The 51,531-nt window shown below is 46.4% G+C and overlaps 1 long non-coding RNA gene across 1 annotated transcript; it reads right to left on the bottom strand.

Moving 5' to 3' along the window:
• Positions 1 to 3,194: 3,194 nt before the first annotated feature.
• LOC142802777 (uncharacterized) lies at positions 3,195 to 35,856 on the bottom strand. Its single transcript, XR_012893986.1, has 3 exons — positions 35,640 to 35,856; positions 34,368 to 34,617; positions 3,195 to 3,480 (listed from the first exon to the last, which is right to left on the bottom strand). It is a non-coding gene; the product is annotated as an uncharacterized LOC142802777 (long non-coding RNA).
• Between the last annotated feature and the right edge of the window lie 15,675 nt (positions 35,857 to 51,531).

Below are 51,531 nucleotides of genomic sequence, written 5' to 3'. Positions count from 1 at the left end.
TATATGGGTTCCCCTGAAGAGGGGACTGCTTCCTCCCGGCGCAAGCACCGGAAAGCTCATTGTTAGTTTTTTATTCATACATCTAAATCTGTAGCGGCGTATTTGCGACATCACACGAGCTCACTAGACGTATGTACGTCACCGTGCCGAAGACGCAGTGTTGGGAGCTGTCGAAGCGGTAGACGAATGCCAGCGGAGACTCCTAAATGCGAGTTCGCGAAGGAGAGGCAACACTGAAAAGATAGGTTCACGGTATACTATTTACTTGGTATTTATTTATTTGCAACCACGCCGACACCGGAATTTAAACGAAACTATCTCTTTATGGTTTCATACGTTTGCTTATAGTGATGATCGTGTTCCACGACCGAGAGACTGGCAGAAGGAGAGTTTTCTTGTTGAGACGGCGCGGAAATGTTGCCCACTTATTATTATTATTATTATTATTATTATTATTATTATTATTATTAGTAGTAGTAGTAGTAGTAGTAGTAGAAGCACCGGTGCAATGCAGTCACGTGGCTTATATGCTTTCTTACTCTGCACGTGACGGCGTATAGCTTAACGCTTAAGATTCCCACCTCCAGGTCACATGGGCTAGGTTCGACTCCCAAAACTGCAATAGCCTTTACTTCCTTTGTTTTATATAATAAACATAAAGGCAAGTTTTATGGTTAATTTTTTTACTGTGATGTCTCTTTATGTGACATAAATACAGACGGACAAGGAAGTTTTGTCGTTTATAGCGTCGGGTGCTGATGCTCTGCACATCTAAGCTGCAAAACAACAGACCGTAATATAATGTTTTTTGTGGGAGGAAAGTTTACAATAATGTGGCCAGTTCGTTTGATCAAATACACGTCTCACCTTACAAAATTGCTTAGGGTCTTCGCATCAAGAGTGTTTTCAATAGGAGAAAACACAGAAAAGGTTCCCCTGATTCCTTGGCTTGCCCGCTCGCAGGGTCAGAGCTTGCGAAAAAACGCTGAGACCGTTATCTGCACTGATAGGGCTCAACTTTTTCTGACGTCACACCTTGCCGTGGAGGGCATAATTTGCATTTGTTCAGAAATAAAGTGTCCCTGGTGCGTTCGCTTTGCCGCAATGATTGGTTGAAACTGATCAAAAAAGCTGCGGCTCTTATCACCTTTGATAAGGCTCAACTTTATTTCTGACGTCACACCGTGCTGCAGATGGCATACTTTGCAGTTGTTCCAAGCAAAAGGGTGCTGAGGCGCTTTCTTCCCCGCAATGCAGGGTCAAAACTCACAAAAAAATTTGAGGCCTTTATCAGCCCTGATAAGGCTCAACTTTTGTCTGACGTCACACCTTGCTGAGGTCACACCATGCATTTGTTCCGAGCTGAAGGGCCCCTGGTGCGCGGGCTTCCCCGCAATTATTAATAGAAACAAGCCGAAAAAATTGAGGCTTTTATTAGACCTGATAAGGCTCTACTGTTGTCTGACGTCACACATTGCCATAGAGGGCATACTATGTATTTTTTCCGAGCTGAAGGGCCCCTTATGCGTTCACTTCGCCGCAATGCACAGTTAAAACTCGTCAAAAAAGTTCAGGCCCTTATCACCCCTGATAAGGCTCAACTTTTTATGTCGTCACACCTTGCCGTAGAGGACGTATTTACATTCGTTCATCGCTAAAGGGCTCCTGGTGTGTTGTATTTCTCGCAATGAATGGTCAAAACTAGCGAAAAAAGTTCAGGCACTTATCAGCTCTGATAGGGCTAAACTTTTTTCTGACGTCACACCATGCCGAGGAGGGCGTATTTGCAGTTGTTCCGAGCTAAAGGGCCCCTGATGCATTGGCTTGCCCGCAATGCATGGTCAAAATTAGCGAAAAAAGTTGAGGCACTTATCAGCTCTGATAGGGCTATACTTTCGTCTGACGTCACGTGCCGCGGATGGCGTACTCTGCAGTTGTTCCGAGCTAAGGAACCCCTGATGCGTTGGCTTGCCCACAATGCGTGGTCAAAACTAGTGAAAATGTTTAGGCCCTTATCAGCACTGATAGGGCTTAACTTTTTTCTGACGTCACACCATGCCGCAGAGGGCGTACTTTGCAGTTGTTCCAAGCTAAAGGGCCCCTGATGCGTTGGCTTGCCCAGAATGCGCGGTCAAAACTAGCGAAAAAAGTTGAGGCCCTTATCAGCACTGATAGGGCTATACGTCTGACGTCACATCGTGCCGCGGATGGCGTACTCTGCAGTTGTTCCGAGCTAAGGAACCCCTGATACGTTGGCTTGCCCACAATGCATGGTCAAAACTAGCGAAAAAAGTTGAGGCACTTATCAGCTCTGATAGGGCTCAACATTTTTCGGTCGTCACACCATGCCACGGAGGGCGTACTTTGCAGTTGTTCCGAGCTAAAGGGCCCCTGATGCGTTGGCTTGCCCATAATGCATGGCCAAAACTAGCTAAAAAAGTTGAGGCCCTTATCAGGCCTGATAGGGCTCAACATTTTTCTGACGTCACACCATGCCGCGGAGGGCGTACTTTGCATTGTTTCGAGCTAAAGGGCCCCTGATGCGCTGGCTTGCCCTCAATGCATGGTAAAACTAGCGAAAAAGTTTGAGGCCCTTATCAGCACTGATAGGGCTATACTTTTGTCTGACGTCACATCGTGCCGCGGATGGCGTACTCTGCAGTTGTTCCGAGCTAAGCAACCCCTGATGCGTTGGCTTGCCCACAATGCATGGTCAATACGAGCGAAAAAATTTGAGGCACTTATCAGCTCTGATAGGGCTCAACTTTTTTCTGACGTCACACGATGCCGTGGAGGGCGTACTTTGCAGTTGTTCTGAGCTAAACGGCACCTGATGCATTGGCTTCCTCGCAATTAATTGTCGAAATCAATTATCAAGCGCTGATAAGGATAATCGAAGAAAAAGAAGAACCTTTAATGCAGCGCTGGTATTCAAACCTAGTCCCTCGTGGTTCAAAGGGGACTGCTTTATCCATACAGCTAAGCACTAGAGGTCTGTTGTCTAAGCACATATGAGTTATGTGAATGCGTCTTACCAACGAATAACTACTTTCATCACAGCCCTCTGATTCAAACCTAGTCCCTTATGCGCCGAAGGTGATGGTATTAACCACTAAACTAAGCACGAACGCTTTCTAGGCACGAATGCATACGAACCACGTGAATGCGTCCTATCAACGAGATAGAGAGAGAGAGAGAGAGAAATAAACATTTATTGCGAAATAGGGTTCCCGGTGAATCCCGGTATCACAATACGGTGGAAGGAATCCCTATTCCAGGAACCCTCTGGCTTCGACTGCCCTCTTGTCCCTGGCCACGAGTTGTCGCTGTTCTTCCAGGTCCTCGAGGACGAGCTTGGCCTGCCACGTTTCGACTATGTGGACGCCATTCATTCTCGGTGCTTGGTCCCGCTCCAGTTGCATGTCGTGCTTTGCATGACACTGGCACTGCAGGAGCAAGTGTGCCAGGGTGTCCGGTACGCTGCAGAGTGGGCGAAAAAAAGAAAAGAAAAAAACTTTAATGAAAGCACCGGTATTCTAACGTGACCCCTGAATCTCTGAAGGTGGACGCCTTAACCACTAAACTAAGCACCAGTGCTCTGCCCGCTCGCATGCATATAAACTACGTGAATGCGTCCTACAAAAAGAAAAAAGACTTCCATCACAGCACTTGTATTCGAACGTACGCCCTCGCGCTCCGAATGCAAGCGCATTAACCATTGAGCTAAGAACCAACTTTTTATCTTTCATGGTACTTATTATAGTGCATATTCCAAATTGTAACATTTGCTTTGGCGTATAGAAATGTATTCAATATGCGAAAGCAATCGCACAGCTACTGCACAAGCATTCAAAGGCTTACATGCATATATACCTAGCAAGTCTAGAAAAAAAAAGGGAAGTTCCTGAAAAGGTTGCTAAGGATGAACACTTTATCAAGATTGGGTACCAGTCTGGCCTGAAATCAAGTTCTTCATTGATGTCTTTTAGATGAAGAGACATACGCATGAAATGAACACTTCAAGCAGTCGTTGCCTCTGCATTACGGTCTTGCATGTGCATTTTCTACAGACTGTGCAGTCCCCCAAAAACAGACATATCAAAGGGCACGTCATCAGGACATGTTGGGAGAAGGTAACGAATAGTATGGGGATGAATCTTAAAATCTCTTTTTAATGGTTCGTTGAAGGATGTCCCATAACAGAATGGCATCTTTGCAGCTAATAAAGGAGTGAGATATTTTCTCTGGTACACCGCAGAGACGACAATTAGGTGAAGAAACAAAAACACTCTTCTTTTGTAACAGTGGTTTTACCAGCAGCGTATCTGTATAAAGTTCATAAAAGACGGTTTTCGTGTCGATATAAATATACCCTTTCCGGACTCGTTTTAGTACATCATGTCCTGGAAGGTCGGAATATAAACGCTTCGGTTGCGTATTATATATGAATCATGTGAATGCGTCTTATCGAATTTAGGCTATAGGCTACCTTCTTGATGATAAATGGAGCCGCCACCATGTCCCGCATAATGGGTCAAATCTTTCGCGAACCGACAAATACAAGATTTTCAAAGGCTAATTTGTTTCTGAAACTCACTAACAATCAGTTTTATCAAATGGGACAAATCTTCCAGGAACCAGAAAATACAATATTTTCAAACGTCATGTATATATACTTACCTTCTTTATCAGAAATGCACCCACAATCACTTTTATTTAGCTAAGCACCAAAACGTGTTTGTCCGCATGCACATGAACCATGTGTATGCGTCCTACCAGCGAAAAAGGCCCCTCCGAGGTGGTCTAGGGGCTAAGGTACTCGGCTACTGACCCGCAGGTCGCGGGATCAAACCTCGGCTGCAGCGGCTGCATTTCCAATGAAGGCTGAAATGTTGTAGGCCCGTGTGCTCAGATTTGGGCACACGTTAAAGAACCCGAGGTGGTCGAAATTTCCGGAGCCCTCCACTACGGCGTCTCTCATAATCACATGGTGGTTTTGGATTGTTAACCCCCGCAAATCAATCAAATTACCGGTGAAAATTGAATGGTGACATTTGAACCTGTAGTTGCTCGCGCTCTGAAAGCGAGCGTCTTTACCGTTGAACTAAGCACCTACCTTTTGTCTTTATTACTTGGTGTTGCACTAAGCACTGATGCTTTCTTGACCCAAATGCACACGAACCATGTGAATGCATCATACTTGACGAAGAAAAAAAAAGTAGTTTCATCGCACCACTGGGATTCGGACCTTGGCCCTCATGTTCAGAAGGCAAGCGCCTTAACCATTAAGCTAAGCGCCAGCCTTTTTTTTTTGCTTTGTTACTTGGCTTTGGTACGAAACACATAGTACAGACGAAATTGGTAAGAAAACAAGCAGTGTACAAATTACACATGGAGACTGGGCAGTAAATCAGCATTGTGCTGGTTTTGCAAGGCCAAAATTCACGCATGTTCACCAGCGCCTCTACTCTTGAGAACAACTCTCGTGTTTCCGGTGGCGCTTTATCACTCTCAAGAAACCACCCAATGCTTTCTTTGAAACAGGCCCGTGCAGAACACGCATCCTTATCAAAGCGGCAACATGCCATTCTCACACTCCATATGCATACCTGCTAAGTTCCAAGGATTCTGAATACGGGATATTTCCGCAACAGGGGGAGGGGATGTGCTGAATTATTTGCCCCCATTTTTTCGGTGCCCCAAGAAAACAAAGACTCTCAGCATATCCGCGCAATGAATGATGATGAGTTGGGCGAAACGTCCATCTGTCCGTTCGTCTGTCCATCCATCCGTCTGTCAATCCGTCTGTCTGTCCGTCCGTCTGTCTGTCTGTCCGTTCGTCCGTCCGTCCGTCCGTCCGTTCGTCCATCTGTCTGCCTGTCCGTCTGTCTGCCTGTCCGTCCGTCCGTCCGTCCGTCCGTCCGTCCGTCCGTCCGTCCGTCTGTCTGTCTGTCTGTCGTCTGATAACGCTGGTTAATCCTGATGCAGGTCAAGGCTAAACTAAGAGGAGATTCGCCCCTAAAAAAATCGCGCGAAAAACAAGAGGGTATAGGGTTGAGGTCTCAATCGCAAGCGCCAACATCGGCGTGGCGGTCTTATAATGGCTTGCAGTAGCCGAACACACGAGGGTGGGGTTTCCCACGAAGGTGAGAGTCTCAAAGAATCAAAACAACTAGCCCAATTGATTTCCGTCAAAACAACCCGCGAACGTCTTTCTGGGACACACGTGAACTGAGGGGACGGCCCAGCCGGCTCCTGCAAAAGCGCTGGTCAAAGCTTTGCTCCCTACTTTGATTCTTTGGACAAGAGCGTCAAAGCGCTTCTAGCCTATTTTGCGTCTTTACTGCTTTTAATATGCCGCTGCATTAGCCGTGCGCCCTCGGAGCTTGTCGCGTCGCCGCGACCGTGGTCTTGTGCGTGGTGGTTGCGGAAACCGGTAGTTGCTGTCTCAATCCGCGTTGCTGTCTCAATGTGCCGCAATTTCGCCCACACAATTAGCGGAAAGCAGCATTGCTTAGACTGGTCCAGCTTGGAGGCGCGCACACTTTCTGGGTTCTGTGAGTTACGTCTTTCCCATACACGATCTTGTGAAGAACGACCGTGGTTTCGTACACAGTGGTCGTGGCAACGACAACCACGTGCACTGTGGAAGGCAGTGCGTGCGCCGGTCGCACAAATACTACCAAAGCTTCGGGTACGCCGCTCTCTGCCTTCGTTAGACGGTTTCGGTACTAAAGTTCGTATCAACCGCGGCGATTAGGAAAAGTGTTCGGAACATTCGAAATTAGGCACAATGGACATGGTAGAATTTGGCTAAGAATTTCATGAATTCGTATCTGCCGCGGTTCTGCATCACTGAGATTCCATCGTACGTTTTGATGAGCGCCTTTTGAAGTCGTTTGTAATAAAATTGGGTAGGTTAGAAAAAAGCCTGGACTACATTGAGCTGCTTTTTTGTCTATGCTGCCCGATCACGCACAAAAAAAAAAGTTCGATTTCCGGAAGGTTTTCATGACAACCGTACAAGCGGAAGAAACAGTCGAAATCCGGGAGTCTCCTGGCAATCGGGGAGAATTGGCAGATGCATATGCAGTGGAGACCCATAAGCTAACAGCATAACTGCATAGCTGTAGCATATCTACTACATTTAGAAACCTAATGGCACACAGGTGTTCTTTTTTCGCTGTTCTCTGCTAGACATCCGGAAAATACACTTTCTAGTTGCTTACAAATAAAACAATACATACCCCAAGATAACAAGTGGAGTTTTCTCCCCAAGAAAGTTTTAACAGGCAGTGTCGCACTAAAGAGTTTAAAGAAAAAAGTCTTGGCTTCCAGCGTCACATGCATCGTTTTAACCCTCTTTACAATGTCGCTACCTCGACCAACATTGCACAGAGACTGGTACATTGGCACTGGAAAAATACCGTGGAACCCCGTCACTAATTTTGTGAATAGGCCCCCAGAACGGCTTTACGCTCTCCTATAGTTGAGTGCCTAGTACTCTAAATTGCTACTCACTTTTTCGAAACACACCGTATAACGCAAAATGGAGTTGTTTTCATCCACGACAGCACGGTACTCTAGTGAAAGACTTACACCAAGAAATCTTTAACTGGGCGCAATTTCTTCATAAGAATCTCACACACCTCTCCGCAAACGCATCCCTGAATAGTATGCCAAGCAGCCATGGGTTGACCTAAAGTTGACTTAATGCAAGAAGGTGCTATTTATTCATCACCTTAGACGCTCACGATGGTTCATACAGCCTCTTTACGAGCACTTGCTTCCGCCCCACTCATGCTCATGTCTTCATTCATACTACTACGCTGTGTGTGAGAGAGAGGAGTAGGCGCTAATATTATGCAGAGCAGTGTAGCCTTGCACAGCCTTTTCTTTGGAGCTGAAGAGAGATAGTCAGTGAAAAAAAAAATGTTTGCTAATTATTCTCCAAGAAACTACTACCTCGCTTAGAAATGTTCGGTAGTAGACCAGGCGTCACGGCACTTGTTGACACAGCATATTTTGCGAGGGGGTCGCGCAGGCGAACATGCAGTGCCACGCTAAGTCCGCTTCACCAACGGGTGGGGGGGGGGGTGCAGCGCGGGTGCTACTTTAATAGAGTTTCTGTACAAGCTTCCTATACCTAAAGGCAGCATATACAGTAACTCTATACTAGCTGAAGATGTTGGTAGAAATTTTTGCTTTGCAGGAGCAAGCAATCTGAGCATAGCGTTCTGTCAAGTATAAGCACTGCGAAAGGTCCCTCTCTTTCTTTCCTTGCTTTCTCTTTTTCCTCTCAACAATGTTAAAGCAATGCTCAGAGGCGAGGAAGAAACCGCGCAATTTTTTACAGACTTCTCTGTTTGGGCTTGTAGCGAAAGCACAGTAAACAAATCTGAAAACCTGTTGTGCCCGGGTACCACTTATATTCCTTGTAAACCGTCTTCTTGACCAGTCTATGCCTTAGCGTCACGTACCAACTAACCCAGATTTAGAATTTATTGCCAAACATGAAGCATGCAGTCGTGGACGAGTGACTGGTTACATCTATTTCTTACTAGACGCATCCGGCTAGACGTCGATGGTGGTGATATCAGCATTTCTTTTGCGGTGTTCTCCTCGACTTCTCACCCAGTCTTGGTGTTAGGCGTCTTTTGGAATAAAAAAACGTATGTCGTCCATGATAGGTTGCGGTCAATATTTACACCTATAAATATGTACTCCCGATAGCATCTATCTGTGTACACGTTGTACCATTCCAGGTACCATTCCAAGTCTGTTAGCAAGTGAAGCATTATCCTTTCCGTTTTTCAGGACAGGATAATGAAGGCCAGGATAACCAAGTCCTTGTTCTAGGACTCGTTTGAAATATTCAGCACCACGTGTCGTGCCTTCTACCCAAGGTTTTCAAATGCTAAGTAGGTCACACTGGCAGTACCAGGTGATCATGAGCATCTGGAGGTTGCCAGTGCAATTTCAACCTCATATGCCGCAAATATGACGTGGCCCATACGGCATGAGTTCCGGGACGCGGGAGTGGCGCGTTGTGTAGAAGCGCGTGTAGCCAGTCTCTCACCAAATTATTCAATCGCTTTAATCTTTCTTCCGCCTTGTTTGAGAGAGTGACTTCAAAGAGGGAAATGCTGCTGTGGCAGATCATGAAGTGCACACACGGTATTTCATATTTTAGGCAGACGCTGGCGTTGATACAAGGATTAGCAGAATAGTTTTCACCTGTTAGATTAAAGTGCGCCAATAGGGCGTTGAATATGATTTTGCAGCTGTCTTTCTGAGGTCATTTAGTTTTTTCGCTTCTTTGCACTCTCCTCCTAATGGTTCTTAGAAGTTGTAATTCAGCATCAAATTCATTTTACTTCGAAAACGGCCGAAAGGTTCCCGTATAGCCCCTTTCACAGCGTTATAAATCTCATTCTCAAATCTTGATTGAAGTGCATCTTCCCATACTTTTCCATGTGCAGCCGGAATGCTGAGCAATCCCGAATTCAGCGGAGGGTGGCGCAGATGTGCCCCTTAGCCGTTTCTTTACCTTGAGAAGAGTACGAACATGGTGACTGCGTGTGATTCGAAGTCTGCGAACCATTTCACGGTTCTTTCCAGGTGCAGATGGACCAGGGTCAAGTCCAAGCAACTGTTGTAGGTAGTTCCCTGCAGACATGTTGGACAAGCATCATTGAGGCAGAACAGATTGCCGTGTGTTGCAAGCATCTCTTTTTCCTTCCCGTAGAATCCATCTTCCGGCTCCCCTAAACGGAAGATCGTCATTAAAGTCTCCTTGAGAATCCACGAGATCGGTGTCAACAAGGGTGACACCGATCACAATCGGAATATTTCTTGACTTTAAGAAAGCGTTTGATTCTATTAAGCATGAAATTCTTCTACAAAAGATTACCGAATACGAAATGCGGGGCTCGTCTCTTAATTTAATAAGAAGTTACCTTAGTAACCGGTTCCAATATACTGATATGAAATACTCAAAGTCTGAAATGGGCAAGATAAATTATGGCGTCCCACAGGGCTCCATACTTGGGCCACTTCTATTTCTATTATATATAAACGATATCGTAAACGTACCTCTAACAGCAGATATTATATTATACGCAGACGACACTAATGTATTTTTTCCGGTCAGGATATCTCTAGTATAAAAAAACGAGCTAACCTTTGGCTTAACAATTGGTCTCTATGGTTGAAAATAAATCAGTTAGAACTAAATATCAAGAAAACAAAGTACATTATTTTTCACCCTCGAAACCATTCCATTCTCCGTAATACGCAGCTGTCATTCAGAGGAGTTTCGATTGAGCGAGTTCAGACTCAAAAGTTCTTAGGCGTCATTTTTCACGAAACGTTGAACTGGTCTAGTCACATAGATAAACTACGTACCCAGGTATCACGGTCCATTGGTGTGATTGGAAAAATTAGGTGCTTTCTACCCCTTTGGGTGGCAAAGCAACTTTACTACGCTTTAGTTTATTCCCGCATACAATACTGCCTGTTAATCTGGGGCTCGACAACAAAAACAAATAAAATTGGGATTCACCGACTGCAAAAAAGAATGCTACGTATAATCGAGAATGTTCCGCGTCGAACGCCTTCTGCTCCTCTTTTCCTTAAGCATGGAATCCTAAAATTTGAAAATATCTTTCATAAAAAGCTAGCGAGAGTCATTTACGATCAAATCAAATCAAACGCAGTTAAATTTCATGATGCTTACTCCTGGAAACTACCAATGTATAACTTTAGAAGAACCACCTATTACAGTGAGAGGACTCGGACCAACTACGGTTGACAAAAGCTAGCGCACTTTATTCCTTCGTTTTTAAACTCAAATACCATGGCCACCACCATAGTGAATGAAAGTCAATCCCCAGCAATTTTCAAAAAGAAGATACACGCTTATCTACTCATGCTTCAAACGTGATATGTCTTTTTTGTGTGTTAATGAAGTGCAACTCGTGTAGCTTTGCTGAAACGCACTGCAATTTTTTCACTTCCTCACAACTGTTCACAACTACGTTTTTGTTTTTATAGGATTTTAAAGGGCTTTTATGTGTAAAGAGTGCATTTATAGATGTCTAATTATTTCTTATCTTTTCCACGCTCTACGTCTACACTTTGTATATTTCACTGTATTGAATCTATGTATTCATGCTCTAGACACACATGCTGAGTGTTGTGCATTATTGTGGTCTGGGCGGGGATCGGTGCATTGTCAGGCATTCAGTTGCCTTTTCACCACCCCTTTCCATTCAACCACTGGATAAGTGATGTATGTTTAAAACTATGATGATGAATAAACTTCAAAACTTCAAACTTCAATTCAGAGGGTTCGCAAGCCTGCACATTTTAACTGAAAGCGTATACAGTCAGGGGTAACCAAATAGATGAAAGAAGGTGAAAGATAAACGGTAGATTAGCTGCAATGGACAGAAGCAATATATACCATGGATATACAACATTGGAAGGTAAAAAAATTGAAATAAAGTATGTATACACCGTTACAATGCACATTAGAAACAGAAGACATATGAGTCATACCCCCAGTCAAGCTTGATGTTGAGTCGTTTATTGACGCATGATAGTGAAGTAGGCACATAGAAGGCTTGAAACAATTGGAGTCCTGTTGCGTTCAGAGCCTAGGCTGACAACTGAGCGGTGTTCTTTTGATCCTCAAACAATTAGCCGAACGGTTGGTTACCTATGCCTGCCAGGTATTGTCCCTCCTAGCCGGAGGGCGAGGCATCGTGCCGCCATGACGCCGTAAGTCGTTCACGAGATGGCGACAAGTGCAGCATCGTCCTTGGAAGAGACCACGGCGGCAGCCGCGAATCGCCTCTCTAATTTAGCGAGCAGTTCGGCGGACCCTTTTCTTGAGCTGCGGTGGCCCCTTTGATGCATGCTGTCGTGAGCTTGGGAGAACTCGTCCAGCGGCACACACGTTGGTCCACACGTTGGTCCACAGTGCAGATGGTCCACGGTGCAGTAGACCAACGTTGGTCCACAGCCCAGCCACGTTGGTCCAGAGTGCAGTGTAGCGACAACGCCTCTATATTGGACGTTTACGTTGGCCGTGTATGCTCACCACCCTCGAAGGTTGTGTGTTCAGTGTAACACGTGCTTGCACAGTACCGTCTGCACGCGTTCCCTGATCTAGGGATCTGGGGAGAATGTACTCTTTATAATGAGCCACCCGGCTCATTCGAAAGACGACCACGTTCGAAAGCTCGCCATGTAAAAAAGAACTCGTCATGTACAGCTCGCCATGTACATATTGTAAATAAAGCTGTTCCAAGATCACTTTGACTTGGGAGAGTTGGTACATATTTGAATAGGCTTCAGCGCAATTTAGACGAAGACAAAAAAAAAGACACACAAAACAGTGCTCGTCTATGTTCTGTGTCTCTCCTTTGGTCTTCATCTAAATTGCGCTGAATCCTATACAAGTAAATAAACCCTTTCTACTATAAGTTCGACCTCCTCCTGCCTCGGCGTCTTCATCCCGGATCTCCGGTGCTGGCAAACCCCGGTCGCGACAGTCTCTGTAACATAATTAGGGATTAGAATGCCTGCATTGACGAACAAGTAACGCCTATAAACCCAAATTCAAAGCAGCTCGAAGAAACTTTGACTTTGGCATTTCCAGTTTTTTTTTATTTTTTTCAGCCTGAGGCGCATGCCTGGAATGTGAATGCCACTTTGAACGCTAATATATAGACGGAAACGTCGTCGAACCAGGAGAGTCACTGGCGCAAACTTTTCCGTATGAGGATGCGCGTTCATCGGAAAAAGAAACACTTATGCAGAAGTTATGCCACTGGAGCCTACGTTTCAGCAACTGTACTTGTCTTCATCAGGGAAACGACTGCACTTTCTGCTGGAACAGCAGTTGCTGCGGCGCCAGCGATGACAAGCCCCTTGTCGAAACGTTGGCTCTGTTGTTCCCTTTTTTGGCCGTCGACTTTCTAGCTCATCAAACCGTCATCTCATTTTGCACATGCGCACTCTTAGAATTACCAGGCTAACGCTGTATACGATGGGCGTTTATATGTGGACGTGGTTTCCCTACGAAGCAAGCTTGGAGCAAGGTGCCGCAGATGGACAGACGTCAACATGTCTGTCCCGAATGATTCAACAGAGCACAACAATGCGAACAGTGTCGTTAGTTTGCTACCTGCAATGTGAGAGGTTTTCTTGTTGTGATTAGCAAAAGGAGACAGAACACTGTAATCAGGAGTGTCGCAACTAGGGCTAGTTGGTGTGACATGACGATAGTAATAGCGCGAGAATAGAACGACAACATAGAATCCTTCGGGTCCTTCTTGTATCTGTGTCGTCGTTCTGTTCTCGCGCTATAGCTCCCGTCCTGTAATCAGGTTTGGTAATTAAAACGGTAGCCTTCAACGTGGCAGCGCTGGCTTGGTACTAGTTCAAGCAATTTATACAGAAAATGCGGGATAATGTGCTTAGAAAAATATCACGTGCATGCTACAAACGAAGAGCTGCATCTAGTTGACAAAATTAAACTCACCTGCCCTGGAAGCCACTGCGTTTAGTTAGTCGCACTGACACGCATGGCTCATCACAGGCTCTGTGTGGTCGACCATCATTGGATCACTTTTGGGAACATAAGCATACTATCTATATATTATAGCTCTTGCCTTCGGCATTATCGCTTTCAGTGCGCTTTGAAGCGTTTAAGTGACTAGGGGCGATCAACCGAGTTGTGTAAATCAACCGGACGAAACTATGCATCCTGACACATTCTTCGCTTGTTCATTGCCGCTCGCTTCAAATTTCGCCTCCCTTTGACAATATATATTGTTCAGACGATCGTTGGGACATTCTAGAATAGCGTTACAACTGTTTAGTGTCCACTGCCACCAACACTTTTCGCATAATGCGCATGACCGGGTTTTAGAATGCCTGCACAGTTGGACCAAAATGGTGCAGCGGAAACAGCCACAGTTGAACACGAACGACAAGTTACTTCTTAATCGCATTATGTTCACCATTGCGCTTACCTATACGTTGAAGATTAATTCATATCGCCCAAAATAACGTCCCTCGAAGTTATCCATCAACAGTGTGCATAAACTCAGTGGCAAGGTCCTGGTTTGTTTTGCGCGTTCTTGCACAATCCTGACGCTTGTCTGGCAACTCCGTTTTGAGAAAAGCTCGTGGTGCACAGTTTTTATGTTTATAATGTTACAGGGTGTCGTCGAAGAAAACATAACGAGACAGATGGCGAAAGAGCTGAGGTAGAATAGAGTGGAATGGGGATGCTCAGTAGTATATGCACAGTAGTATAGTTTGCATACGACGCAAGAAAAGTTCAATGGCACACGTGGTGAGACAGATCAACGTCGCTGCGATAGTCGACCACGTGCATCGCTATGTGGAATAGTGTATTGAAGGAAGAAAAAGTAAGGAGGGAGCACTACGTCACACAAATGAAGCCCATCTTGTCGGTACATCACGTGATCAAACCTTCAGAGCTTGTGGTATACGTTTTAGTACTCTCGGTGCTGTTCCGTCTTTGACCCACCTGCGTGAGCCGGCCGGTCAGCGCCGCACTAGCGCGTTTCAATTAAAAGCTACTGGGCACCGTACTCTGAAGTATCAGAAAGGCTTGTGGCTGACGCAAATTTGCACAAAATGTCACCTGTTGGGCCGCTAATTCTGGCTTCAAAATGGCACAGCTTGCCAAGGCTGCTCACGTGACGTCACACTCCCTCATTTCTTTTTTTTTTCCTACATGCATTGCGTCTTGTTCTATTACAGGACGCTATGCATGTAGAGACGACTGTCAACGACGAGCTGATTCTGACACCGATGCAGGTGTCGTACAAAAAACTGCTCGTGTTCCCACATCATAGCATAGTCGGCATCATTGTATTTCTACGCGTTGTTGTGCCTCGCCCAAGTTCCACGTGGTCTTCGCGGCCTGCTGGCACCTGGCAGCTGTTGATGAGTCAACCCTGCACCGGGACGGCGACGGACGCGGACAATCGGGAAAAACCACGTCGCCGGCTCCTCTTGACACAAAAGTCGTTGGCCAAGTTTTTGTCAGCCGCCGAGAGCAACACTCCGAAGCAGCGTCGACCCAGCAGCTGTACGGGGTATTCTGCCTTGCTTGGGTCAACCTGGCTGCATCAGGGAGCGACTTTGCGCATGGGATTCCACGTCATCTCACTGTGGTGCCACGCTGGCGCGTGGGGTCTCCCTCACCAAACAGCGAACTGGGCATGCCTTGCCCCTTTCCTAGGTTCAGAGGGAGGCGGTGTTTGGCTTTTCCCTCTTCGGGGCCGGAGAGGAAGACGACGATCTCATTGGAGTATCCTGCGCATAAATTATCTTTGCAAGGGATCTTGGGAAGGCGGACGATGTATAAAAACGCTAGCGCAGAGGCGCTCGTGGGTGTTTTCTTTTTTCATGTTGTACCACGCTACCATGTAAATACTGTATATAAACATTTTTTTCTCCTTCTCCGGCTTCTCTACTCGTCCTCTCCGGGGACTCGGATGGCCCGAGTCCGCACCACGCTACACAAAGGCGCAACAGTGGCTGGCAGCTTATGGGATTCGCCTGCGTCGGCTGCATCGAAGTGGTGAGTGCCGCGTGTTTGCTCTTCTTTTCGCCAGACTCGTTAGCGCAGATGGTCGGTAACGTGGTAGGGTGATTGTGGTAAATTTTGATTCGCAGACCAAGAATTGGGTGGCTCGTGGGCAAAATTACCTTAGAAGAGAAACGGTGTGCATATCTAAGATGGAGAAGTTTAAGGTCCAAGAACTCCTCGAAATTTGTCAGGAGCTGAATATTTCGGTCGGCTCGGTTAAAAGAAAACAACAAATTTTGGAGCACTTGGGAAAAGAGGAAGTGAGTTTAGAAGAGGCCATTGAGGCCAGAGAAACCATTTTGGCAAAGAAAGAGGAGCGTGAGCGCTTAGCCCGTGAACAGAGAGAGGAGGAAATAAGGAGGGATCGCGAGGATAAAGAACATGAAATCCGTCTGAAAGAACTGGAGCTTCGTATGTCCGTGGGAAATCGAAATTCAGGGGGTGGAGAATCAAAGATAAAGGATCTAATCCACACCTTCAAGGCGGGTGACGACATTGCATTATACCTCGTGCATTTTGAGCGAGCATGCGAAAATGCAGGGTTTAGTAGGGAGACTTGGCCACAAAAACTGATATGCGTACTACCAGGCGAAGTGTCCGATGTTATCGCAAGAATGAATAAAGAGGACTCCGAGGTGTATGACAGGGTAAAGGCTGCATTGCTACGAAAATGTCGCCTATCGACAGAGGCTTTCCGCCTGCGGTTCAGGCACTCTAAGAGGGGCAACGAATCTCATTCAGACTATGCCTACCAAATTAGAGCCAACTTTGAAGAATGGCTCAAAAGCGCGCAAGTCTATGGCAACCATGACAAGGTCATTGAGTTGATGGTACTTGAGCAGTTTTACCGGGGAATTCCCGAGGAGGTAAGGCTTTGGGTGCAGGATAGGATGAAAGACGTAGACATGAACAGGGCAGCAGAACTCGCCGAAGATTACTGCTCACGCCGTAGTCTCCGCAGTACACCACGAACTTCGGAAAAAAATGAAAAGGTAGAAAGCTGGTCGGGAAACCAGGGACGCAAGAGGTTTGCAAGAAATAACTGGAAACCCGAGAATTCCAAGTTATTAGACAGTCAGCAGGGAAAGGACAGTGAGGGGACTAAGGCGGCACCTTCATCAGGTTCAAAGGCGCCGGGTGACATAGCGCATGCGTTAGAAGCGCGGAAGCCAGTTGTTTGCTACAGCTGCGGAGAAAAGGGCCACATGGCCAGGAGCTGTAAGAGGCACATGGCATTTGCCACAATTCAGGAGTCAGAGGATAGCTTAAAGCTGTTGAAGCCTTACATGAGGACACTCTCAGTGAACGGCCGAATGTGTAGGGTATTGAGGGACTCGGCGGCCACAATGGATGTAGCGCATCCAAGTTGCGTATCTTCCGAAGACTATATAGGAGAGTGTGCCTGGATTCGGCAAGTGGCAGAAAAGCAAAGCGTCTGCCTACCGATAGCGAGGGTTGTAATCGAGGGCCCTTTCGGCCAATTGTGTACGGAAGCAGCAATTTCAGCCAACCTTCCGGAGCACTTCCCTTACCTATTTTCAAATAAGTCTGAGGAAATGTTAAAAACACGTGGAGAATCATTTGCCACCGAAATAGCTTGCATGGCCCTTACCCGTTCGAAGGCGCGCGAGCTGACGCAACAGCTGAGCAGCTCACCCTCTGGGGAACAGACGTCCGAGGGCAGTGTAGGAAAACCTGAGGTAGTTGCGACGGAAAATGAGTCTGCCATGCGAGTTGTCGAGACGGAAACTGGGGCTATGGTCGGCAACAGCGAGGAAATATCTCTAACGCCCGAAAACGAGGACTTGGTGACAGGCTCGGTGTTAACACCCGCGTCCACCAGTTGGTGTCAGCTAGCCAGAACCGACCGTGCAACGCTAGTGGTCGATCAAAAGGCGGATCTCGCACTCTCTATGCTGCTAGATGCCATACATAAGGAAGGTAACTCTAGAAAGAACGTTTCGTTCTACACCCAAAACGAGGTGTTGCATCGCAGGTATGAGAACGCTAAAGGGCGGGTCTACAACCAAGTGGTAGTTCCACTAAAATACCGGCGGAACATTCTCGACCTGGCCCACAGCAACGCCTGGGCGGGCCACTTAGGTATAAAGAAAACGAAAGCTAAGCTGGCTCAGGAGTTCTACTGGCCCGGGTGCTGGAAGGATGTAGAGATGTTTGTCCGTGAATGCGACACTTGTCAGCGGATAGGAAAATCAACAGACAAATGGAAGGCACCAATGAAACTAGTGCCAATAATCACAGAACCCTTCCGTCGGCTCGTGATTGACATCGTGGGGCCTCTGCCTCCATCTAAATCAGGATATCGGTACGTCCTGACCGCGCTGTGCGTTGCCACCAAGTTCCCGGAGGCAATCGCACTGAAAGAGTTGAGTTCAGTATGCGTGGTGGACGCATTGTTGTCTATTTTTTCTCGGGTGGGTTTTCCCTCGGAGATACAGTGTGACAACGGAAGTGTGTTCACAAGCTGCCTTACGACTACATTCCTAGAACGCTGCGGGATAAAAATCGCGCATAGCTCTATTCACCATCCACAGTCGAACCCTGTGGAACGCATGCACTCGGTCATGAAACGCGTTTTGCGAGCTTTGTGCTTTGAGCATAAAAGTGACTGGGAGGGGTGTATACCAGCTGCGATGTTTTCTCTGAGGTCGGCCCCACACGAGAGTACGGGTTTTAGTCCGGCTGAACTTGTCTACGGCAGGAACTTGAGAGGTCCGCTGCACTTGATACGAGAGTCATGGACTGGATATGGGGAGGACCCTAATGTGGTTTCCTATGTACTGGATTTATTGGGGCGACTGGGGACTACACGCGAAGTGGTGGAGAGCAACATGCGCGCAGCACAGGCGCTTTCCAAGGCCCGTTACGATAAGTCAGCTCGAAAGCGAGTCTTTAGAGTGGGCGATGAGGTGATGCTGTTGTGCCCTTCAAGAAAAAACAAGCTGGACGTACAATGGGAGGGACCAGCGACAGTGATGTCAGTGCTTTCAGACACCAACTACGAGGTAAAGTGGGGCCGGAAATGCCCCAAAGTGTATCACAGTAACCTAATGAAACCCTATATGCGACGAAAAGCAGTAGTAAACCTTGCACTCAATGTTCCTGAGGACGAGGGCGCGGAAATCCTTTGTCTTTCCGATGGCACGGTCAGCAGCACATTGTCAGATAGGGTAGACACAGGGAACACCCTAAGTAAGGCTCAAGAGGAAGATTTAGAGCTTTTAGTACAGGAATTCGCTACCGTTTTCTCCGAGAAGCCAGGCAAAACGGATGTGATTAAGCACGACATTGAGCTGACGGTTAACAAGCCGATCAGCTGTAAGCCGTATCGGGTGTCACCTAGACAGAGAGAGATACTAGAGGCCGAAATTCGCCGCATGATCGACCTAGGTGTTATCATCGAAGCAGACAGTGATTTCACCTCGCCTTTGATTTTGGTTGAGATTCCGGGCCGTGATCCAAGGCCATGCGTGGACTATCGCCGCCTGAACTCTGTAACAATCGACCAGACTTACCCTATTCCTAACATTGAAGAGAGGGTAGAGACAGTGTCTAAGGCGAAATACATTTCTACGCTAGACCTTGTTAGGGGGTATTGGCAGGTCCCTTTGACAGAGCGCGCGAGTCGATACGCTGCTTTTATCTCACCCCTGGGCACTTTTCGTCCTTTGATGATGAGCTTTGGGCTCAAGAACGCACCGTATTGTTTCAGCCGCCTGATGGATAAGGTTCTCCACGGGCTCGAGAAATTTGCGCTGCCTTACCTAGACGATGTGGCGATATTTTCGGACAAATGGGAAGACCATGTTGAACACCTTCGGATGGTTTTGGAACGGATCAAAAATGCAGGTCTTACGGTAAAGAGAGAGAAATGTCATTTGGGCTGTGCTGAAGTAAGCTATTTAGGGCACATTGTAGGAAATGGGCGTCGTCGACCGTCCGAACTCAAGGTAGCCGCGGTGGTCGGTTATCGTCGTCCCAGCACTAAGACCGAGATGAGAGCATTCCTCGGCCTCACAGGTTACTATCAGCATTACGTCCCGAATTACTCCGAGATTGCCAGCCCTTTGACAGATAGTTTACGCAAGACCGAACCTGTGAACATTCAATGGGACTCTAAAAAGGAAGACGCTTTTCAGAAGCTGAAGCACGCATTGAGTGAGAAACCCGTCTTGAGGGCACCGGATTTTGCAAAACCTTTCACTATTCAGTGTGATGCAAGCGAACGCGGTTTAGGAGCAGTGCTATGTCAGACGGACCAGAGTGGAGAGGAGCGGCCGGTTTTGTATTTGAGTCGCAAATTGAGCAGCAGGGAAGAGGCTTATAGCACTTCGGAAAAAGAATGTGCTTGCATTGTTTGGGCCGTACAAAAACTAGGCTGCTATGTTGCTGGCTCTAAGTTTATTATAGAAACTGATCACTCTCCACTAACCTGGTTACACCAAATGTCACCTAAGAATGGTCGTTTGCTCAGATGGAGCATAGCACTGCAGCAGCACAATTTCGAGGTGCGCTACAAGAGAGGTGGCCTTCATACAAATGCAGACGCCCTAAGTCGAGCGTTTTGACTCGTCAAAAGACGCGGAAGGTTTGTTTGATTTTTTTGTTTACCTTTACCTAGTTTATGTGTACTTTTTTTTTTCGATGTGTTACAGTGAGGGCATAGAGAAATTTTTTACTGACTCCCTCGTTGTCCCGAGCTCTACAGTTTGCTTGTTTAGCTTGATTATAATGTTATCTCGATTCCAAATGGAATTACGTATGAAAGAGTTACTGGACACTTGTCCCGATTGGTATGCACATTGTTTCCTTGAGCTTAAGTTATTAAGATAAGATGTTTGCTTTGTAAAATCTGAGGCCTGGCGATGAGAGTGGCGTGCACGCGGTGCTTGTCGCATTGTGTGTGGCTGACAAAGGTCGTTTCTTGGAGCTTGTCACCCACTTTTCACCGAAGCGGGGCGCAGAGGCCAGCTCTTGGAGCATTCCAGTTTGACCAGGCCCTTCGAGAAAGCAAGAGCCTTGCCGGAACGTCGCCGACATCGACCCGGCCGAGCTGCATGGAACAACTCGACCTCCCGATGTATCATCTGGCGGCGGGGGTGCTGTTGTGCCTCGCCCAAGTTCCACGTGGTCTTCGCGGCCTGCTGGCACCTGGCAGCTGTTGATGAGTCAACCCTGCACCGGGACGGCGACGGTCGCGGACAATCGGGAAAAACCACGTCGCCGGCTCCTCTTGACACAAAAGTCGTTGGCCAAGTTTTTGTCAGCCGCCGAGAGCAACACTCCGAAGCAGCGTCGACCCAGCAGCTGTACGGGGTATTCTGCCTTGCTTGAGTCAACCTGGCTGCATCAGGGAGCGACTTTGCGCATGGGATTCCACGTCATCTCACTGTGGTGCCACGCTGGCGCGTGGGGTCTCCCTCACCAAACAGCGAACTGGGCATGCCTTGCCCCTTTCCTAGGTTCAGAGGGAGGCGGTGTTTGGCTTTTCCCTCTTCGGGGCCGGAGAGGAAGACGACGATCTCATTGGAGTATCCTGCGCATAAATTATCTTTGCAAGGGATCTTGGGAAGGCGGACGATGTATAAAAACGCTAGCGCAGAGGCGCTCGTGGGTGTTTTCTTTTTTCATGTTGTACCACGCTACCATGTAAATACTGTATATAAACATTTTTTTCTCCTTCTCCGGCTTCTCTACTCGTCCTCTCCGGGGACTCGGATGGCCCGAGTCCGCACCACGCTACACAAAGGCGCAACAGCGTCGTTCGTTGTACACAACGCACAATAACTGGCGCTATACGACAGCGCACGCAGATGCAGTGAGTGCGCACTCGCTACAGGTGATACGTTTCCAAGCAATGTGTTAAACAATCCTCGGTCAAGAAACCTGGTGTTAGGGCCGGTGTAGACAGCATTTCACCCCGGTTACCATCCGTTGCAGCTCGGGTCTGGCGGGTCTCGTCGTAGTAGGCAGCTCGTCGCCACAACCGGGCCCGTTTAGCTCAACTTGCAGGAAAGGTGCATTCGTAGGCATATATAATACAGTGGTTTATTTACATAGAGAGAAAGAGAGAGAGATCAAAAATACAGTTTAGCTTTTGTGTCGAGTACTCAAGTAGGCCGCGAGGACTGAATATACAGTCTTGTTTGCTCAAATCCGCGGATAAGGAAAATGGCTTCTAATTGCGTTGTCCTCTCCCAGGACATACACCAATTTGGAGGGGGCCGCCCGCACATGCCCACGTCAGCGTCCTTGATTGGGGCGGAGTCACCGCACTTCAAGTAAGGCCCCATGGTTTCCCTTCACTGGCTGAAATGGTCGCTAGGTGATGGGTCTCACGCTCATACCGACAAATAAAAAGGACCGCAACGACGCCTTTGTTCCTCTGAGAAAAGATGTCGCGACCATAACTCATTGTAGAAGATTGAGACACCCGGGTTGCAACGGCTTTCCGCAAGCTAGCAGCTTCTCGGGGACTCATTAGAAGACCAGGAAACTCTGCTCCCCTTTCGGCACCTAGTTTTCCAACGGTGCTTCCGACGCTTGTTTCATATACGTGAACCTTCGAACGCGTCGCCTTCGGTGAACTTGCGCTCTCGATGATTGGTTTTCGTTGGCAGAAACATAGTTTCTTCTGCGAGCTTCTGGTGTAGCTCATTTTGAGAAGTTCTGCTCTTGAATTTCTTGCCTTGGCTGCGTTCACCTTGGAAGTATCACCCTTCTTCTCTCCATTCCGAACTTGATTGCTCCATTCGCCGCTGTGGCCTCGTCTCAACATACTTAATCGACAATGAGGTAGCTTGTACTGTTCACATTATTCTCCCCATTGATGTTTGTAGCTTACTCGTAGAGCCCTTAGGACTAATTCAGGCAGCAGGCTCCTCTGCCCTCGCAGTTTTTCTCTTGCTCCTTTTCGCTTGAATGCGTTTTCATTTGCTTCTGTCAGACATTTCTACGCATGGCTGCGAGGACTTTGCAACATCTGAATCTGTTAGCTTTGGCTTGCACCCATTCTTAATATCCATTGATTCCCTTTTAGCCCTTCAAAGGTTTCCCGCTTTTCATTATTAGAACTTCGTTTCTCCACCATATGCACATGAATTGTTGTAACTGTCGTGTCCTTTGCTTCATTCATAGCGTACGCTGATGGGAGTTCTAAAGGCGTGGGCAAGTTCTTTGAATGTAGCGGTTCTGTGCGTGCTTAAATGCTCGTTACGGCGGTCAAATCGGCGACTTTTCGGCTTCCAGAACGTTGAGCAATTCGTCATGAGTCTGAGTATTCTAGCTTCCGTAGAAGAAGATTGGTTCTCAAAAAGCAGAGGCTTGATGGTCGCGCCATAAACAAAGAGTGCACGTTAGCTTGTACTTCTGTCCAAATACTTTGCCTCATGGCCTCCAAGCGAGCTTGTCGAGCATTTATTACGCCCGCGATCTTATATTGAACTCTGACTTTGGCTAGTATAATCTGGTGGTTCATAAAGCTCTGCTTCGCCCATCTGGGTTCTCAAGTGATCGATATGGACGACGTCTTCTACTTCCTTGTCGACGTCTTTAAGAAGCTTGCAATACTCAATCAAAATTCAATAGATATATCGTAACTCACTTACTGACGGACGTTCCACGTGTATTAGGCGTTCAGTGTTGGCGATGGCTTCCATGACGGCTTTGGGCACTTCATTCCGCCTTGCGAATAGGGCCTCCATTATTCGATCCAGTGTCAGAAACGTGAGAAATCACTGGCCGGTCACGTCACGAGGTGAAGTCACAGTCAACGTGGTATCCGTCACAAACGCTTCGCAGTATAAAGTCTCAAGCAATGTCGAGATGTGCTTCTTGACCTGGTTCTCGGGAATGGTTTGGCTTCGCACATCAGCTTCAATGGCGGCGTCACGACAGTCACCCAGGCTTCAAATGCGGTTCAAAAATTACAAAGTCCGCTTGGTCTCGTGCACTTTGTTATGCCAGCGAGTCCTCGTCAAACGTCCGTGCCTCTGAAAAGGGCAATCTGGGTCAAGGCCAGCCCGCAGTCCGCCTGGCGCGATCAACTCGACGGAGTGAACACGTGCGGCGCCTCCCTGGCCCACGTGCATTGAGTCAGCTGCGCACGTGACAGCGAGCCGGCGTCTTCGTGTCTGGTGGTCACGCATGGCGCGGCGACCCCCCATTGGAGGAATCTGCCCTGACGACCAGCGGCGCTTCTGATTGGACATTTTGGTTGGACCCGGTGCAAATAAAAGAAGCCCTGCGGCGTGTCGCGATCAGCGGTCTTAGGCGAAAGGCTGACCTATGTGTTAGAGAGGAGAGCTCGGCTCTTCGAGTCTCTGTCGGCCCCAGTGCCGAAATTGTAACGCCTCTGTATATATGCTGTACATAAACCTTGTTTAACTCACCGTCGTCTCGTCCGCTCGTCTTATCAGCTCTGCGCAGAAGCAGTCGCGAGCTGAGAAACATACGCTACCAAACGGCTGGTTATCTTCCCGGCGGAGTTGAAAGCAGTGGCGCCTTGGGACCGTGTTGGCATCGCCGTCTTTCGCAACAGTGGTGGCTTCGGCGGGATCGGTCCGGCTTTCGCAACAGTGGTTGGCAGCTGCGGGATCGGCCGGCGTCAGCGACATCGATGCGGTGAGTGCCTGATGTTTTCCCCTCAGTTCACCAGACTACTCTAGCTCAGGTTGTAGTAGTTTAGAGAAGGGCTGTGTGAAGCATTAAAGTAAGCTTTGATCGTTTCAAGCCAAGTCGAAGCGCTTTGAAACCAAAGTTAATGCGGAGGGGGTAAACACGGGAGTGTGAAAAATTGCTTGCGCGTCTTGCTAGTAGGCTTATAGTGGGTACGGCAAGTAGATTCTTAACAGGGGCAAACAGCAAGAGGCTAGTGTGAACGATGGAGAACCTTAAAGTGAAGGAACTCATCGAAATTTGTGAGGAACTCGGCATTACTTTGGGCCGTGCGAAACGAAAGCAAGCGATCCTTGAGATCATGAAGGATGAGGGAGTGTCGGCTGAGGAAGTCGATGAGGCCTGGGTGGATATCAAAGCACGCCGTGAGGAGGCTGAAAGGCGAGAAGTAGAAGCTCGCGAACGTGAGGAGGCTGAAAGGCGCGAAGCTCGCGAACGTGAGGAGGCTGAAAGGCGCGAAGCTCGCGAACGTGAAGAAAGGCGCGAAGCTCGCGAACGTGAAGAAAGGCGAGAAGCTCGCGAACGTGAAGAAGCTGAAAGGCGAGAACGTCGCGAGCGCGAGGAGGCCGAGAGACAGGAGCGCCTCGAGATGAAACGAATAGAATTGGCAATCCTACAGTGTTCGCAGGTGCCTAGCGCAGCTTCTCCGACGATTCAGGTCAGCGGTATTAGAATTCGGGATCAACTGCCACCGTTCGTAGTAGGCGAGGACATGGCGAAGTATCTCGTCAAGTTTGAACACGTCTGTGAGCGAAACGCTTTGGAGCGGTCTCTTTGGGCGCAGAACCTGTTAGCTCTTCTTCCCGGCGAAGTGTCCGACGCGATAACTTGCTTGTCGAGGGAAGCGTTTGAGAGCTATGACGAGGTTAAGGAAGTGCTCTTGAGACGTTATAAGTTGTCACCCGAGGCTTTCAGGCAAAGGTTCCGGTATGCTGAAAAGGGGAATGAGTCACACGTTGACTTCGCGTTTCGTCTTAAAGCCGATTTAATTGAATGGCTCAAGGGCGAAGGTGTTTATGACGACCGCGATAAAGTGGTGGAATGCGTTGCATTGGAGCAATTCTACCGCTGCATCGAGGATAATGTCAGACTTTGGCTGCAGGACAGACTTGGGGAAGTACAGCTAAACAAGGCAGCAGAGTTAGCTGAGGAGTATTATACTCGCCGAAAGTTGCACAGCAGGGCAGTGCGCGTTGAAAAGGATGAGAGAAAAGAGGGCTTTTCAAGGAAACCTGATCAACGGAAACCCGTTCCGCACCGTAATTTCAAAAAGGACCCGTCTCTTACGAAGGACAGTGTAGGGGAAGGGCAAACAGAAGCGGAGAAATCAAGTGAGGTCTCTACCACACAGGCATTTGAATCGGAAAACAAACGGAAGCCGCTAATCTGCTACAACTGCAAAAAGGAAGGGCACATCGCGAGAAACTGTCAGGAAAAGTTTGCCTTCGCAACGATCCGAGAATCAGAAAAAAACATTCGGTTGTTGGAGCCGTATCTCCAAGAAATTAGGGTCAATGAGAAAACGTGCCGAGCACTTAGAGACTCAGCGGCAACCATGGACGTTGTCCATCCTTCATTGGTGTCTCCGGATGACTTCACAGGAGAATGCGCGTGGATCAGGCAAGTCGCCGAGGAGCAGAGTGTTCGCTTACCAATCGCCATGGTTGTCATGGAAGGCCCGTTCGGTAAGCTTCGCACCGAAGCGGCTGTGTCTGCCGCGCTGAACGATCGTTTTCCTTATCTTTTCTCCAACAACTCGGAGCAGCTTCTCAAAGAGCAGGGCAAATCGTTCTTTCCCAACTTAGCGTGCATGGCCCTCACGCGATCGCAAGCGCGAAAGCTTTCGCAGGAGCTTGATCGGGTTCAATGCGGTGAACGCTCAAGTGACCTTGTCGGCGGGTCGACGGAACCTCAGAGAGGAAATTTTCCGCGTGAGTCATGTGAGCAGTCACGCGAGCGGCCCGTCGCGGAAGCGGCCGGCGCGGTATGCGTTGGGGGAGACGACATGGCGCCATTGAATCAGAGCGAGAGGGCTGCAACGCTCTCGCCTGTAGCGGAAAGTTGGAGCGAGCTGCCGAGAGTTGATCGAGAGACGCTCATTCGAGAGCAGCGTGAGGACCTCTCGATTGAAGCGCTAGTGGAAAGCCACAAAAACGCGGCAAAAGTGCTGTCGAAGGAGCACTACGAGAAATCTGTGAAGAAACGCGTTTTTGAAGTAGGAAGTCAGGTAATGCTGCTGCAGCCGTTCAAAAAGAACAAGCGTGAGGTTGATTGGGAAGGGCCTGCCAATGTAATATCGAAGCTTCCCGATACGAATTCTGAGGTGAAATTAGGAAGGCGGCAGAACAAAATTTACAACTTGATGAAACCATACGTTCAACATCAAGCGGTCGTAAATCTGTTGTTGAATGCTTCAAAGGAAGAGGAAGCAGAAATTTTGAGTTCTAGTGAGGTAATTGAAGGGGGATCGAAAGTAATCCGGGAGCAGATAAACCTAGAGCCTAGCTTAAGTGAAGGACCTGAGAAAGAGGACCTGAGAAAGATTGTTTCCGAGTTTGGGTATGTGTTGTCGGACCGTCCCGGAGACACGACGGGGATCGAACACGATATCGAGCTAACTTGTGAGGAGCCAATCCGTAGCAAGCCGTATCGTTGTTCCCCCGTGCAAAAGCAGATCATGAAAGAGGAGATCGATAAAATGCTGGAGTTGGGAGTCATAGTACCGGGCGAGAGTGACTATACATCCCCTCTAATATTGGTTCAGGTGCCAGGAAAAGATCCGAGGCCATGCATCGATTACCGGCGTCTTAACGCAATAACTCGAGACCAAACTTACCCGATACCCAACCTAGAGGAGAGCGTGGAAACTGTGTCACAGTCCAGCTATATTTCCACGTTAGACCTCGTGCGAGGGTATTGGCAAGTCCCCCTTACAGAGCGTGCCAGCCGCTATGCCACATTTGTTTCTCCATTTGGAACGTATCGCCCACTTAAGCTGAGCTTTGGATTGAAAAATGCACCCTTTTGTTTTTCAGGCTTAATGGACCGCGTTCTTAAAGGCCTCTCCGAGTTCGCTCTGCCGTATATTGACGATGTCGCCATCTTCTCCAACAACTGGGAAGAACATGTCGAGCATCTACGCGTCGTGCTGAACAGGTTGAGAAAGGCTGGCCTTACCGTGAAACCTACTAAATGTCACCTAGGGTGTGGCGAGGTGTCTTACCTGGGGCACGTTGTGGGGCGTGGCCGGCGTAGACCTTCAGAAATTAAGGTAGCCGCTGTCGTGAACTATCCACGACCAACCACAAAATCAGAGATAAGCCCTTATTATTCTTGGGCCTGGCTGGATACTATCAGCATTACGTGCAAAATTACTCTAGCATTGCCAGCCCCCTCACTGACGCGCTTCGAAAGTCCGAGCCGGTTAAAGTAGTATGGGACTCAGAAAAGGAGACTGCGTTTTGCCAGCTAAAACAGGCCTTAAGCGAAAAACCTGTTCTCATGGCACCCGATTTCTCTAAGAGATTTGTGATTCAATGCGACGCGAGTGATCGCGGCATGGGAGCTGTATTGTGCCAGGAGGACAGTGCTGGTAACGAAAGGCCAGTTTTGTATTTAAGTCGAAAACTCAGCGGCAGGGAAGAGGCGTACAGTACCTCTGAAAATGAATGCGCTTGCCTCGTGTGGGCCGTTCAAAAGCTAGCTTGTTATGTCTCCGGTTCGAGGTTTGTGGTTGAAACGGACCACTGTCCTCTAACCTGGTTAAATAACATGTCGCCTAAAAGTGGCCGGTTACTGAGGTGGAGCATGATACTCCAACAGCACAACTTTGACGTTCGCTACAAAAAAGGAAGGCTAAACGCTAATGCAGACGCATTGAGCCGTGCGTTTAGTTAGTACCTTCTCAACTTTTCGGTTTCTGGCTGGCGATTCGGGGCAAAATTTTGACCTCATCACGACCTGGGCTGAGCGCTCTCGTTCAGAGTGATCTCAAGGGGCCAACTTTATGTGGTATTCTAATCCGTTACGTTGTTGTACGTGGAAAAAAAAATTGAGTTGTCATTTTAAGGGTCTTTTGTCCCACATGTGCCTCTTGATGTAGAGGGAACAAAATTCCGATAAACACGTAGTTAGGTATATGTTGTACTATACTTTGTCTGGTGTTCTGTCGGGTGACCGAGGGCACTTGCTTGTGTCGTGTGTTGTCTGTTGTCGAACCGTTCTTAGCAAGTTGCAGAACCATCGACAAGTGCTGAAACCGAAGATGGTCAGAAGAGGCGAGTGAAGCTGGTCGACAAGTTGTGGCGACAAGCCAGTGGAGCTGGGATCCGTCGTCAAAAATGGGATGTGTTCCCGGAACAGTTTGGAGCTGTATTCTCCCTATGGCCCTGGAGGCGAACCTGGATGGACCTGGCGAACGAGCGCACCTGACATCCGAGCCCCGTGGAAGCAGCTCGTCTTTCCGGTGCATTGTCTGGCGGCGGGGGTGCTGTTATGCCAGCGAGTCCTCGTCAAACGTCCGTGCCTCTGAAAAAGGCAATCTGGGTCAAGGCCAGCCCGCAGTCCGCCTGGCGCGATCAACTCGACGGAGTGAACACGCGCGGCGCCTCCCTGGCCCACGTGCATTGAGTCAGCTGCGCACGTGACAGCGAGCCGGCGTCTTCGTGTCTGGTGGTCTGACGCATGGCGCGGCGACCCCCCATTGGAGGAATCTGCCCTGACGACCAGCGGCGCTTCTGATTGGACATTTTGGTTGGACCCGGTGCAAATAAAAGAAGCCCTGCGGCGTGTCGCGATCAGCGGTCTTAGGCGAAAGGCTGACCTATGTGTTAGAGAGGAGAGCTCGGCTCTTCGAGTCTCTGTCGGCCCCAGTGCCGAAATTGTAACGCCTCTGTATATATGCTGTACATAAACCTTGTTTAACTCACCGTCGTCTCGTCCGCTCGTCTTATCAGCTCTGCGCAGAAGCAGTCGCGAGCTGAGAAACATACGCTACCAAACGGCTGGTTACCTTCCCGGCGGAGTTGAAAGCAGTGGCGCCTTGGGACCGTGTTGGCATCGCCGTCTTTCGCAACAGTGGTGGCTTCGGCGGGATCGGTCCGGCTTTCGCAACAACTTCTACAGTCGTGCCTCCCGGGTTTCACGGCACCCAAATGATGAGAAAAGGACGAGCCGCCGTACCCACGGTGAAGCCCACCCGTCAAGCTTTTCTTTTTTCCGAATGCACTGCTCTAATCCCCGAGGATGATAATGTCGCTCCTCGTCCACTACACAATTTGGAACATGTGCAATGGGCATGTAAACACCGCGGGGCAGGATGCCTAGAGGAGAGAGAGGGAGCGAGTGCCGGCTAGCAGACGCTGCCTGCGTAAGCGTTGTGAGGCGAGTGGCGGAGGTTGCATGAAGACGAGAGAAGAGAGGAAGAGGGGACGCGCATGCGCAGCAGTGGTGGTCACGCTGCACACCGGATTGAGCTCGATCATAAGAAAGTTCGCATTTAAAAAAGAAAGTATTGCCGCAAGGGCGAACCAACGAATACAATAGCAACATACTGAAACGTTATACGAAGTAAGGCTGACTGTTTACTCTTGGATACGATCTTGCCCAACTCATTAAGGGAGTATCACCGCTCCAAGGAGTCGAGCGGTTTTTGTGCTTTCAGTTCTCTAAACAAGCGTTGAAAGCACGAGCAAGATTACAAGCTGTCTCCATAGTTTTTGTCAAGAAAGCGCGTGCACCAGCACTCGCGCCCAGGTCTTGACGAGCTAAGTTCAATCAATCAATCAATCAATCAACCAACCAACCAATCAATCAATCAATCAATCAATCAATCAATCAATCAATCAATCAATCAATCAATCAATCAATCAATCAATCAATCAATCAATCAATCAATCAATCACTCATTCATTCAATAAATCAATCAATCAATCAATCAATCAATCAAATTTTATTTTCGCTTCAGACAATACAGCGCATTGTCACTGCGAAAATAGGGGACCAGAGAAAAAAGCTGCGCTTGCGCAGCTTAACTAAGCTCTGGTCACCCGTACTGCAGTAGTGACAGGGCAAAACATCTAAAAAGTCTATATAGCCACAGTATATACAATGCGATTACCAAAAGTAGTTATGTAGACTACGGTGTTCTAATGAAAAAAAAAACATCAATGTATGTTTTAAGTTACAATCACTTTAGTAAAACCAGCTACTGTAAATATACAAACATGAGTAGTTCTAATACATTTACATAAACAGATCTAGTAAGGTTTTGTTAGTAAAGTTAAGAACGTCAACATTTCTTCGTTCTAGTTCATTTAGTGTGGTTGCGAGTACATAATCAAGTTTTTCTTTCCCATAATGGGTACGCGAGAAAGGAACGTAGTATGGTGGGTGATGCCTGAAAGGATAGGAAATTGCATTTGCTCGAAGATTTGCAAGATCTTCGAATAGCTGTGTTCTTCCTAATGTGGCATTTTTGTATGTTCTCAGTAGTTTATGCTTGTATATGTTGTGAATCTTCATAATTTTATGTTTGTGGAATAAAGGTTCTGTGTGTTCTAGAAACGAGACGTTTTCTATTGAACAAAGTGCTTTTTTCTGGACCAAGAATATTTGCTGTCAGTTTGATAATGTTGTGTTTCCCCATATTAGTGTGCAATAATATAAGTGAGAGTTGAAGAGCGCGAAATATTATAAGATTCTTTTAATTCTAACAGGAAAAGTGTGACGGTTTTGGCTTAATACACCGGCTGCTGTGCTTAATTTTGGCAATAAGGTTCTCACATGTTCATTCCAGGACATATTTTCTGCAAAAATTACACCTAGAATCTTAATATGTTTCTCTATTTTGATTTGAAATGGCCCAAGAGTTATATAATCGTCGATGCTTCTTAAAATGCCCGGGGCACGGAACAACACACATTTAGTTTTCGATTCGTTTAAAGTAAGCCTATTGAACTTGCACCAGATCTGTAAGTTATGACAGAATGTGTCACCCTTTCGTGTTATGGTCTCCAAGTCTCTTCCCTCAAGAAGTACCGAGCAATCGTCGGCATATATAATATATTTACAATCCTCATAGATTCTTACAATATCATTAATATAGAAAAGGAAGAGAATCGGCCCTAGTATGCTACCCTGAGGAACCCCATATTCAATAGGCCTAAGGTGTGATTTACATTTATTTAGTTCAACGCATTGGTAGCGCGTTTTCAAATAATATTTAATAAGTTGTAACACTGTCCCACGTAACCCATAATGTTCTAACTTTCAAATAAAATTGAGTGGTTTACCCGATCGAAAGCTTTACAAAAATCTAGAAATATACCCAGTGTCATGACCTTATTTTCAAAGTTGTGTAATATTGCCTATTTTTGAACAAGAAGTGCTGTTTCAGTGCAACGTCCCTTTCTGAAGCCAAATTGGTGATCTGTTAATCGGTTGTATTTTGTAATAAATTTCTCAATACGACAATTTATTACTTTCTCGAGTCCCTTTGAAAAGATAGGCAATATTGACACAGGACGACAGTTGCTTAAGCTATTTTTGTCTCCATTCTTGTAAATCACTGAAACTCTAGCCACCTGCATGCTGTCTGGAAAAAAGTCCAGTAGAGATAGCGACGTTATATATGTGTGTAAGCACTGGTGCAATTAAGTCTATAACGTATTTAATTGGTTTTATTTCTAGATCATCCACATCGCGGCTACGACTGTTCCTAAGCTTCTGATACAGCATTGTCACTTCAGGGACAGATGTTGGCTGCAAGTACATTGTGTGGGATAGCCTCGGAATACGATTAGCAGCTTCGTGACAGTAGGTGCTACTTCGAATTTCAACAAAGAAATTGTTGAAAAGGTTGGTGAGTTCGGTCCCGCCAATCGTTTTGTCATTTATGACGAGATTGTCGATCGTATAATCCTTGGTATTCTGGTTTAGTAACTTGTTTATTTTTTCCACACTTTGTTACCACTACACAAGCAATTGTTGTCAAATACACGCTTATAATATTCGTTTTTTGATTTTTAATGTCTTTATTCAACCTATTTGGAAATGTCTTAAACTCTTTTAATTCTTCCGTGTTACGAGACTTACGAAAGTTGGCGAAAAGCTTATTCTTATGTTTAATAAGCTTGATGTATTCATGTGTGATCCACGGTTTGCGCACCCTTTTTTGTTTACGGTATGTCCGTGATGGGAACGACTCTAAATAATGTTTTTTGAAAATTTTTATAAATAAGTCATAACACTTATTGCTGTCTTCAAGAAGAAATACTTCCCTCCAATCTGTTTTAGAAATCTTATCCCGAAACACCTCTAGCGCTTGAGACGATATATCCCTGTACACGAGCTGAGGCCAATCCCTTTGTTGCAATGAACTGTTACGGTTAAGCATGCAAAATGTAGGTAGGTGATCACTGACGTCACTGTAGATAACGCCAGAGAGAATGCCATCAGTGTTTCGGTTAGTAATGAACAAATCTAGCACAGAAGCTGATGAAAGAGTAACGCGTGTAGGTGTTGATATAAGATTTTGAAAACCGTTGCTTTGTAATACAAGCAAAAAATCATTCGCCGCACTCAAGCCTTTGGAATGTCAATGTTCATATCACCGCCTATTGTTAGTAACCATCTGTTTTCACTGGCACATGAAAGCAAAGAATCGAGAAACTTCAAGAACGCTGAGATGTTGCCACTTGGTGGTCTGTACAGAACAGCGAACACATTGCTATTTTTCCTAATACAAATGGCTTTGATATCACAAGTAACAGTGCTAAACTCTGGTAGAATTTCAAAACCTGGTATAGCAACCTGAATAGAAACTCCACCACCCCTACATTTTTTTCTGTTTAGAAAGAAGTGATCGTAAGACGGTAAAACAAAGTGATCCGAATTTTCATTGTACCAAGTCTCAGTGAACATAAGTGCATCGAAACTAATATTGCAGGATTCTAAAAGGGCGTAGATTTCATCAAATTTACATTGCATGGATCTAACATTTAGATGAAAAACCTTAAAAAGCTTCTCTGGGTTGTCAGATATGATACCACGCATGTCCTCAGGTAGCACGTAGTTAGCATCCAAGTTTCTACAATCTGGAAAATCGAAGTGATCGCGCAGGGGGCGCGCATCCTTATCCTCTGGCGGTGACCTTGTCCAAATCGCTCTCGCGTTTTATTGCCACGATGGATGAAGTCTCATCGCGACGGGCAAAAATGGCACCGTTTTTATCCAGACAAACTTCCAGCCATGTTCGCGCTTGCGCGGTGTTGCCATACCAAGTAGTCTCTTTAGATACTTACAAAGGTGTTTATTTACAAAGATAGGATGATTTGCCTCACTTCTAGAAGCTTCCAGTGATAGACCCAGGCTTCCGCTCGTAAGTTTAGTTTTTTTTTTAGCCTTCTCTAGAACCTTGTCTCTCTTTTCGCGCTTCACGAACTGAACAATAATGTTCTTCTTTGCTTTGTCTTTCGTTGCCACTCTGTGAATTACGTCTATATCGTTCGCGCAGACAGGTTCACTGATGGCCGTTCCAGTTTGAGCAAGAACATCTCTCAAACACTCATTCGGTGTTTCCGTAACACCTTTGATCTCAAGGTTTTTGTTGCGCGAGTACTGCTCAGTTTTGACAAGACTGGTTTGACATTCCATCATTTCCCTCTCTAATGAGCAAACTTTATGCTGGAGCGCTTCATTTTCTTTTTTAAGAGAGCTGGACTCCGTCAAAGTAGCATCAAGCCGCAAGTTAGCATCATCGAGATTTTTACTAATGAAATCCATGCTGTGCCTCATGTCGTCGATCTCAGTCCGGAGCTTTCTCTCTTCTGCACGCATGCTTCTTTCGAGAGATTCTTTCATGTTCTTAAATTCATTCCGGAGTTCATCTTTGAACTGTTCAACCTGTTTTGAAACATCCTTTGTCATTTCTAATGGTCACAACAACGAACAGAAAGTGTCACTCTTTGTGGTAGTGGTGACAGCGAAATGTCCTAATAGACTTTTAGAAATATTTGAAAATTTTGCTAACCTGTAATGTGCAGCATTCAAGAATTACGCCTGCTGCTCCGCTGCTGTCACCGCTGCCAAATGATGCGTCTGTGGAACAGCGGTAGTTTTATAGCCGGGCGGTGGTCACGTGCTCTGTCGTTCAGCCTGCGCAGTCAGGACCCGATGAGCGAAGCCTGTGCGCTGCTGTCCTCTTCTGTACACTTGCGCTGTCTTGCGGCGCAGTCCCACGTGTCCGTCGAATATCGCTGTCAGCACGGTTTCATTGACGCCTGTAATGTGCAACATTCAAGAATTACGCCTGCTGCTCCGCCGCTGTCACCGCTGCCAAAAGTTCGCAGTTGCTGCTCCTCGGTGGCGCCTTATCAATCTCCTACGCCGCATGGCATTTCCTTTTTGGTTGACGAGCCATTGACATTAGGCGTCACACACTGAGTGACGTTACCGCATGTACCTTCCTGCGACGGAGACGACCAGCTCTTTTCGTATCTGTTGCAGCCATGTTCGTCGTTAGCGCTCGCGTGCTTTTACTAGTGCGTATAGAACATATGATGTGCGGGGCGATGTTATGTTGAAATTTATAGCTGAAACTAGCTCTGACTAAATACTGCAGTTGCTACCCGCCTCTCCTTGGTACGTCCTCGTAAGTATACGCGCTGTTTTCGCCTTGGTAGGAACAACCACCTAGTTATGTGTTATTCCAGCTCAAAATTAGGCCTTTGTTGTAGAACGTAGACTATGAGGATAAGAACAAGATGTAGAAGAGAAGGAGCATGTGTTGCTCTTTTACGTGAGCCCTATCTTGCCACGTATATGACTAGCTTCACGGAGATATATTAACTCACTTGTGGTTCCTACGACTCTCCCACAAGGGTATATATAAGAACCACCTAGGAGAGTTCGGGCGTCTCTTTAATGAGGGTTATGTATGTGGCAAGTTCGGATGCCGAAAAAGGAGTCGCAGGATTGTTTTCTTAGCGTGTAAGATGCCGAGAACTCAAGTGCAGATATACAGAGAGAAAGTTGTTAGCCGCCCCACTTAACTCTGTAAATACTAACTGTGTTCTAACCATATTGGTGCCGCCAATTTAGAATAGGGACTGTAATTGCAGTGTCCCAGTTTATTTTCAGTTTAGTTTTTTTTGTTCATTGTAGTGGGAATTCAACTCACTGCCTCGTGCTAAGTATCATTATGAAAGTATGCTGTAAGAAGTCATTGCTGTTGCGCCACTCAATCTAGTCACAGCGTGCGAGCCAAATGCAAGGATGCAAGTATACAGTGCCGTCCACTTACGGTGAACACAGACCAGCGTGACCACGCTCCGCGCAGCGCCAGTGTGCCGGTGCGGCCTTGCATCAAAGTGTAGTGACCACGGTGCAAGAATACTTTAGGTGAGTGAACGACGCGAAGCGAGCACTTGGCGGGGAGGGACCGATTATGTTCTCGTTTGCGACGTGCCGATAGGTGGCTCGCCGGACTGAGGACCGTGGCAGGTTGCTGGCGCATTCCGCAAAGCGTATCCGGCACGTGAGCGATGGTTTCCAAATCCGATAAACCCAGGTAACCGTGCGATACCAACCACGCGACACGCATGCGGCGCTGCTCTATGCATAGAGCAGCGCCGCGAAAAATAAGGGTAATAAGGGAGGAGGTTGACGATGCAACGAGGGTGTTGTGGCGACGATAAATGAGCACCGCTACTTTCCTACATCACGGGGCTTTCCTACACCGAGAAAGGGGGAGGGGAAGCCGGGGCAAGGTTTGTAGCGCTATCTTCCAGGCTCCTAGCGAAGCAGATTATTATCGGACAGCGGATCGTCCCGGCGTTCGCTCACCTAAAGTATTCTTGCACCGTGGTAGCGACGCATGTGCACACGAACAAATGGGAAATGCTTTACGTCTTCCGCTACATTGCTTGAGTGCGCCATTCCGTAGTGGGCAAGTCAAGGTCTGTACGAATCGGTCGTGAAAGTGCGGCGAAAAGTGCTTCAGAAGCTTTTGCCAGTGACATCAGCATGGGGAGTTACGGGTTAAAGTACGACCATTTGTGGAGGGAACAAACAAACAACATTATTTAAAAACCAAGTTTTATTCAAAGTCGAAGCAATCACTATGTTTCGCAACTGACATTTTTTCCTCCAGCAATATTATGTAGGTGTAATAAACAAAATACTTATGAGACTTTTTCATTATTACGAAACATTGTTTGTACAGCACCTTCTGCCCATGCTCTTATTACTCAGTGTAGCCCTTGCATTGCCTGGGTATGCATGGCGACGCCCGCTCGTAAAGTTCGTCAGCGGAGACACACCCCGTCACGTGTTTTAGTGTTCTGCGCTTGCTTGCGTTCTCTGTTGTGCGCGAAATTGTTAGGCGCGTTTTATCTTTAGTTAACGTATTGAGTGCAGCGTCCGACGAACAGAGGAAAGATGCGAATTACATTTAACGCCGAGTATTTTTGTCGGTAGCTGCGAAAACAGTGTGATGTGCAAGGATGCAGTGGCAACAAACGTACGCCTGGTGACCCATGTCTTTTAGATAAGAAACGAGGACAATGATTCGGAATGCGCTGCTCGTTGGACTTTCATCTATCAGTATTCCTGCAGCCCGCTCTTCTTCTTGAACATGCAGTGCATACCATTATTCGCGTTATCGCTGAGCAGATTACCTATCGTGCTGCCATAGCGGTAATTTATCGGAGCATACTGAAAAATAAACATAACGCAAATAGTATCCGCCAACTTTTTGTGCTTATTACCATCGTGTGCTGTGTAATAAAGTTGAGTTATTGTGACCATTGAATAAAATTGCAGTATCACAATTTTGGCGGGACTTGGCGTCATTTATTCCTGTGAAAAGTGAGGAACACAAGCATTGTGCCTGCTAAAAAAAAAAAAACTGCGGATGTGGGAAACAAATAAGCAACGCACAGATATGACAAGTATACGCGGTTGGCTGCTTTAATAAATCCGCAAAAGATGCCCCGAACGCCGAAGTTTGAAGATCATGTTTCCTTGTAAAATCAAGGTAAAGTGAACGGTAGTACACTTAACCACCACTATCTATTGATGAGTCAGTATCAAATTAGCTGGCGTTGACTTAAAGTGCAGTCGCGGAGGGCTCGCCGGGGATCACCTTAGCGCGAGTCCTTAACGACCAGAAAATAATTTGAGATGAAATTTCATGCTAGTGCACACAAAATGACGTCACTCGTTCACCAGCTAGTGCGTCACATCCGCTTTTATTTTTTTGTTCCGCCGCAAGTGTTCCCTCCTCACAGAGATGGTCAAGGGCCATTTTCTGAACGCATGGGCTTTTACGGAGCCTTCACTACCAGTTGTACCTTGATCGAGCGCCGGTCTTGCTTGCCTCTATACTCGGCGACAACTTTCTGTGGCACCACAGTCATAGCTACGTGGGCGGAGCTTCTGCGTACGTGTTACTGCGCCAAGCAGTCGGTTTTCACGCAATTTCAGTTTTACGAGCGCATCCAACATGCAAATTTTCCCACGAGCACCATGATAAATGATACATTTATTTCGTCGGGAAGCAGTCATATCTTGATTTTCAAAGGAAAAGAACACGAAGCTTCATTAAAGCGTTAAGACTTATTTAAAAAAAAAAAAAAGACACGCAAGAGCAGGAATTGGACTATAAAAAAAAAAAACGCAAAGGCAAGAAACCATTTCCTGAATTTCAATGCATAGTTGATTGGCATCGTTGTTTTCCTCCTTTTAAACTCTCTTGAGGTTTCTGGAGACGCTTACGTTATTTTTTAGAGGATGCGAAGGTAACGACAGAAACGTGGTGTGGACGGAAACTAAAAATCTTCGCACCGCTTCGTCATGCGCGGATGTCTGACGCTCGTAAATACAAGTGGATGAAACGCAATATTTTTTTTGGCCAAGAACGCTTTTTTTTTGCATAGTCAACAGGGCAATATATATTGAAGGCGTCTATTGCCCAGACGATGCTTTGCGCTAATAATGTTATCCTCGTAAAACACTGTCATCGCAAAGCGTAAAGAGAGGCCGACGGCAACCTATAGCTATAGTACGCGATCTTCAGCGTAATCGCACAAACAGTATGAGGAAGCCAAAATACCAACAACGTATGCAACTCTGGTAAAGAAAAGGTTCATTGCTTTTACGTATAGTTTCCATTCGCACTTTTACTTCCGAGCAGCTGGTGCTATTTAGGACTGGCTGGTCGCGGGTGTCACTTTCAATACGTCTGCAGCGATTAAAGTCCCACTGTCGTTGTTGGTATCATTCACACACAATTTCTCGGTGAGTGCATGTGCGGCAAAACAAAATACTTCCAGACGTACATCTGCGAGATGGCGTCTTCGTTTCTCCCTGCTCGATTAATACAGATCACCTAAAGAACAAGCACTTATGCTCGCTCGCAAGCTTCGATGTGAACTTGCTGCAATCAAAGAAGTTAAAAAAGTTTCTGGAGTGGAAGCTCCCACAATTCCTTGCCAGCGAAAGTGAAACCAGATTTTGCCCTGCCAAGATTTCGGAAATACGCTCTTTTATGGTAGTTCCCACTTGGAGATCAAGTTCCTTTGATATATGTAAGTGTAAATGTATTATGTATTAAAATTAAAATCATTCTATAATAAAGATAGTTGTTCCCGACGAAATGACACACAGAAACGACTACATGTGACAGACTCTCCGATGAACTTTGCCTCCAATTAGAGGCGCTTACTAAGTAAAACTAGTAACACCAAGACGCAGTTGGAGCATTATCTGTCCAGAAAAAGTTTCAACATTAAACTGTTTGGGCATGTGACGGAAATGCTCCGTTTCGGTGGAAGTTTATCATGCCCCTAGTAAGATGGCCACCGCCGCCACCATCTTGCCAGAGACATGGCTTCACTCAATTTTCACTCCAGCAATTTTCGTGCTTGGGCTTCGCAGCCTTGGTCGTGCTGCCACAGAAAGTCGTCGCCGATCACAGAATACAGAAAACGCGGCACGCTCGTGTGCGCCTGCGCCCCTTCGATTCTATGCACGACTACACTGGTGTTCCGCAAAGTGCTGCCACACTGTTCACCCTAACAGTAGACGTCACTGTACGTAGATACTACTGTATGGCGGGGATGCCACTCACATGCTAGTTCTTGTACCAGTAGAGGTGGTTGTCAGGCTTGAGCCCGAACCAGCGCCGGCACCAGCGTTTACTGCAATCCTTGCTGCTGAGACGCAGCAGGTAGTCCCACATGATAGTAGGGTGCTCCTGGACGCATAATCACGTAGCACGTCCGGGCCAGCTCCAGCACCTTGGTGCCCACTTGCCGACAAGATTTACACCTCCATCGTAGCAGAAGAGTTGAAATCGGGGCCTGTTGGGTTCATGATAGCTGAAGAAAGCCAGGAGAAGCACAGGACATGACAAAGACGCTGACGCAATCGCCGCTGGAACTAGCCACTGTGACTTAACTGTAAAGAAGCATTCATTGAAATAGCCTGACAGCACACGTGCAGCACATCAGTATCACCTACAACGTCTTCCGCTGAAAGATAGACCACACTTTCGTATTCCTTGTCAGGGTTGCAAGACACCAGATTCCTTGTCAATGGGGCAAATGGATGGTGTGCTTATACTTTTATCTCCGCTTTTCCTATTATAATATACGCCTCGATAATTTCACGCTCTTCTTTGCCCATTCCTCTTCCGAGATAAGTGACATTGCTGAAAAGCGGGTGGCAATCAACCACATTCACGAAAGTGACGTGTAATTTTAGCCCCAACATTGGTATTAAAGAAAGCATTGCTCATGTGGCCTAGTATCAATTCATCGGCCAGTTTCACCGATGTATAGCTTATCGCAGGTCAATGGAATGCTGTACACATCACGTGTGGCACATTTAGTGAAACACTCGTGTTTCGTGGTGCACACCAGGTTGCCAGTATTTCCACGAGCTACACGTGAGCATAGGCTAGCAAGCTCACAGAGGCCTGGAAGAACAATGTTCACGCCCTGTCGCTAGCAACGTTTTTGATATTATGTGAAAATGTACATAAGGTAGGATTTGAAATGCTTTCTCCCGAATGCGTTGGGCTGGCCACCACGAATACTAGCCTGTGGCCTCTTAACTTTTTGAAGTACAGATTCTGCCAACGTGTATAGTAGACTCTTAGGGTAACAAGCAGCTTCCAGTTTCTCGAAATGTTTGTCTTAGCTTATCTTCATAAGACAAGGGCAAGTTCTTTTCAGCGCATTAAAAATAACTTGGGATAATGCCTCTTCTAACAATATTTAAGCGTGAAGAGCCAAACGGCAAAAGTCCTATCTTATTTCCAGGCACAGAATACCAAGGATGGTCATTACCATGGAATGTGAACGGAAGCTCTAAAGATTCAATGGAGTGACTGCATGTAAGTTCATGGGTGGGTAAATTTCAGGGCGTCAGATGACATCACTCCGTCATATTTTTTAGCTTCAATATAAGAAACGGCACAACGCATGTGCAGGGCCACAGAAAACCACAGTTCGTCTTTAGTTAACGGGCATGCTGCGAATTTTTAATATTCAACAACGCACAGAAGGAATCTCCAACCAGTGCTACTTTGAAGGTCACGATCTAGAGGAGGAGGAAGCAACAAAAGGGAGAAGGCAGGGAGGTTAACCAGAAAGACATCCGGTTGGCTACCCTACACTGGGGGAATAGGGAAGGGGACAAGAAAGACGAGAAAGAAGGTCACGATGCAGTGCCTATATAAACGGGTGGCTAGTGAATGGTTGTGCCGCGCGAGCAGCCGGTTTTTTCAATCAAGAAACTTGTTAGTAGACGCTGCCTGCGTCGGCGCAGCGAGGCGAGAGAGGGGAAGCGTATGAAAGGAGGGGGAGAAAGCGTACATGCGCCATGGGTGTGCAAACGCCGAAGTGAAGGATGCCTATAGGAGCGAACGTAGAAAAGCCGCCTGTGTAGGCATTGAGAGGCGAAAGAGGGGAGAGGGTAGGAGAGGAGGGGGAGGGATGCGCATGTGCCATGGGGTTGTAAACGCCGCGGGGAGGGATGCCAAGAGGAGAGAAAGAAGTGAGCGCACACTAGCTGACGCTGCTTGCTTCGGCGTTGCGTGGGAGAGAAGGGTGCGCGCATGCGCAATTGGGGTGTGAATGCTGCACAACCAATTGAGCTCGAACATAAGACGCTTTGCATCTAAAAGAGGTGTAGAAAAAGGAGACGACATAGAAGAGCGCAGATACCGAAAACAAGAGCAGAGAGAACAAGTTGACGAGAGAGCTTCAAGAGGTTGTGGCAGTGCAAGACCTACTGGGTATACTATTTTAGGGGCGAAGCTCCTTAGGGCGTGGGCTGTGCGTCCCCTGTAGCCTGTATGTAGCCACCTCTAGTTTAGTTCTTGCAGTGTTCACTAGATGGCGGTACCGTCCCCTGTATGTAGCCACCTCTAGTTTAGTTCTTGCAGTGTTCACTAGATGGCGGTACCGTCTCCTGTATGTAGCCACCTCTCGTTTAGTTCTTGTAGTGTTTACTAGATGGTGGTACTTGTAGCTGATGATGAAAAGATGCAAGATGTTATAAACTAGAAAGCGGTACTTGTAGTTGATGAAAGACGCGAGATCTTATAAAATAGGAATGATGTCACATATGACGCGTGTCATTGGTTGAAGGCAATCGTTCGATTTAGTGCGGCGACGTACGCTAGGGGGAGCGATGTAATAAAATCGAGTGGGCAAAATGTACAGAGGATTCATGGTTTACCAGGTTTACCTCCGGAGCTTCGCCCGCTCATCATCATTCACTTCGTGGATATGGCGGAATTTTTTTTTACTTATGTGATTCTTAAAAGAGAAAAGAAGAGAGAAACGAGCCCCGTAACTGTCTGCATCGGAGTGCGACACCTCAACTCATTACCTCGCTCATTACTCAACACCTCGCTCATTAGGGATGGGGGTAAGGAGGAATTAAAATGATACGATTAAATGTACATAGATAGAGAGGGGGGAAAAGAGAGAGCGTGGCGCAGGGACAGCGATACCCAGAAGCAAGGAGAAGATAGGAAAAATGGACACGGTCGCAGGAGCCCGAGGACGGGGCACCACTCAGCGAGAGCTCTTGTCAGAGGCAAGAGATGGCGTAAGGCGAGCCAGTCGGCCAGAGCTGCGCTGTCAACGGAGATCGCGGGGGCCCAACCGGTCGGTACGAAATCCAGAGAGCGAGTCCAATACACTATTTCCAAAGCTGCCTATAATTTTACCCAGGAAGTGTCGTCTAACGGTACGCGATGAAGCTTAAGCGAACATGTTTTAAATGCGAAGCATTTCTCAGCAAACTACGGCGCATTCGAGCGCATCTATTGCCCCGTCCTTGGGCTCCCATCCACCCATCTATCTATCTATCTATCTATCTATCTATCTATCTATCTATCTATCTATCTATCTATCTATCTATCTATCTATCTATCTATCTATCTATCCATCCGCTTACGTTTGGGTGCTCTCATGGTCTCCCTCTTAACTTGGCGGGAACCATAGTTAGCATGGGAGGTTAACATCGTTTGACGAATATAACACGGTGGTCGAGGCATGAATAATGTCACAATCCCGTCGCGTACTTCGTCAAACACTTCCCGCCAGACAGTGGCACACACTCAAGGGTCGGTGTGTGCCGCGGGTATGTGTGTTTGTGCCACAGGTCATTGATACTTAGTATCTGCCCAGCAACGACGGGAACACACATGGGCAATTTTAACGCCGGGAAGAAATACCCTACATTGTTAGCGTCCACCCGACGAATGCAAAGAATAAATGTCAGGGTCCCAGCTGGAATCGAACCCAAGCATTCTGCGTGGCAATGAAGGATTTTACCACAGAGCTACGCCAGGTCTCGGAACTACTTTTCAAATAGACGCCATTCTTCGTGAAACGTCAATAGTGGTTGCAGTGCTGCCTACCCAATTTTATGAACATTACATATGTACTTTTTCTTATATATATTAATGATCTCCCAGACAGCATTAACTCCGCTATAAGGTTATTTGCAGATGATTGTGTAATTTACCGCGAAATAAACAATGAATATGATAACCAATTTCTACAGTCAGACCTTGACACTGTCTCAACCTGGTGCAATAAATGGCTTATGACTCTCAACTCTAACAAATCTAAATGCATGTCAATAACCCGGCGATCTATTTCTCCCCCCTGTACCTACAGAATTAACGCCGTTCCCCTCCAGCATGTCTCTTCATATAAGTACCTCGGCGTTTACATTACCAACAATCTATCTTGGCACACGCATGTTACCTACATCTGTAATAACGCTAACCGAACGCTAGGATACTTACGCCGCAACTTTTCTCGCGCTCCGCTGTCCCTCAAAATTTTATTATACCGATCACTAATTCGCCCAAAGCTTGAGTACGCGTCCGCTATATGGGATCCCGTGCAGCAAAATTTAATTAACGCGTTAGAATCTGTTCAGAACCGCTCAGTTCGGTTCATTTGTTCTAATTATTCCCGTACTGCTAGCATATCAGAAATGAAATCTAACCTTGACCTACCCAATTTAACTGTCCGGAGGAAACTGGCGCGACTGCATTTTTTTCATAAGATATTTTTTCACAATCCATCAATGAAGCGAGACCTCATTTCACAACCGTCATACCACTCATCGCGCATTGATCACCAGCATAAGGTTGCCATTCCGTTTTGCCGCACCAAATTCTTTTCAGCAGCCTTCTTACCGAAAACAGCCGCCGATTGGAACCACCTTCCCTCTTCCGTTGTAACAATACCAGACCCTTTGTTATTCAAGACTGCAATTTCTCAGCAATGCTTGTAACTATACGCAGTTTCCATTATCTATCTTTGTCTTGTATGTGCTTGAATTCTTACTTATACATTTTTAGTTGACTTATGTTGCCTTCCTGATTTGCGCATCTGACACTTGTTTCTTTATTTTGTCTCTTTTTTTTTGTGTGTTACAAATGTTGTACCCACCCCCTCTGTAATGCCCTACGGGCCCTGAGGGTATTCTAATAAATAAAATAAATAAATGTACTGCTTCGATACAGCCGTCTTGTCGGGTTAACGTCCATTGTGGTTAGGCGCCATGTACTGATGTTGATTTATGTAGAAGTGTCCAGGGCCAGTATTCTCCCGAGCATCGGCGCTTCCTATCAGCTTCTGGTGATGCTAATACGCATATTCCAGTTGAAATAGTTGCTCAAGTGCACACAACTGGTTATATAAACATCTGCAACTCGTCAACATATGTCTGCGCGTGCAACATTTGTACCTATTTTTATCGCCATTTCGTGAGTGTCGCTCAATGACATCATTGCAACACGGTCACCTTCCCTCCGCATGCTTCCCATAACGTCGATTTCCAGGTACGTGGGATCTGCCTAATTTTTCGGGCTGGGGTTGCGCATGCTGCCGCTTTCTCAACATGGAACTGGTTCCATGTGCTTCTAGGTGTTTCGTGCTCGAGCTGCTCCATTCCACTAATACAAGCAGATGCATGTCATCTTGTATGTGCCCGCTAAGGGCTATATTCCGAACACTCCCGTCGGCTCCTGCAGGTCAGCCTTCGCTACAGTGGCACGACCAGTTATGACCACTAGATTCATGGGAAAAGATTTCACGGGACGCAGTTTTACCTCACACGCAGCACCGGTCTGATGCTGCGCATCTAATACACATACACGAACAAAATATTGTGCCCAAGAACAAGTATATGTCTCCAATAAAAGAAAAAAAAGACTAACTGGCGCAGTCCAGTGCACGTGTGCGTAGTCACCACTAACTTCTTTCTCTCACCTCTCTATTCTTCGTTATCATTATCCCATCGTAGGGTTACACTGATTAGTTTCCCGCCTTCTGCTTTCCGATACTGGTATGACACAATACGTGACACCGATAAGCATTGCTACACTCCTTTACCCTCCTTTCTCTTTCCTTTCCCAAGGTTGCTTAGTGCCATCAGAGTTGGTCTCCACAGATGTAGGGGATCTCTCTTCCCCGTTTATATGTTTCATTAGCTATAGTTGCAAGTGCAGCGAAGTGCGTCGACGAACGCCATTCTTACCCATTGTACACCACGGAGTCACGCACACCCGTCCCTCCTTTCTTTCACGGCACTTCGAGAAGAATCGCAGAAGCCGCTGTCGCTGTCGTTCGTCTTCGTTAAGCAGCTCGGCTTCTGTGGAGACGCAATAGGCTAACGCTATCTCGCGTCGCAAGACTCCCTCGGACTTTCTTTAGCTCAGAACTCACCGTCGATGGTAACCGAAGCTGGAGCCACTTTATTCATGCTTCTCATCTGCGAAAGAGTTTACCAACCAATAAGAAGTTTCGTGTGAAGGACGGGCATTGGATGTTGCGCAGTTTGTTGTGCAACTGTGAAGCTAAACGAAGGAAGTCACAATCGAGTCTTTGATTCAGTTAAGACAATTACTTTGTAAACAATCAGGAGCCACTGACTTGATGATGCAATTAGGAAATACCACGTGATCTTAAGAATTCCTGGTTAATCCCGAGAAACAATGAGATGATTGCAATACTAGTCGAAGAACTTCCCAAGACCATGTCTGAAAAAAAAAGTCTCCTAAAGAATAATCGTTCATAACACAAAAATGACTTGTGTCTTAGTTGAAGAATACTCACTGCTTTGTTGCTCATTAATACAATTTTCCCTTCATGCATTGCTAACAGACCCGCATAGCAGCCTTTGACGTCGATGCACCCTTGCCGACAGCCACAGAGCCAGAACTTGCTCCTCTCGATGTCGATGACTAACGCTAACGGCCATCAGTGACTGTTTACGGTAGCTGAAGGGCTTGATGTAAAAGCTGGAGCCTGCGGATGGTAAGTATGATTGACATTGGGCTTTCGCGTAAAGTAAAAGCAGAGAAGAAGGGGGTGTCCGTAATTGGATTCGTGCAATATTAGTTGTCAGCTGTGAGAGGCACACAAGGTACGGATAGGCAGGCACACGCTTTTCTGAAGAAAACCTTTTTTAAGGGCGAAGCTCCTTCAGGCGTGGGTCTGTCCATCCCTTATATGTACGTACGTGACCACCTATACTTCCACCTTTGCCAACTGTTCACCAATTCTACCTTGCAAACGTCCCACAACGCCCTATCACCGATCCACCACTTCACCGACCATAAAGCCGCTGGAATAAAGGGAGAACGGTGGCGACGTATAGCTACCTCTCATAAATAATAAAATTTGTTGTATACAGTGTCTGTCACGTCTTTGATGACGCAGTGGGCAATATTAGCGGATGGTTCATGGTTTAGCGATGATACCCTCCAGCGCTTCGCCCCACTGATCATTCACGTGGATATGCTGTGTTTTTTTATTTTGCGCAGCTTATCTGTCTCAATTGTGTATGTAAATTCGTACTGATATACAGCTATGTGTGTATTTGTCCTTGCCCTATATTTTTACGTTTATTAGTCTATAGAGCTACTTTTCTTTATTTTTTTGCCGAACCCTACGACCAGACATTTTTCCAGACAAATGGTCACCGTGACTGTACACTATTTTTCACACCCCACAATTCGAAAACACCACACAATTCAATACTATACACTTCAAAGGGAGCACTACTTTTAATTGAAATGCTCTCTGAGTCGAATTCCTTGCATAAAAACGAGCGAAGCAAAGCGATCGCTCAGTCCTTGTTCAATATACGGATTGAGACTAACTCGGAATTTCGGAGCGTGTGTTGTTCGTTTCACTATCATTCATTCAAATAAGTGATTTCGGCTCGCACTTCTGATACGCGTTCAAGATTTTCGCCGTTGACGTCACTTTCCTAGACGCCCGCCAAATAGAATTAATGATGTAATGTACGTTGAAAAAAATATTGATGTAAAACACATTCAAAGGTTTTAAATTCAATGCACAAGAAACGGTAGGCTCATGATTTCATGTATTGCGTGCTTTATAAAAAAAAGATCTCGAGGTTTTATGTACAAAGACGGTGCACATCACTGTCTGTCACTGGCATCGCGCGTGTGTTTTATGTTACCTGCCATTCTCTGTGCCAGTAATGCCTTATCTCGAGCTGCATATCGAGAAACTGTCCTATTGAATCGACTAACTTTTTCAGATTAATCACTAGACGCACACAACATCAAAAAACTTTCATAAATTCAGCCTAGATGAATGGCATTGTTGCTTCGAAACACTTCCAGATGAAAGTGTTTCGAAGGTAACTGAGCATCAAGGTAACCGAGCTGCAGTCGTCAACGACAATACTGGCTTGGTTCGTAAATAGGTATTCGTATAGTAAAAAAATATTTACTGTGTTTGCACTTAAACACGTAAAATAACGTATCGCATAAGGAAGAGGCCCCATGAGATGAGCCCCAATAAGAATTTAAAACTTGTCTAAACATGTTGCAGTCACTAGCTGAAATTATGCTACCACTTTTAATGATGCAGCAGTATCTTGTTGTTAACCCCATCTAAAAAAAACAACATCATAACATCTCTTCATATTGAACAATTACAAAAACAAAACCAATGACAAGGTACAAAAGGCGTCTAACAGCCGCAATCTATATGCGTTTTTCACAAAAAAAGCACAAAATACAGAAACGAATAAAACAAATAAAGATCGCAAGCGCTGAAGACAACTTATGAAAGATATGACATACTTTACAACAGCGAATTTTCCTGTCGAAAAGCGTGATCAGTGATGATATAGCTACAATCAGGAAAATTCATCTCATGTTGAAAATTTTCATCACTCTAAGCGAGGACAACACGCCAGCGTTGGGCCTCCGAGCCAGAAGACCAAAGCCGGCTCATCTAGCGCATGGTGGAGGCTGTCGTATCCCATGGGATCCCCGCCGATGTCCTCTAAGTCAGTGCAACCACGTCTTCACACTGGTCTCCTCTTTCTAACGCGAAGGCCTCTAATGGCCTTTACTTGCGTCCGCCCGTCCATGCCTTGAAACGATGCTAGCTGCTGATTTTCTCCCTTATACTCTCAGCAAAATCAAAATTGCCGGTAGAGTGCCAAAAGAAAAAGAGAGAGATCGCATTGTTACTCGAATGGACACAGACTTTCACCGAACGCACTTTGGAATTTACAGTGCCCTTCAATATTGGGGTGCAATAAAGAAACTACCATCACCATTTTCGATGGAAGTGAAAATGTTGTAGCCCGTGCGCTCAGATTTGGGTGTACGTTGGAGAACCACCAGGTGGTCATCATTTCTGGAGCCCTCCACTACGGCGTCTCGGACAGTCATATCGGTGTTTTGGGACGTAAACACTACGTATCAATCAATTCACTACTCCAAAATTTTCTCCACGAGTTCAAACCAACTATCCTTTTTTTCCATTCTCATAAAGCTCGATTGCGCGCTCACCTATTAACTGATATTACATTTATTTGTCTTTTTACTTTGACGTCAAGATCATAGTTTCATTTTTTGTCTATACACCTTTTCTATGGAGAGAAGGATCGCCTCTATTCTGGGCTGTTGCACGGGAGCTAATATGCGTTAAGAACTAATGTTTGACAATTAAGAGTACAATGTACTCTATGGGAGAGCGATTTGCTGTCCCAGCCTAATTCAGTACTTCTGAGTCAGCACACGGCTGTGTGTTTAGAAAAAAGTGTTTAACGATTTCGAGTACTTGGTACTCTGCTATGGGAGAGCAGAAAGCCACCCCAGTGCTATAAAGCTCAATAAATGCTGTTGTGTTTAGAACAAATGTTCGACGAATGAGAGAACAATTTACTCTACAATGGGAGAGCATTAAGCTGCCCCATTTGCAAAAAAAAAAACCTGTATGAAACATGCATGTGTTTAGAAAAAGTGTTTTACGATTGCGAGTACTTCGTACTCAACTATGGAAGAGCAGTGAGTCATCATAATTATTGGAAGTGTGTGTATGAAAAAAAAAGGAATGTAACCATAGCATTTCTGACAGACACCCCTAAAGAAAAATGTGGCGCTAGTGAGCTGCTGGATGTAGGGAATGCGGGGATATGTGAGCTTCGAACTTGACTCGGATTTGTATACCTCCAAGACGTGTCTGGCTTCACTATAAAATGGTTGTGTTCTGAATAAACGAGCACGTAATAAAATATTTATTTTTCGTCGTTACACAAAAAAGTGTTTTATTTACCATTACAACTTTCTGCGTCGACGTGAAATTTTACAAAGTGTAAGTAGTAACGAGCGGCTGCTAAACTTGGCAAGCGAACGAGACTATAGAGTTTCCTAAAATTAACGAGAGGGGACTCTGTCACTGCGATCATTCAGCGACCATGGGAATGATGGGTAGTATATACACACATTTGCCTAATCTTCGTACTTGCGGGCGGTGAATCATACTTGCGGCTTCGTTTATTCTTGTGTTTCGCTTTTGTTTTGAAAGAACGAGTCAACGTTTTTGAACTTTGTGATCGGATTTGGAAAGGTAAGTGTAAAAAATTAAGGTGGTGAAGTGCGACCGCTGAACATCTGCTAATATTTGTGTCGTGAGAAAACAGCTCCAAGCCACACGAACACACACGGAGCGAAAAGCAGGCAGGAAGTACGAATATTAGACAAATGAGTGTACTACCCATCATTCCCATGCTCGCTTAAGCGCCGTGCTTTGCAGCTCCCATAGACACTTGCGCCAGAGTTCCCTCTAGTGTGTATTCGGAAACTATGAACGAGACGACAGAGTGTGCGTTCCCTCTGCCACTTTATGCCGTCTGTTTCTTTCGGTGTTTGGTTGGGCCGTCAAGGTGAATGGACTTTTATTTTAGAATGAAGAACGCATGAATGAGATCGGCTTATAAACTTTTCGTTTTAGAGAAACTTTATTTACGCAGTCGTATTCACTTGTGAGCCGAAGCCTCACTCAACACCTGCCAACACAAGCCCCACAGACACATATACCGTCATTCCGAGCGCTCAAACGGGGCCCCTTAAAAAAGCCGCATAGACGGTGGCGCCATATTTCCCTCTAAGTAATTTAGCGAGAAAATTTATGGATGTAAGAGTTTAGAGCACTTGGTATTTCTACTATGGGAGGGCAGAAAGCCGTCCCATCCGGAAACTACGACGAGATAACTCATAGATTATGTGAAAACGTGAACGGTAGTGTTGCCTGTTAACAACAGCCCAGAGAGGATTATGGCGGTGCCCAGCGAGCCTTCGCTTACAAGTTGCATACATTGTACTTGTTGGAATATTTTGGGGGTGTACAGAAGTAGGACTATAGTAATTGAATGCAAGCAGGGCATTGTAGCGTAATGCAGAAATGTATAGCTAGCTCTCCTTTAAGTACTACTTGAGATGAAGAAAAAATAGAGAGAGAGAGAGAGAGAGAAAAGTAAGCGTTTATTTTCGAAACAGTGCTTCGAGCAATGCCCGGTGGCACCCTGAGATGGGAGGGCTCCTTAGTCCAGGAACCCTCTGGCTTCTACTGCCCTCTTGGCCCTGGTGACGAGTTGTTGCTGGTCTTCCAGGTCCTCGAGGGTGAGCTTCACCTCCCACGTTTCGGTTAGGTCTTCAAATAAAAATACTTTGTTCTGAGAATGCTGAGCTTAGTGTCGACCCTTTTAAAACAGCAGTGACATGAAAATTTTCTGTATTTTTATTAGTGCGTGAAATCAAAGTCCAAGCACCCAGAAGCCTAGCTAATGTACTAGTAAGCGTGCATGAATAGCGAAAAATTATTTACAATACATTTTTAAGAGATATTCCTGTTTCTTATAGTACCATGACATCACGACACAATGTGAGCTTCTCGTCGTGTGCTCGCACAGGATGTGGTGACACTGCCGTGGTCGATCCTCTCTGCGGCTTCGATAGTGACGAATTTCTGTTTCTTCACATTTACATCACCGTTACTCCTGGCAATATCCCCGATACTTTCCTTGGTGTTTTTGTCTGTTAGATCTCGTTAATATTGTGTCGAACAAAAAAAACGAGGCCATAAATTTACACTTTTTTTCCTATCAGCCATGTTGAATGCCTGAATGTCTTGGCACATAACGTCATCAAAACTACCCATACATGTGCGTGAAGTTAAGAGGGTTGATACTGAAATCACGATAGTTGATGACATCACGATAGTTGATCTGTGATGAGGTGTGCCACGCGAAGATCAACATTGATGTCAAAGTAAAATATGTTATCAGCGTTTACTGCACTGCACACGCACTCACAACCATAT

This window comes from Rhipicephalus microplus, chromosome 3 (assembly GCF_043290135.1).
Source record: "Rhipicephalus microplus isolate Deutch F79 chromosome 3, USDA_Rmic, whole genome shotgun sequence".
NCBI classification, from domain to species: domain Eukaryota; kingdom Metazoa; phylum Arthropoda; class Arachnida; order Ixodida; family Ixodidae; genus Rhipicephalus; species Rhipicephalus microplus.
This window is presented reverse-complemented; position numbering and strand designations above follow the sequence as displayed.